Below are 72,089 nucleotides of genomic sequence, written 5' to 3'. Positions count from 1 at the left end.
CTAGTTCCAAAAACTGCACCTGACTGCAGTGTCTGCACACTTTGCAAATAAAGAACTAGGGGCCCTAGCCCTAAAACTTCAGAATGGGTATGAAAATTATTGCAGCATAAGACAATATCTTCTAAAATGTGTTTTTCACCTTTTCATGCATCTGCAGATCAAATAGAGGTGCAGAAGAGTGGATTTCTCTATTAGACAGTGCCAATTTTCTTTAATTTATTTGCTTAGGAGAGGTGAAATCTGATTCAAATATGCTTTTGCCATCAGTAAGTGCTTGGCAGTGGTATTTCAAACAGCTCTTTTCTATCTGTGGCAGCTTTTACCTTCGCTCAAGCCTCACAAAACCAAGATTTACAAGCAAATGAACACTAACTGACAATACATAGATGATACCCTGTGCACTGGCTCTTTGGTGTAGATAACTAAGGCTTGTGAATTTACTCTCAAACTGACTGCCTAAGCCTGGATATCTGCTGAGATACTTTATCCTTTTATGAGGGTGAATCCAGAGTGCACTGAGTAATGCATAATAAAAGTAGTTTGAGAGGGGAAAAAAGAGAGCAAAAAGATAAGCACAGTAAAATAAGCTTAAATGACTTCACTGTTCAGTAATGACTCCTACCAAATATCTGCATTGTAGTTTTATCTTTCCAACCAAGACTGTGTTAATGCTCTAAAATTAAATCTCTTGTGAAAGTTATCTGGAATTTCTCAAACAAGTTTTAAAGGGGTTTATTTTTTCATCAGAGGTCATGCCTCAAGAATTTGTAGGAATTCCGCCTGGAAAGTAATAATCAGTGGAAACTGGCAGTCAAAGCTAATTTATATTACTCTTCCAGATAAAAATTCCTTCCGTCTTAGACCTGCATTTCAAAAAAGATGATTATCACTCTTGAGAGAATACATCAGTGAAAAAAGAGAAGGAATGACTTAAGAGATGTCTCTTCTGCATCTGTAGATTTGGGGTTTTAGGTGGCTTTTTTATAATCCTTCCCTCTAAAATGTGTGAAGGACAGACAAAAGGGCAGGAAAGGGAGAAGGAGAGCGATGTATGAAGAGACACCAAAGCAAGCTTAAGAAATCAGCTGTCAGGTAATTCCCCAGAAATTTCAGAACAAGTGACTTCAAAGCAATTCTAAGACATTTCACCAAATAGAGATGCTACAGCCAGTTCTTTGTGGTTTGTTTTTTTTTTTTTGGTTCTGCTTGTGGTGTCTGTCATGTCAGTCACTACTGTATCTGCCTTTCTGGCAACACTCAGTTTGATAGGTAAATTGCTGCCCGTGGAAAAGTAAAACAATCTCTTTTTAGCTTTAAAAAAGATTCCAACTTTGCAGGCTGATGGAACAGTTGTCAGTCACTAGCTCTTAAACTCCCCCCTACACCACTGGCACTGGGCAGAGGCTGAAATGCAAAGCTCCTGATGCATTTGGAGAGGGGATCCTGGACCTGTCTGACCCTGGGCTGACGAGATTCAAAGGAGTGTGCACTCACAAGATCAGAAGAACACATGTTGGGATGAAATCAAAATGAGGGCATCTTTAGCAATGACACCTTAGGTGTCTGTCATGTGCCTTCACACGTGCCTTTTCCAAATGCTGGCCCTGCTGGCAGACACTGCTGCCTTCAATGTCCCAAACTGTCATCAAAAGTGGCATTAGTGTGTTCTGATGTTTGATGTTCATCTTCTCCTGCAGGGCAGCACAGAGTGGTGGGCAGAGCAGCTTGTGCTTGGTTTGTAAGCAGCCTTGAAGCTGAAGCACAGATCAGCTGACAGCAGCACCAGCTTGCAGGACCTGCTTGCAGAAAAGCATTTCAAACAACCCCACACAAAGGCAGCACGAGGCTGTTTGTTAGCTGGATCTCAGTCTGAGATGCTGCCAAGTGCTACACAGCTCATATGCACATAAAAAAACAACAGGGTTTTGCTGTTCTTCTGCACAGTCATGCTAGATCGGGTATTTTCCTGCTCACTCTCAAAGAATATTTGTGAATATAGGAAGCAATCTATTTATTACAAATTTAATCTTTTTTTATTGTAATATTTCAACAGTTTCTTTCCTTTAAATCTGTCAGTGTCACACACATGTGAATTTCTGTGTGTTTATTTTTTTCACAGAATTCCAAATCATAATTTTGGTGCAAGGCCATCAATAACCCCATGAGCTTCAGAGAGTAGGTAATCCTTTAGGAGTGGAAACAGAGGACAGATTTGCTTCCAATGGTGAGCTCATTCCTAGGTCACCATTGAAAGCAGAGAGAGAAGCATGCTCCAAAATAAATAATGGTTGACCTCGAAAGCATTTTTCTTTTAGGGTGCCCAGCTTTGCATCAAGAAATTTCTGTGAATTCTCCTTGACTGTTTTGAGGGTTTGTTTTGGTTTCTCAGGTCATTAGTGTGCATTTCCAAAAAAACACTGCAACAATGCACTGACTCTGTGATACACTTTGAAGAGGAGCATTTAAAAGAAATATGTAAACAGATCCCTCACAGGTTCGCAGTTGCAGCTACTTGGAGGAGTGGAGAACAGGGGGGTGGATGCAAAACTAGTTAAGAACAATGCAAAGAAGGACCATGACATAGTGAATGAGACAAACCCCAGTGAATGCCAGGCAGTTTAATTTCTTCTAACCTAGAGTTTAGCAGCACCTATTGGCTAGCAGATAACTGTGTAGACAGCATTTGTAGACACCTGGAATCCTTTTCCAATAAATAAAATATTAAATAAGCTGTATTAAATGAAATACAGTCCCAGGTACGCAGCATAGAACCAATTAATGAAAATTCCAAATTGGTTGCCCTTAATAAAGTGAGAAAAGGCACCTGCTTGTGAAGGCCACACATGTGAGCAGTATCAGGTTAAACAGTACCATGCGAGGACTTCCTGGATGGACTCTTTACCAGACAGTGATTTCTTTGGCAAAGGAAATCCCAGACATGAAAAAAACCAGGCAGTTTTCCAGTGACCTGGCTTTCATTCAAAGGGATATACGCCTTTTGGAATTCTGGGTCAGTGACTGGTAGGATATTGGTCGCCTCTGATTTTATGGCAGATAGTTGACAACTATCTGCAGCAAGAAGCAGCAGGAGAAACCCCCACCAAGAGAATTAAGTATTTGGTTTATAAAGGAGAATAAACAGTTGGATGAGGTCAGGTATTTCCAGTGGAGGACTCAAATACAGAAAATGGATGGAGTCATCTGCAGTGACCAAGCAAACCCATCCTTGGTAAGTGAGGTTAGGCAGGAACCAGGATTCACCTCTAGATGAGCACATAAAGAGTGATTGTGGTGGAGTTGTGGTCCCTTCTCTGAAGAAGATGGGAAGGAATCAACACACAATTAACTGAGTGAAGGGTTTTTAACCTGTATTTTTAAGTTGTTTGAAAATTAGGGCACTTTGCTGCTGTTGGGAAATAAGCCATCTTTAATTTTTCCTTCATGTTGGATGCCAAAATATGGGAAAACTCCTTTCAGAAATAAAAGCAGAGGTTCAATATGATGGTACTCCACCAATTTGTCTCGGTTTTATGAAATTTGTCTTGCTGATTTTTTTCTGGAGTTGATGCATTTCTTTCCTGCATTTTTGAACAAAAATATTTTATTATTTGATAAGCAAAACTGCTTTTCATTACAAATGTCACCTTATTTTAATAAACAGGAAAAAAGGTGAATTTGAAACAATGGAAAAAGAAGAGGTCAATGAATAAGAAAAGTTATTCATACATTTGTTTCAGAGACCTGAATCTCAAATTACCCTCCTGATTCATGTACATCATTGTCCTGCTTAGCAAAAGTATGCTTCAGGGGTTGAAAGCTGAGTCCACTGGGGGCCTCCTTTCTCCCTCCTGAATGGAGGCACAGGAAACTTGTCTTAAATGCATTTCCTCCAATCCATCCATCTGCCTCAGAGACAAGAGGTGGCCTCCATCCAACTAATTCAGTGATCTGCTCTCAAAGGTCTGTTAAAATACATTGTCAAATAAACAAATTATTTAACTCCTGCTAATCAATTAAAAACCCTGTAACTATCTTTAAAAAAAGAGATACTTTCTCACATAATGATCTTTTCATTTCCAGCTCTCTAACTACACCTACCATTACTATCTAGGACTTTATAACAATGACCTCCTATTGTCCTTATAAGAATAATTGCCATGATGAAGGTTATTTTAACAAAATAATAAAGCTATGGAGAAGAAGTAAATCATAAATGCATAAAAATTTAATTTAATAGGCAAGTCCTCACTGGAGATATTTAGGAACTGTCTGGACAAAATCCTGTGCAATGTGCTCTGGGATGACCTTGTTTGAGCAGGGAGGTTGGACCAGTGACCCACTGTGGCCCCTTCCAACCTGACCTATTTTGTGAAAAATTGTTTAAGAAGAAAAATTAAGAATTGTTTACTTGCCCCCCACCCCATATTACAGTTCAGACAGAATCATTACCTCAGAGAGATGGCAGGGGACCTGCTGAGATCAGACAGACACTCTTCCTGCAGAGGATGGCTTTCCTGGCTTGTGGCTCCCCTGGTTGAGACACACTGAACTGCTAGGAGGAGAATGGCTTTGCAGTCTTTGCAGTCACTGCTGAGACAGGGAGATGTGTCACTGGTGTCATAGCAGTCTGCACTTTCCTGGATGACTTGCCACCTTGTCCTAGACTTTTTATTCTTAAGGACTTCCTTTGTCACTAAGGTTCTGCACATTACTGCTAGTCAGGATTAGCTGCTTTTCAAATGCCTCACTTTGGACTGCAATCAGCCTTCTTTGAATCATTCTGATCACAGGAAAAAAAACCTGTCATGGCAGCACTGAGGAGACACACTTTGAATTTCCCAGTATATGATAATTGGTTGGGTTTTGTATCAGTTGCTGTTCTATGGGGTTAAATGAAGAGGGCAGCCATGACTAATAATCTTTGTAGGCTCTTTGTATAGACTGACTTTGGGCTTGAGACCTGGGCTTCAACCCAAGCTCTCATTTCTCATGCTGCTGTGCAGGTCTGGTCTGCACCCCAGTGGGATGCAGAGGCAAAGCAGCAGGCAGAGGCAAAGCAGCTTCTCAGACAGGCAAATAAAAATTAAGTTTTAGGACATGTTTGAAACAGATTGTTATTGCCACAATCTTTGGATAATCATATGGAGGATTTAAGAAGCTCAGTAAGTCTAGCAAGCAGTACAGACAACATCATGGTGAACACTCAAAAACCCATTTTAAGTGTGTTTCTCTGTTTTCAGAGAAGACAGCAAGTGGGATTTTTTGCTTTCTAAATAGTTCTTTCTTCATTCTCTTCCCTGACTACTATGAAAATACACTGAACTCTTACCTCTGTCTTCTTGTGCTTGTGCCTCCCTCTCTTCAGAGTGTCCAGCCTTGACATTTGTACCTGCCTTTCAGCAGAAAGCGGGACAGTCAGCTGAACAACCCATGTTCTGTATTTATTTACTACCAGAGTGCTCTCGGCAAGGTCACCACTCAGGATGAGGGGAGAAAGATTTACCCTGGAACTTCTGGCAAATGGCTTTATGAGTGACAGAATCCAGTTGCAGATCCTGATTTATGGAAGGGAACTGGGCTGTGATGAACAAATTACAGCTTCCAGCACATATTCCAACTTCTGCACTCAGGCAGGAGCTTCTTGGGATTAATTTGTACTTTCCTGAAAGTGGTAACATTTTCTTGATGGGGAATGGGAGAGGAAGAGAGGACCTTTTTCTCTTACATTCAGATTTTTTTGAAGGAGGGCTGGTAGGATGAAGAGAAGTCACTACAGTTCAGTTTTGGGGTTTTTCTTCTGTCCTTTGTAAATTCCCACCAGTGTGTTATTTTCACTCCTCATTTCTGCCTATTCCTGAAATATTCCTGTCTGCACCAGAAGATGAATCAGGCTTTCCTTTGTAATTACATCTTAATAAAGAGTCATGGGTACATTGTCTCATACTGTCCAACATCACTCTGAATTAACTGGCAACAACTTCTGTAAAAACACCTGAGACATCTCTAGGAAATTATGGCATGACAATGATAATAAGGTGATTATGTTCCAGTTCCATTCTGAATACTGCTAATACATAAGAGGAGGCAGACCAGATCCTGTTTTAACAATTTCTGCAACCTCAAGTTATTTTTCACAATTTGTTTCTATCTAGGTTCAGGACCAAAGATGCCATTGCATCATGTAAAATTAATTTAAAGGTATTTTAGGCAAGGGAAACTACAAAAAAAAATACAGTCTCTTTTTAGCTCAATTATATATATAGTCTTAAGAAACCCATTCCTGACTTAAGAGCACCTGACTTAAAAGGAGATTTAAAGGGGTGACAGACATAGTGACTACTTCAGGTTAGGGATAAGAGATTAAAAATGAGAATATTTTTTTAAGATTAAAAATTCTTGTACATTCACATATGAAAAAAAACCCTCAGAGAATTACTCATCACTAGTTCTGAGATCTACAATACTGGAAAAATTAATATTTTCTGCATAAATATAAAAATGTACTTAAGATTCAACAGTTATTTTCTGAAAGACAGAATTTGTAATGTGCTATTAAAAGCATACAAATATAACCCAAACCAAAACAGCAGAACCAAAGAGTTTGTTATTGCCCAAATCACTGTAACTATATTTCAAAGCTTCAGCTTAGCTAGTGCACCATTGGAAGGTCTCAATATCTGGATTACAAAAGAAAAGGAAAAAAACAAATTGTAAACATGGTTTCTTGAATGAAATCTTTCTTCAGATAAGAAGTGATTGCGTACTTTTTTAACATTTCTGTGTAGGAAGAAGTAAAATGATTCCTGCAGCACTTGAAAAAAATCCATATGATATTTATTTTGTAAAAGAATCATAATTTGATTTGAACAATTAAATTGTGGTGGTAGCTTTGCCTAAGGTTAGTACATGGAGCTGTAACAAAGCTCCCAGTTTAAAAATCTGATTCCTCCTGTGACTCACAGACAAGTCCCTTAGTATTTTTATTCTCTCAGGAAATTTTGTAAAACCTCCTTTGTTAACAGCAGCTCTAGTAGCTGAGTTACTGGTATTTCCCAGGAGGAGATGCATCTGTACCTTATTTTCCTTGTCTGCAAATTATCTACCTCATGCAAATGTTATCAAACTCAGCAGATTAATGATGGTATAAAAAATGAGGCAAAACAATTTTAAGTAAAGCTCAGATGAAAGCTACCACATGTGAGGTAGAAGGTGTTAATCATGTTTTATCATTAGTACTTCATGATTCACATTAGATTTTTAATAGTGTAGACCCATTTCACAATCAAGGACACAATGAAGAGTTCAAACCGAGAAAGTCTTGCTAAAAACAGTTCAGGTATCATCTTTAAATGAATGGAAAGGTCTGCAGTGAGTGGCTAAACCGAGACACTCAGCTTGCCTTGCAGACCAGACTAAAGCTCAGGAAATGACTAAAGTGGGACATTCCTGCTCACAGGAACTGGCAACAGGGACAGAAGTCAATGGGCAAAGCTTCTGGGGTTTGGATGACTGGCTGTGGTCACTTCACATTGTTTTCCATTGCACTCACCACTTACTTTCAAAATATCCCATGGCACGCAGTAAATAAATAAAAAGTTAGGTTCAGAGCCTTTACAATACATTTTAATGGTTAAACCAGTCTCATGGCGTTAGGAATTCATTCACATTAGTTGGGGGCTGAAAATCTTCAAATGTCACTCTGTTTTTCTGTAAGGTCTTCAGAAAGAACATGAAATCGTAGTTTTTGTAGGAAGAGTGCAGTTTTTTGTTTTGCATTAATCCATTGTTTGTCAATATTGTACCTGTTCCCAGTAAACTTTTCCTTTCCCTCACTGTCCTTGAAAGGTGCTGCTGAGAAGACAGAACAAACCAAAGAAAAGCATTGCTGTTTTTTAAATTTTTTACATTGTAAGAAAATTCATAGCTCTGCATTACCCAAACAGTTTCAGCCTTTACTTTTTGAGAATTCTTGAGAGTACTCCATGAGATGTGTGTTTTAGAATCTTTATCACCTAAATGGATTTTTCTTTTACCACAACCATTGTAGAGTTAAACTCTTGCCTGTCAGATTTGCATGAAAGTGATGCTGGTTTCCTTTTTTTAATCAGACTTTGTAACAGCTCCAACATTTATTTGAGGCATTAAATACATGCTTGCAGCAAATATACTCCCATTGAAACAAAACATGTTCTGTGTGGAAGGTGGCAATTTTCTGATCCTACAAAAAATCAACACTGCATTTTCATGGAAATATATAGTGTCTGTGGGAACTAGATTTTGAACATATTAGAAGAACATATTAGAATTAAATTTTAATATTTTTAAGGTGTTTTTTTAAGGATGAAGGCACGTTGGAGCAGGTTTTTCAAAAGTGTCTAGCCATATAGGATCATTTCTCTGACAGAAAGTTTCATCAGTTAGTTTTCACTATCTCTGTCTCTATTAGTGATTGAACATAAAATTTAATCCATAAAATCTGGATCAACTGGCTCTCCACATAAAATATCTCAAAATATTTTGTAAGATACAAAATATCCTGTTCTCTTCCTCCACCAAAGTTTCCTAGCTTCTGTGAACAGCAGAGGGAAATTTTGGGCCGAAAAAGATTTTCATCTTTATTTTATATTGACTGGGTAAAAATCTGTTTTTATGAAAAAAAAAAAAAAAAAGACAGTGACACTTAAAAACCTCAGCCTCACATAAATCTTATGTGGTTTCAGCCTCTAGGACCTAAGAAAATCAGACAAGTGAGATGTGGTGTTTTCAAATTTTTTTTCTTTAAATTATTGAATTAAACCTAAGGGTGCCTGTCTTGAGACATTATGGATATTTTAGAAAGATTTAATCAGGGAAAAAAAGTTTATGGCAATAATCTAACTAGATCTATGAAATGTTTTATTGTCTCTTCTTTGTCACTATCTCACTCCTCCTTGGAGCTTAAGCAACACTCTGCAGTGTTTTGTCAAAATCCCGCCTGCACAAAGGCAGCTATGTCCTATTGACTGAGAGACTGCAGATCTGCTCTGTGTGAAGCTACTAATGAGCTAATGTGTTGTTGCTGCTTTGGAAAGCTGATATATGTGCCCTGACACAGGCTTCAGCAGAACAGCCATGGGACTGAAGCAGCTTTATTGCCCTGACCAGAGGTTTTCCCAGGAAGGAGGCAGGCACACAATGGGGACGCTAATCTACTATACTTCTGATCTTCCCTGAATGACCTTACTGCTACAGACAAAACTCTGCTTATTAATCCTTGCCTATGCCCAAATCATGCTTGGTTTTGGCTAAAACTGCTTGGAAGGGTATAAATTAGCATTTTGCAGATAACTGAGTTTGTGATCCTGCTATTTAGCTGATGATAAAGAGGATTAGGATCATCAGACAGAATGCATCTGCCACACTAGATGGAAAGGATCATCATTCACAATGCAAACACAATTTTAGTAATCATAGTGTAGAAAGTTTTCATTTTACACTCTGCAAAAAAAAACCATAGGTCATGCAAATATCTTTGACTCTTTTTTTTTTTTTTTAATTTCACCTGACTAAAAATTGAGAGTACTTGGCCAACAACACAGGCTCTTGGCAAGTTAACAAATAAGCACAAGAAGCAGAAAAACTTGAGGGAAAAGAAAGACAGCTCTCCTAGGTTTTTTCTTCCTTCTTCCATCAAATATTTTTATTCATTGTACCCTTATTCAAAAGTTTTGACTGTAAAATAATGAAGTGCAGTAATTTTATTAATTAGATTTTTTTTTTGTTTAATCAAGGATAAAGGTACATGTGAAAAGCAATGAGAACACTGAAGAATGCAGTAGGCATCACACCCCTGTTATGACACTGCTGTTGTTAATTGTGCTCTCTTTAATACAGACCACAGACTGGGGAGGGACCTCCTGGGCTCTTGGGCCACTCAATAAGTACATTATATGAGCTCCTTTCGTAACTAACCATGTTCCCACTGAAAGTAGGTCAGTGTTTCACCCATTTCTCCTGACCAAAACACTGTTCCAGACCCTGTATTTAAGCTTCTTCCTAAAGTTTTGTTTATTCATGAATTGTTCAAGCTCATTTGTTCACGGGCCAAGAATATCCTCTAAAGTAATTCTTTCCTTTTCCCTTAATCCCCATGACTGGCTCACACAGATCAGTCATCATTCTCATTTTTCTGTGCCGGATGAACCAGGGTTTACCCTCCCCTCCCACAATATGCATGCTTTAATTTAATTAATCTTTCCAGAGCTCTGGAGTGCAATATTGATGTCAACTCACCAGAAACCTTCACGATGGTGTTGGTGCTTCTTCAATTTTTGAAATACTGTGAAGCAAAGAAGGTTGAAAGCTTCCCAGAAACAGTTTATCAACAAGGGTATCAATAGCATCCAGCTCCTTACAATCTAGGAAATTTTAGAATTGTGAATCCCTACTTTCTTGAAAATACTTTGCATAGGAAAGGGACATAGTCCTAACCAGACCCGTATTTAACTAAATAACTACTACCATTATAGGCAATTTAACGCCTTTTTTTCAGTCTTACCTGTCATTTAGCTAGGGGGCTAGGAGCTGGAAGGCAAGTTTTGCTTCCTGATTCTGCAATGCTCCAACAGCAGCATTGTTTGAAACAAGTTCAGGGATTCATCTAGAGGTAGTTGCACAGCAATACTCAAAAATCATTTCTGCATCAGCTCTCCTCTTAGGTTAGCAGATGAAATTAAGGACAAAAAATTAGTTAAAAGGCAAATATATTCCAAGGAAATATTAAAAAAAATCAAGAAAGGTATTAAATAAAAAATAAGATTTATAAAAATAATCCAAGTTTCATTGAAAACCTTTTCTTCACATAAGAAGCAATGCATGTTGATTCATTCTTTAGCTAAGTTTCTAAGATATTATTTTCCTCTAAAAGCTGAGATAAAATTTTAATTGAGCCTTGCTGATGTGTTAGTCACGAAATGTGGCTAGTAATGTAAAATGGAATGTAAAAATATGTAGTATTTCAAAAAGTGACAGAAATAGGCATTTCTCAAAGGAAATCTTGCATTTGAAAATTTCTCATTGTGAAATACTTGGATATTTGCTAAATCATCCCTGTCCTCTTTGGGGTCTAAATTCTGTGTAAAAAAATACAGCTGCTCACCCATCAAGAGGACAGGAAAATGCAACACAAATTCAAGGTTATGGAATACACTACCTGACTCTAGACACTGACTTTGCTGCCGTTTGAAGACCTCTGCAGCTGGATAAGATTACAAATGTGGTTTCAAAGTCCCCAGGCAGCTGCTTCTGCAGGCAGCCTGCACAGCTGGGGGTTACCCAGAGAACATGGGAAAACCACTCATGTTCTGATTAGTGAACTGCCTCCTGAGTAAGGATATGGCTTTTCTTCAAAGCCTGTAATTGAGAGAGCCAATTCTAGTCTATGATGAGAGACCTAGCAAGATTTCAATTTTTAGTTCATTCTGGGGCTTTAAAAATATTTGGAGGGGTCTGAAATTAGGTAGAGCCCCATCTGGAAGACAATTTGTTCTCTCATTTCTTTTGGAAAAAAAATTCACATAGTGTCCCTCAGTTAAATATGCACCCTTGTGTCCTGTAATTCTTTTAATTCTTTTAAGACTCTTCTAATAGATGTATGATAAAAACACCTCTAACCTGTGACAAGAAAAAAAAACACAAAAACAAACAAACAAAAAACCCCAAACCCCCCCCCCCCCCCCCCCCAAGTTTTCTATTTGGCTCTCTGGTGTTCATGAACACAGGTTTTATGAAAACTGCTTGGTCAGTATATGTCAGGTTTGATTAGGTGTCAATGAACAAATGGGAAATGAACACAATTTTACACATGTAGAAATTAAAAATACTTAATGGCAAGGCTTGTAGTTGCAGTTGTGACTATGAAAAAGAGGTTTAAATCATCCTTATTTGGTTTGGTTTATCTTCATCTTTATTAATCTCCATCTCAGATGAGTCTTAAAAATAGACAGAATTATATTTCTTGATAATTTGTAATTTCTAAAGCATCTTGCCCTTTGTTCCCCTTTTTCTGAATTTACTGCAAAAAAGCCCCAGGAGCCATGGACTTCTATTCTGTTTACACCTCCATTATTTTCCTGGAGAGAGGCATTTTCAACACAGAAAACTTTTCATAAGTTTCAAAACTTCACATCTTCAACAAAGGTGTTGAAATACCTGCTAAATATTCCTTTGTGGTCCTCGAGGAAAACACAAAGCACAGACTTTCAATCATAAACTCTTACACAAAGCAGGCCATCACAGTTCAAAAATGAAAGAGAAATGAAAGTCAAAATCAAACATGGCTAAGCTCATGTCTAAGCTTGCCTCTTGGTGAAATGAGGTAAAAGGACACATGACAAATTAAAGTTATGTTCTCCCTCACCATTTTTAAAACACAGGTGCTTATCACTCCTGGAATGAGGGGAAAACAATGGGATGCAAATTCACTCTGAGGACCATCACTGTCTATGGTGGTGCTTCTGTGGTTGCCAGTGCTTTCTTTTAAATGTCTATGTTGTGCCAGAGCTTAATGATAGAAGGGAGTGTGACTACTTTAACCTAACCAGGAAAGATCCTGTTCCATAGACCTTAATGTTTTGAAGGGTTGTTGTAAGTGGATGAGTGTGTTTTTGTTTTAAAATACTGTTCCACAGTAATCAATAGATGAAAATTGGTTTTGGTCAAGAAATGAATCACCGAATGATTTGGTTTTGAAGGGACCTTAAATATCATGTAGTTCCAACCCTCCTGTCATGGGCAGGGATTTCCTTCCACTAGACCAGGTTGCTTAAAACCACCAACCTGGCCTTGAGCACTTGCAGAGATGAAAGTGCTTAGAGTTACCCCATTCATGCTTAATGCTGGTGAAAGATTTCACCTATGAACATCTGTTTGGTAACATGGCTATTGCAATTAATTAAATTTCATTCTAATTTCTTTCTTTGCCGGAGAAGTCCTATGCTTAAACCATGACTCTGGCTTATATTTGTAAGACCAATGACAAAGAGAACAAACAATTGCTTCATGCTGACCCAAAGCAATTAAAAAAGTGAGATTCCAGCAGTAAGCAAATGATGCAGCTAGAGAGAGCACTCAAAATATTCAGTACAGATGGGTGCATTACATGGGAAAAGGGAAATTATATGGAAAATTGAGGCATTTATAATGCCTGCTTTTCTACAATTTTCAAAAAAATGTGATGTGTTTATAATGATGTTTTCTAATTCTTATTTGAAATATTTTTGCTCAACTTATCCTTCATTTACACCACTTGTGTGTAAGTCTGTTTCAAAAACATGCAGAACCAATGTGCTAGAAGATTTTTTTCTGCATCGTACCAAGTAGTTATAGAATTATGGTAAGTTACAGTGGTAAATCTAATCAATGATTTTGAGGGAACTCAAAGGAGTCAGAAAGCAATGTGTGCAACCAGCTGGTTCCCAGGGCAACACAAGCTTATTTAGTTTAGAGAAGGTATTGCTGATATTTCAGAAAGACAAAATGAAGGTGACTGATTTCTATTACCAGTGGAGAGATCCACAGAGACTCAAAATTCTGTGAGGTTCCTAGAATTTTCTTCCTTTGGAGAAAGTAATTGAAGCTGCATCAAGCACACAAATCAACAACTATCTATCACATCCAGGATGAAGTAAAATCCACTGAATATTAACCTAAGAAGTACTCAGAACTAGTGAAAAAGATTAAAGAACCAATGGACATATTAAGCGCCTTCTGAAACATTTCAGGGCATCTAAGCATGCATCAGAGGGCAGAGTTTATCAGTGCCTACTGCAGAGGATCCACTTCCAGAATTTTTTTCTGTTTCTTCTCTTGATTTTTGCTCCATGTTGTCAAGAATGATCTCAAGCCCAGGTGCCATGGCTCTTCTTCACGGGCCTTTGCAGTAAGTCATTCTCTATTTCTTATTTTTCTACTCTGTCAAAGCCCCCCATTTTTATTTGTTCTCAGCCTTCACGCTATAACTGAGGGCTCCCCTGTATGCAACATTTCAGCCTCTACAACCATATTATTTCCCTTTCTCCTATGTAGTGCACCTACCTTCATTGCAACAAAATTTGAAATCTGATCCTTTTTTTAGATCTTAAAGTTTGTCCTTCCCTCATCAAAATGGCATTTGGCTGTACGTCACCTAAATTCATTCCTTTCTCAGTGGCTGGAACACATACCACTAATTACTGGGAATAATCACAGCTACAATAATTAACTGACATTCTAGTCAGAGTTTGGGTCACCAGACTGTGAGATAACAAAAGACAAGTCTTGTCTGGTGGAGCTTGAGTCGAAGAGTTTAGTGAATGACATAAGGTAGCAAAAACTGCAGAGAGTTGGTGGAAGCAAAAAAGTGACTAAGATTGTGATGCTGCATTAGAAGTAGTAATCTCAGAATTAACATTTCTGATATAGAAGGACAAATCTTGCTCTTATAGATACATCCTATGTCAAGACTGATGAATCAAGAAAAAATTTGTGGGAAATTCTATGGAAAAAGGTTCTAAAGAGTCCCAGACTAAACTGGGTGTATCAGCAGAGAAGCTGCAATGGCCACCAGAACTGAAATGAGAAATGATGACCTGACACCACATAAAATAAGGAAGCCTAGACACAGACCAAGTTTGCTCTGTTTGGTCTGGAATAAATGCAGCAAAGGGGATTATTCCAAAATATCTAACTGCCACCAGGTAAATACTTTCAAGCCACAAGATCATGCTTTGGAGAGTATAAAGGCAATAAAAAAATAGAGAGAAAACTCTGCTGGCCTGTTCCACTGGTGTCTTAAGCTGACAACAGGCATGCTACAAATACACACAAATCATATGAATACCACCTTTTATAGATCACCTTTTGCTGTCTAAGGGAAAAGTGAAATCACAATGAGGATCCCCATCATGAATGAAGGGCATTGAAGTGGCCTATATGTGCCCTGGTATTGCCAGATGACATCATAGCATAGCTCAAGATGGATTTCACATTGATGTAAAGCACTGCTTAATTTCAAAAGTGTAGGTATCTAACAGCTCTAAGACTTGCTTCATGAACGTAAAAAGAAATGTTTACTTTTGCTAGCAATTACTTGACTTTCCCAATTATCCAGAAAAATGACCTCACTGTAGCACATAAATGTGCATTGGAGACTCTGTATGTAAGCTATAAAAATATGGCTTTTAAAAATAGATATGCAACAGGACTGAGATTCTTAAGCCCTAGACACATGCAGTAGTGCAAATAAAAGGAACTTTTCTAGAGTTGTTACCAACCAAACCACACTGAACACTTACAAAAACATAAGAATATCTTCCAAAATGTTTATAATGGTATCTGGCTTATTTGCAGATAACCAGCCAGGAAGGAGGAAAAAGACCAAGCTTTTGCACTGTCTGAGAAACAAGTCTTTACCTCCAACTTCCTCCTACAGCCCTTAGACAGCTCTCACTGTCTGCTTTGTGCTGGCACTTCGCTCTGCTGCACCTTGCCAGCACATAGATAAGGTTGTGGGATGGGACTTCATTGGATCAAAAAAAAATCTGACCTATTGCCTCTCTCAGGCTCTAAACTAAACATAAATAAATAGCCTGGGGCTTTCACTAATTCAATTTACCTTTAAAACTTTCTGCAGGTAACATTTAGTCATTCCTTGTTGCAGGTTCAGTAGGAAGGCAACAGCTGTAATGTTCTCCTGTGGAAAGGTATTTGGTGCCTCATACACAGTTTGAAAGGTTGGCAGGGCTTCTGTATTTACCATCAGGGAAAGCACTGTTTGAAAGTTCTTTTTTTTGGACAAGAGGCTTTTGACAGAAACTACTGTAAGTCTAAGTGAATGCCTGCCTGAAATAAAATGAACTTACCTGTGTGTGAGCTGCCATAAAGTGAAGAGGTTAACTGACATTTCCTATAAATTTCTTTTTCTTTACTTGCAACCCTCCATCCTCCTCCATTCAGCCATTGCCTGTTTTGAAAATCCTATGGATTTAATCTGTGCACATTAGGAAAGAGTAGGCAAAGGCAGAAAGACAATCAGTGATGCCAGCTACAAACTACTCACGGTCCTCAGCAGCCTAATAGAGCCACGTAGGCAGTAGGTGCATGCATGCGCAATACATGTGTGAGAAAAAAATGGGTTATGAATCAGCCTACTAAGTATTTATAGAGTTCAGATCAGTCCTGTAGGTACTCATTCTTGTATGAGACATTGCATATATTTTCCCAAATAAAATAATACAGTGGAGACTGACGGGATAAACTCATGGGTGGCACTGAAAAGTATGATGCAAACATAAGCTTTCACTACTGTCACCTTCTAATGTCTCTCTGTAAAATATTAAAGGAAAAATTATCATCAAAAGAAGTTTGCATGCAAGGTTTTGACAGAGCTGGTTAATATGCACAGTTGTCCCAGTAAATCATTAAATGTGTTTGCAGTGAATTCGTAAATCACTATGTGAGGCATTGAAATAACTGGCACTACTGTTTTGGCTCAGTTAGCAGTTTTACATCAGGGAATTATTTTCCAGTTTTTTCCTCTAAATTGCTGTAATCATATGCTGCAGTTGAAGCTAAACTGAATGGCATTCACAATAAATGTGCTCCCTCACTGAGATCATGCAAGCACTGTAAAATGTCAAAGAAAACAGTGGAAGGCACTGAAGTGGTTCACACTGTGACCTTTCATAAACCAAGAAGAGAAAAATAGCAGAAGAGCAAAATTTGCCAGATTTATCTTCTCCTGTTGGCTCAGTAACAGAGAATATGTTTGCTTGTCTTGTGAGGACATCTATGGTGCAGGAAGAAGCCTTACCTGAGCAGAAAAGAAATCCCAGCTCAAAGTTTTTCTTCATCCACTCACAGATGCAATCCCGCTGTGTCTTTTTTAGATGGAAGAGAATCTTCCATCTAAAGAGATGACCCTTTATGCAAAAGGAGTCACTGGAGAGAGCAGACACTGACTTGCAAAGTAAACAACTTGCTTGGAGCCTAAAGGCTCATTCTGTACCTCAACAGCAATCCTGCCTGTCACAGCTCTGTTATTGCTTGATCTTGTGCTATGTAAAATCCACAAATCTTAGAAAACAAAATATCTACAAATGCCAGAAGGGACATTAGCATCTCTCAGTCTCTTCCAAATGTAAACAGCTACAAATCAAAAGCTAATCTTACAAAGTGCCCTTATCAGTGTTTGAAAAAAAGCAGGATCCTACAACACAAGGTTATCTGTTTCCAGTTGATTTTGGTTCTTGTATTAACAAGAAATACACAGAACAGGCCAGAGGAAAGTGAGTTGGACCAGCCCAGAGAAGACCTGGTTTCTGCTCCCAAATATGCTTCCTGGCTTCCTGCACAATATAGGCTCTACCATGAGCACCACTGAGCAACTCTTACTGTGTCCCCGGTTATTTATTAATCTGGTCAAGTCTGACTGTTTTATAGGACAGGTGATCTCTTTGGCAAACATTAGAGTAAAACCAATGCCAAGTGACAAGGCTGACTGTTGTAGTGAGGAGGTATTAGCAAAAGCCCAGTTCTCCACATTTCTTACCCTCCACAACTGTTCTTCAGCTGAAGCAAACAAAAAACCCACCTTAGCTTTTCATAATGCTATATAATCTTCTGAGAGTTCTATTTACCAAAACATCCTATTTTCTCACAATTTTTAAGATGTAAAATTATGTACACTGACTGAAAATGCATGCATCAGTTTATTTATATTTAACACACACACATTTACACAAAAGCTTGCAGAGTGTATCCTTTGTAGTTTTTACTGCATATTAAGAAAACATTACAGTAATTCTCTCCTTTGCAATGGAAATATACTCTTCTAAAATAATAGCTTACTTCTGAAAAACGGGAGCTAAAAATATTAAGCTCTTCTGATTTAACTGTATTTCTCTCTTTCAGAGTATTCCTAATTTTATTTTCCAAAGGAAAACTAAACCACTAAAAGTAAATAATTGGAAGCCTGTTATTCTCATTTGGTCATATACATACATGCCTGTTTCTCAAATCCTCAATTCTGCTACTTCTTTTTCTTCCATACTGATGCTCCCTTTGGTAAAATGAAGTCAGGTTCATAGGAAACAAATAGGTTGGAAGGGACCTAAGGAGGTCACCTGCTGCAACTTCCTCAGAGCAACACCTTCTTCAATGTGGGGTCTGGTCTGGTTGAGGTTCCCCAAAAGCCCCAAGGAGGGATTGATTTTTCATGGTGCTTTGCCACTCTCATGATGAAGAATACATCCCATGCATCCAAACACAATTTCCTTTGTTACAAATAATGATCATTGCCTCTTGTCTGTCTGCTATGGTGTCTTTCAGAGAGTTTGAAAAAATCTCCAGAAACTGCCGTTGATAATGAAAGATGGCAACTGGATCCCCTCAACCACTCATAACTAAGCAAACAGGGTTCCATCAGGAATTCCTAGAACCTCTCATGCTCTAGCCTTCTAATCATTGTAACAGCTCTTCTCTGGACTTGCTCCAGTTCATCACTTTCCTTACTGGGGTCTCAACACTACACAGCTTTTCAGATGCAGCTACTGGAATTCACCTACAAAGTCAGCTGGAATAGCTCATCTCCTCAGTAAGGGCTAAAGAACTTTTCCTGCAGCAGCTTGTGGAGCTCTCCTATACTTCCATCTGGTGAAGACCTACAGGTACTGTAACTTCTGGCTAAAGGTAGGTACAACTTTCAGCCACATCTGAACAGGAATGTTTATCTCCTGATCTGGATCCTTTTAAAAGGGTCTTTATCTATGACCTTATGGCTAATTTTCAGGCACCTGTCTCTTACATCTTGATTAAAATCATTACCATTACAGTCCAAGGAAGTTTACCTGCTGCTCAAGGGAGAACTCCAGAAGTCCCAACTGCCCTGAGAGCCTGGGGAGTTGTTACAGGGCTGAGGGCAAAACTGCCCATATATAATATAGCTAAATACAAACCAGCTAGGAATATACCATGTCCCTGAGTTGTTCATGCCAGAAAGCACCACAAATCCATTGGAATGCAGTAAAAGCAATAATAACAATAAACAAAACATTTCATCTTCAAGGAGGGACCCAAACCAGAAAAGCAAAGCTACGTTATTTGCCTATGCCCTGGCCCCATAATTTGTAACAGGAATACCATGGGGCCAAACGAGTGGTGTTGCAAGTCTTGCCCTAAGGACTGAAGTAGCTAAACAGATCATTTGCAAACGGCTATAAATATCCCACATGTTGATCTTCAGCTTCCTGCAGCCTGCGCCAGTATGAGAAATGGCTCCAGGAATAATTCCAGAAAAAAGCCCTGTCCACTTGCCGACTTCCATTCTGCCTTTTGCTTTCACATCCACTTTCAGATAAAATTGCTCCTGTTGGAATACTCTAGCATATTGCAATGCTGTGAAAACTCACATTGCTGCTCTGTTTCTTCTGCCTTGGGAAAGAAAAACAATCCTGATATTACTGTCTTGAAGTGCTTTTTCATCCACTTGGTCAACGGGTTTGGATGGAGTCTGACAGAACATTTCTATTCTGCAGAACAATACTGTAAGAGCCCTTATCACTTCACATGTTTTGTGAGTATTGTAATGCTCATTTCAACCCCATTTGCTGTAAATTTCTTCCATAAATCTTCAGTGTAACTTCCCTCAAGCCAGCATTACATTCCCCAACACCCTCTGCCATAGAAAACAACACTTTGAGCATCCCCATTGGTAAATCTACTGATTGAATGAAACCAATTGCAGAGTCAATATGAAAAAGTCCAATGGCTATATAGGAAGTCAGGAAACACTGGACAGATCCACCAGAAATTACTAGGGGGAAAATCAAATGCCTGTATGGAAAGTGTTTTAATTTAGTTTTTTTCCAGGTCTAAAAGTGGAAAAACTTAAAGCTTCATACTACTTTACAGCAGTGCCGTTCAGTGTCTGCCAATGTTTCCATTATGAACTGCAATTTTCAGGGGTTTATAACTCAGCCATAAAAATTTGCTTTGGTATGAAGCTAGAAATAAAAGTTCTCCACCCAAAAAAAAAAAAAAAAAAAAAAAAAAAAAAAAAAAAAAAAAAAAAAAATTCTCCTCCCTGCCCCCAAACTCCCTGGGTTTTTTTTTTAAGCAGAGAGTTAAATTGTATTTTGTTATTTTTAAGCCAACTCACTTTAAAAAAGGTAAATTTTTTTTGTTACTTTCTGTACTATCACAAACTATAGATGATCTTGGAGGATTTGGAGTTACACCATATGACAAAGCACATACAATTCGCAATCAATCCACTGCATGAGGGCAAAACTCTTTTTGGTTTGCATTACAAATGTGAACAACATTCCTAAAAGGTGGGCAGTAGTTATTCTGTGCAACTTTGCTATTGCAAGATCTCATCCAGAGGCCTCTAACCCAGTTAAACACTGAGCAATAAAAATTATATAGACCTACAAAATAAGGCAAGGCTGAAGAACTTGGATTTCATCTAGGAACTGAATATCAAAGAATAAGTGACAACCATTTCCTTAATACGAAAAACAGAAAAAAAAAATGAAAGGAGGATGGTGATCAGATGCTTTCCAGGTTCATCTCAAAAAGCATAGTTAAAAAAAAAGGTTTATCTGCAAGACTGAAGTTTTAAGTTACATGTTCCTAAATTCACACGGCAGTGAAGTCATGCTGTGGAATCACCCTCATATTGACCTGGTCATATTACTTAGCAAATATTTCTCTTGAGGCTGGATAATCACTTTGAAGTTGGTGGTGAAATGTAGCACTCAAATACAGGTTACTCACATATAACACTCAGAAAAATAACCCCAAGGTTTTATGACCAGCTTAAAAATCCCCAAATTATCTTTTTTACTAAAGATAATTTGTGTTTGATTTTTTTTTCTTTGCTTTGGATTTCTGGAGTTTTTAGAGCATATTTTCAATTTTCATGCAATTCAGATTAAAAACCTGAAATGCCAATAAGCAAAAATTCGCACAGAGTCTTGACTTTAAATGAGCTACAGCTTTATGAAATACATCACAAAATCATGACATTTGCAATGGAATGACAAGTTTTTAGCTCTGCATTTAGTCCATTATGCAGCTGGTTTATGTTCCCACTTTTTATTTGGGACTGAGCAACTAAACAGAGCAGTTTCTTTTTTTTTTTTACAATGTATCTTTTGTTTCACTTTGCTAAACTAACATACTTTCAAGCATCTCTTTACCAGCAACTTTCCAACCTTTCCCCAAAGAATTATACCCTATATATCCAAAGCTGCAGTTATCCACACCAGTTGAACCGAATTTGGGAATCAATTTTTTCAGTCTTTTGGGAAAGAACGAAGAACTTCTTCTGAAATTATAAGCAAGAAATATTTGCTGGCTTCTAGTCCTTTATCTGGTGGCTTATCACAAAGGCTGGGAGTTTAATACAGTGTAAAACCACCGATTTATAATTTGATTAGATTACAAAGCTTTGAAAAGCTTCTGACCATGTTTAAAATTTGGCTGAGGGATCAGCTGAAAATGCACTTTATTTAATGCACATCACATAAATCTTAAATATTTCTGATTCTTTCCTAAAGAGAAGCTTATCTCCAACTGGTGGCCGGGGAAAAAATTGTAACCTTCTGGGTCTCTCAAAAGCTTCTGACATTTTCTACTGCCCCTCTTGCCCCTTAAGTATTACATCTTCTCTGAAATGTGGTTATGTCCCCCAGAGCCTTTCCTCTGAAGGTTATTCACCATCTCTGCTGTCCTCCCTCACCCTCTCCAAGCATGTCTCTTTAGATTGCACCATGCCTGGCATCTCTGATTCCCAAGTACTGACTGCCAACTTCAAACATTATTCTGGCTCCCCACATTAGTCATTGCTTTTGGTCCTATAAAACAAAGAGGCAAACAAACAAAAAACCAAAAAAAAACCAAACCAACCCACAAAACAAAACAGCAGTACTTGTCATTTTTCTTCCAAGAAGGTCAAATCCTCTGGGATCCTGTTTTTCATCCATGCATATTGCTATGACAGCTCTCCTCTCAGTGTACCTCAGGTCTCAGGTTGCAACACCAGATCCAAACACACTCAAGACCTAGAGGTTTTGTCTCTGCATCTGGGCTGTGTAAGGAAAGCCCAGCTTCTCTCTGAGTGAATGGGCAATATCACCACCTACTTGCAGCCACCCGACCTCAAAGCATGTTAACAGGCTAACTGTTACTCTGGTGCTGACCTCACATGTGATACCCTGGTCATCCATGTGCCAATCCTGCACCTGCAGGCAGAAGAAACTTCTTGAAGATTTGGCTCCTGCCCTTCCACTCTCAGTTCTACTCTGAGTCCAAAACACTGCTCACACAAAACAGCCATGCAGAGACCTGGGCTCCAAGCAGAAAACACTTTGGGAAGGGACTAGATAACTCTTCCCAGGTAAGACCAAAGGGAACCTAGGGTGAGCAGCTGAATAATTTGTCTTAAATGATCTTTGACAGTACAGACTACATAGTTTGGGTTTGCCTTGAAACAGTTCAGTCAACTGAGACCAAAGTTCTCTTGCAAAAACATGAGTTTAAGTATAAGGTGCCAGACTTGGTGCACTTAACTGATAAAACAGTGCACAAAGTCCATGCGCCATCAAACACATGATGCCTGAGCTTGGATTTACACAGTGAAGTCACAGATCTGCACAGGTTCTTCTGCTCTGGACAGTGCTTCACAGAGCACAGTGCTGCAGTAGAGACACTGCTCCATGCTTCACACAGGACTCAATGCCCCCAGGCAGCCCCCACTCCTCATTTTCCCCTTCCCAAGATTTTAACAAAATACACAGCAGGCTGTAGTAGCTGCACAAAGCTTTGATTTTTTAGTCTAACACTTGAGGTTCCCTAGACCAAATCTCCCCTCCAGCTAAGGAATTTTCAAGACAACTAACAAATAAAGCAATACTATTATAAGCAGCCTTTGAGTGGGTTACAAGTCATGCTGCTGGTGACTGAGTCACTTTAATCACCTTCAGAGCCCTGCATCTTCCCTGAAATAATGCAAAATGTTATTCTGAAATTGAATTTGTATGCAGAAAGCACGAAAAAACATACTTTCTAATTTACCAGACTTACAACTATGATTAGGACTATAATGGTGTGTCAGAATGTTCTCATTACATCAGTGGGTCCATTATTAGCCCCAACTCTGTTTTTGAGGGAGTAATAACATCTTTCAGCTTGCCAGTAGTGGCTATATGAATTTGAACACAGGTGCCCCCTCTCCAGTTGTCAGCATTATGCCACCATTTCACCTACATTCATTTGAGGCTTCTAAGAAAATAATAGTTAAAAGCATACTACTGATTTTTTTTACATAATCTGTACTATCCAGGAGAAGCAGATCCTCAGATGACATGGGGTCAAGCCTCCAGTAACTCTGCTCATGTAAGGACATTGTCTGATGTATTTTGGCACAGCTCAACTGGTCCTAAATGAGCTCCACCAATTTACAGAAGGAACTGGCACAGACAACTCTGCTCTGCTCTGTATAGCATTAACACGTCCTCCTAATTATTTATTGAAAGAACATTTTATTTTCCTGCTGCTGTCCTAAAACCAAGTTCCTCCAAGGTGGTCTCCATGCAGTGGCTGGAGCTGGGTATTAAGCTGCTTTCGAATGCCTGAAAGTTCTGCATGCCACCATCAGCTAACCTGACCAGGTCTGGCCAGCCAACCAGAAGCTAAATGTGTTCAAAGCTCTGGAGATTATGTTGGGCACAAATCTAGGAACACAATTTGCACCATTTAGTTGTCTCAGTAAGCCAAAACACAGTTTTGACTACAAGAGACTTCAGCACATGCAGATGTCCGAGTAAATCATTATAACATGCTCACTCGTGGTTGTAGCACTGGAGGGAATTTGACAAAGTCAAATGAAGCCCACTACTTAGCACCACTTCAGCATTTGATTAAGTATAAAGGGAAGGTTTTAAAGAATGTGCAGTGAGTTAAATTTAAATTACTTGAGGTAATTACAGTAGTTTTTAAAGCCTACTTTAATAGTGACTGCTATGGAGGAACACTGTACTAAGCTTTGACACATGAGTTTTCACTACAAGAAGGGAATGACACTGATTTCAAATACTACTACATCCAGCAAGCAAAGTAAGTACACACAATAGCAAGATCATAGATGAGGATCAATGCTATAACTTCTGCTGCAAGTGTAATGTAACGTGTTGTAGTGGCCCACTATAGGCCTGTGGTTAAAAATATGATGGCTGAAAAAGCTTTGTCAATACCACTTCCTGTTAAGGAACACAGACTATCACACCTATAAAAAAAAAAGAGCCAGTATTTTCTGAAAATTTTTTTTCCCGAAATACATAGATTCCTAAAGTAATAATTTTAATTATTGTAAAGATATAAAACAAGAATATTTATCTGTATTACTCTGTCTTCCATTTATCTCCCCTTATATCAATTTTCCCTAGTAAAAGGAAAGAACTAGAAGAGAAATGAAGACAAGAATCCCCAAAGAAATCAAGAACCTTTGTGGCTTTTGAAGATAAAATAAAACTTCTCCACGGTGAAAGGAAGGTTATTGGGAGAGAGTGAGAGAAGAAAAAGTTTAGTGAAGCAAATTTAAAAAATCAACCCAAACTGACAAAACAGAAATTGTTGCACCATTAGCTGCATTTCAAACCTCATATAATAAGGGCAGCCAGCCTGCAAATCTGGAAGGGAATTCGGCCCATGTTATTGGTGGATGATTTCAACACAGCCCCAAGGGAAATGCATTTAAAGATCCATATGTTTGCTTGGCACCAAACCAAGTTCCATTAAATAGCTGTATTCAGCTACACAAAAAATTTACTTTCCATACATTTCATATGAGAACTAATTTGTTTGATAGCAATATTGCTGATGTTTATATTGGTTTACTGTAATGAAAACAGTATTTTCCAAACTATGAACAAATGCATACCAGTAGTTTTACAGTGGCTTAACCAAAGTACTGGTAGTACTTCAAGAAGGGAATTTATACAATATGTACATTTCTCAGTGCTGCTCATGCCAAGCATAGTAAGGGGGTTCCACTATGAGGATGGAACCTGCTTTTGTCACCAGCAGAGGTGATCTAAGTCCCTTCATGAGCCGTGGGGGGAGCTGTTGAGGCCAGAAGGACTACAGGCAATTCCAGGCTTGACAGCTTGCTGGGTCCAAAAGTTACTTCAGGAAAACCATGTATTCAGAGCTGGTGGAATGGAGCATGACACAAGGCTCTCCCTTCTCATGGCATTACAGAAATTATGAAGGCAATCACTTAACCGCTGTTTCAACTGAATGTTAAACCCCTAATTGCAAATATGAAACCAAGGGCCTTTATATAAAATGTGAAATTCACGTACCATCATCTATCTGGTCAACAAAGCTGCCAAATATTTTCATGTATGCAAAAACATTGACCGAGTTGTGCTATAAAAACACTTATACATCTTGAGGATTTCACTCAGTAATTCCATGTGGTCTGGCATTAATCAGTTGGACATCTTCAGAAAAAATATATTTCCTTAGTGAGGAAAAAATCTAGTTCTTCCAATAAAGTCACCTTCAGTGCTTCACATGTTTATATTTTTGCTTAGAGAAGCATTGTTTAAAAAAAAAAAAGCAACTGAGAAGGAGCCAAGGATTATTTAATGATGCACTCACTGAAACCTCTGCAAATTGTCTTTTTTGTCAACTTTTGATATACAAAATCTGCCCTGGCACTTCCAATATTAATATCCATTCTTTTCACCAGCACAGTTCTGACTTCTGGTTATGATTCATGCTAAATTATAAATACAAACAGAAGCAGGGGCCACATTGTTTCCAAAAAACCATATTAATACATTGTTATAAATACTGTCACTATTTGCCATCCAGTTCATTTCTCAGGAAATTATGTTAAATTCGCACGTAGCACTCCACACCACCTCTGTACATGCTGGAGGCGGCCACAGTACAAAAATCTGTATGGTTCCAAGTGTAAATCTGATGTGGTGTGTCATGAAATGAAATATTTCTCCACAGGCTGACTGCCTGAAAGGAGAGGGAACCTACTTCTAAACAAGCTTTCTCCCCCTTCCCAAACCAGTGGGGAAGGAAAGGGGGCAGTCAGACCTGTAAGTCTTACAGTAAACTGTAGGTCCTAATTGAAAAATGCTCTGTTTCAAACCAAAGAAAAGTTTAATTCCATTTCTGAAGCCTGAGTTCCTCACTGACCATTTATTTAGCCAACTTAGAGTGTAACCTGTTCAGCGGAAACAGCGAAAAACATTAATTTCTCTGAAAAAAGCAGGCTCAAGGCTTAAGTCAAAATGGGTCTAAGGGTAAACCTGCCTTAAATTACTGTGTATTTGGAAAAATCCTAGTGATGAAAATGCCATAGCTCTTGCCCAGAAGGTCATCAGTCAGCCATTACTATTTCTGCAGTGCAAAGACAATGAAGGGAAGCTCTGTTTTAAGAGCAGGTGAAGTTAGTTGCCTAAATCATGCATTGCATTAACCTTCAAGTTCTAACTTCCACTTCATAAAAAGGCAACACAAAAGAGAGACTCTCCTCTGATACATAAACATACCTTATGTGGACTAGAGATTAGCAATGGAAACTATGGAAGGGGAGCATGGTTAGCACTCAACCATTCTTATTAGTCTGGAAGCATTAAATCACTGCCTTGGCAATATTGGCATATTAGTGTGACTAAGATTCATAATTATTTTGGCTGCTCCTCACAACACCTTAGCTACATTAAGAACTTCACCCCAAATCCTCCAAACTCAAACAAAACAAACTCCATCTTTGAAGCCAGGTTTTCTACATAGATCCATCAGTGGGAACCATAGGCTCTAAGACAGCAGAGTTCACATTCACATGCTTCAATATCAGTATTTGGCTGGAATGTGCCCCGGAAAGAATTTTTCCTACTAAGATCAACTATGACAGCAGGTAATGCTTGCAGTCTGATTCATTTCTGCATATTTTAAAAGTCAAGAAGCAGCAGAAGTAATATTTTTATAAATTTTCTACTGTATACATGACATAAGATCTTGGTGGCTTGCTTGATTCAAACTATGATTGACATATGTTTTGCCTATCACTGTACATTGTTTATGGTGACAAACACCTTTAACCAATCAAGAGAGCACAAGCAATTATTTTATGCTTTCATTAGGAGTTTATGTTTCATTAGTAGTTATTACTGCTTCATGTTGCATTTAATTTAACACAGTATCTACTTTTAAGAAACAGAGTAAAATATTCACCAACCATGAAATACTGGCCCTTTGAAGTGGCGGAAAGTTCTAAGTACACCCCCTGCGTCTATTTTGACAATCTCCACTGTGTATTAAGACACAGGTTACAAAACCTTATTGGCTTTGTTGCCTGCAATCATGACAAATGACAAATTCCCTGTCATTAGCAATTAATGGTTCAACCGTAATGTTGAACACTCACTTCACAACTTTTTTTAAGCACTTAATAAGGAGATACCAACTTTTCCTTGCATTTTTAAAGGATCCTACATATTCACACACTGAACCTACAGAAGATTTGAGGTGCCTCCTCACCAGAGCAGTGCCTACAGCCCTCACATACTTAACAGAAGAGTGGAATTTCTGTCCTTCAAGCTCACAAAACTTATCTTGATGACAGCAGGTTTAGTATGGTACTCAGGTACCATGGGGAATAAGAGGCCTTCCTGGATTGATGCCACTGGCTCTTCTAAATTAAGATTTTTTAATCTAACTGTTCAGTAAACACAGAACTCACCCAAGGCACAGCTGGGTGCTAAGTCCCAGTGCAGTGTCCCAGTGCAGTGTGCAGAGAAATATTTGACCAGATGTGATATTGAAAATAGAATTGCTAGTTTCTCTTCTGAGTAGTGATATCTGGTTCACATATTGGAAGAGGATTTGGAAAAGAAACAGAAGTAGGAAACTGAATTGGTAATTATTATTTCTTTTCTCCAGAGCACCCTTAACCAGCTGCATCTCAAATGAAGGTTGAATCAAGCTAGAAAACTTATGGAACAGGTTTCTCTTTTATGATCTCTCAAACAATCTTCACAGCTGTTCTAGAACATGTGTCAACTGCAAAGTAAACTCATATCCACTTTTCTCCATTATGTCTTAACAAATTTTGTTCTAACATTGTCCACTAGGTTTCCATTTCCATGTTTTGCCATCTGGATCTCATTGTTATAAATACAAGTTACTTTCACCCACTTGGCTCACTTCATCTGTAGAGCCTTTTTAAATGGCTTTAAAGATGATTTACTAAAAAAGCAGTGAAAGATCTAACATGAGAAGAGATTAACTTAAGTAGAGAATTTCTTGCTTTAATGTCAAAATTATGTTACCAATGACTTCTGGCTTCCCCCATTGTTCAGCCAATTTCTGCCTTATTTATATTTGTTCTCTGACTTTATATATCGATACAAGCACATTAATTACTCAGAAGGTACCCACATTCACAGCAATGATCTACTCACAAATTTTAAACATCTGAAATACAAATGTGTAGTGTCAGAAAAGTAGAAAGAAAAAAGGTCCAAACACTACTGCTTTGTTTCTGAAGCACTGTGGAACACAGTAACTGAGACCAAGACTTAAAGACTTAATTAAACAAGTTTTCTTTTCCCTACTGAATTGTGTATTTCACCAAAATAGAACCAAGTTCCAAGAAAACAGAATCAATCTGAAAGCACTTAGTTATTCCAGTTAAATTTTTAAACGGTTTTAAAAGTTTGTACTTTAAAGCCAAACTCTTATCTAACTTTGAAAGGAAAGAAAAAAGTACCTCAAAAGAGTTACAGTAAGAACATAAACCAGCATTGCCAACTAATTGCTCCTGCCTCTTCTGGAGCAGGACAGAGCCACCCTGTTTCTAGTTTATGCTCTCGTATCTTCAGTAGCTCAAGTGGTACAGATCCAGGCTTGGCTCCTAAATTTTGCAATATCTTCCTCAAAATGCTGTTCAGGACTGTATCTTTAAACAGGACACAAACAGGACAAAGCTCATGTACAAAAGAAAAAAAAAAAAAAAAAAGAGGAAAGCACCTCAAATTGTTTCCTCCCAAAAGTGAAGGGCATCTTTTGCCTTAAAATTTTTGCATGATCAGGAGTGAAACATTAGGGATGAACCAGAAAGGTTGCATTCTTTATCACTCTTTATCATTCTCCTCATCTGAATCTAAATTCAGCTGGTAAGACATATCAGTTCAGGGCTCTGTATGCCTTGGCACCTGGTACAGGAAGTCTGTCCCAACAACAGGCAACCATTTTCGCAAAAGGGAAGTCTCTTTGATTCTTAAAGTCTCTAAGAAGCACTTTAAACTCTCCCCAGAAATCAACAGGCAGCTCCTGGAGCTGCAGTGCCATAAGCATTGCAGAGATGCCCTTTTGGCAAATAAACTCTCACCCTATTTCCAGTATTAAATTAAAAACTAATTTTTAAAAGTGTAGTAAGAAAGGGCCACGTTAAAAAAAAGAGGCAAATCAGTCAAAAAGCCGTCTGAATTATTGCTGAAACATGCTGTTAAATAACTGGGTTCATTTTTGACAATTAAGGTTTTCATTTGACTAGAGATCTAACAGCAGGCCACTGTCATCAAGGACTAATATAGCCTCTGGCTGCTTCTCAATACCAACCAGTAACCTAAATTTTTCTGAGCTAAACTTCAATCCGTTTGTCCAGTATGAGCTTGGCACCATCTGGGACACAGAGCCACACCATCTTCAGCTAAAGGGACAGGAGAGTCCCAGTGTGCTCACTTCCTGTAGACTGAAGGAAAACTATTGAGTTCTCCAACATCCCAAAAGTGACCTCAAAACCTCTGAGATTTGTGACTCCATTACAGCATACACCTAATGCATTTCCACTGTTATGTCACAATGCATCTCCTGATTGGTTGGTCTTTCACTCACAGGCCAAGAAGATGAAAGAAAATAGATGCAAACTGCAAACTGGGGACCTCAGGAAACCTATGGTTTTCTAAGGATGTCATGACATTTGTAAGTGCTTCTCAAACTATAAGAAGGGACCTAAGCCAACCCTGTATCCACTGTATTTGCAATTACTCACATTGCAAAAGCAATCAAAAGAGCTGGGTTTGGCTGGGTAATATTTTCTATTTTCTCCATGGTATTCCTTCAGCTGTTTTATGCTATTCTCTGACCCTGTTAAAAGCCATCTTGCCAGAAACCTGGCACTTTCCCATGTGAATGCACTTGTCACCAAAATTAATTGCTACCTCACATTAGCGGTTCAAAAAGCCTCCTGATAGGAGTTCAGGAAGAACAGAAATGGGGCAAAAGTGATGCACTATCCCTAAAATGTCGCTACTTCACTTGTCATGGATTGCAATTAGAGTTGGGCCAAGGCAATGTTAGCTCAGCTGCCTCTGAACACACCTGTTTCAATTTAATTTGCAGTAATTAGGAAGCCTAGGGCACCAGGAAAAACTGCTGTTCACTCACTGTTTCAAATAGCTGAGTTTTCATGTGCCATTTAAAATGCTGTTTTTCAGAACAGACTGCTGACTTGCTAATGCTAGGAAAATGAAATACAGCAAAATATTTTTAGCAGCAGGAAGTTGTTACTTGCTACTGCCAATTACATGCCTTGTACTTGAACAGTGACATTTTTTTCCCCTTGCTTAGTCTTCAAGATAGGTAAAAGCTGGCTGAGGTCTCAGGGCATGAGGATTTGAATAAAACTTAGTCCCTGGGAGATGGCTGATATTTCTGGAGTCATAGTCAGTACTGCCAGCAATCTGCTGTGACAAAGTAAACAACAGTGTCCCAGATCCACTCCTCAAAAATGGGAAAAGGAGAGGATTAAGCAAGAGATTTGGATCTATTGGCTTTGGCAAATGGCTGAATAGCTTGTCATGCTAAAAAAATTACTGAATTTGGGGAGTACAAAATGGGGCAGAGGGGGGAGAAATAAAAAAGCATTACAATTACATAAGAATAGATATTTATACTCTGAGTTAATTTATCAAACTGACAAAGAGATGAATCATCCACCATTAAAATAAGGGGATACAAGTTTTCTTTATATCACAATAATTATTTACAACTTTTAAATATTCATGGAGGAGTCAAGTATCCTCATCTTTTAATTTAAAATGTGGTCATGCAGGCCAAAAGAAAACTCTTGGCAAAACTTAGTTTCTACAGGAACAGGGCCAAAAGAATGATTTTTTTCAAAAACAGGATAGATCTTAGCAGTCATGATGGTACTTTGTTGGTTTTTTTTTTTTTAATCTACACTGCAAACCACAGAGGGCTCAATAAACTCACACAAACCTAGATCACTGAGTAACAAAACAATGAGAAAGGGCAATAACAAGAGCCTGTGGTATAGCTAGACACAGCTACTTATGACTTTTTGAAATTTAACACAAATCTGATTTTTTTTCAGGGGACATACAGCTCTGCTTTGAGGTAAGTTCATTTCCACATGCTGAGAATCTAATTGAAGCCAATACAGCCCCTCCCACTAAACTAACTCGAACAGATTCATGCATTTGTACAAGTAAAACTGTATTATTTTAGTAACTGGCCTTTTTGTTGCTGCAATGCCATTAGAAACTACCATGCCACTGTATATTTCCCCATTTTAGCACACCTTCCTGCCCACTCCCCCCCACCCAAAAAATGCTTCCTGAATATTGCTTTGATTATTTTTGAATGCTTTTAATATTATCAGTCAGTATTTTCTGTAGACTGACATATGCTTAAAAACTGGACTAGAGAACAGAAAAAGAAATCCATATAATAAAGTGAGGTTTAGTGGTCAGCACCATTTTTTCACCTCTTAGGTGAACTTTATGGAGTATACAAGTGTCTGCCTGAAGCTGTGCTTATATAAGGATATGGGACACCCACATATATGTCACACATGATTTTAAAACTATGAAAAATCAGAAAGTATGAGGCTGGATCTTTGTTTATTCATTTGCCTTTGGTGCTTCAACAGGCAATTTCTTTAAAATCCAGGATTTTAATTTTTCTATTTCAGTTCTGTTCAGCTCATGATTGAGGTTTGGAAAAGTATGAAGAGATGTTGATACTCCCAGAGACTTTAACATCTTGTTGGTCTCTTCACCCCATGAGTAGAGAACTAGCTCATCAGCAGTTCCATGGCACTGAAATAATTCTGGAAGAGCACTTTCATTTCTTTTCAAAGCCTAGATGGAAAGGAGACACTGTCAGACATACTGCCAAAAATTTAAAAGGAATATTTACAATAAATGGTGACAATTATTGCACTTATTGATCTACATTTTAGGGATCATATTGTACTATCTCTATAGAAGTAAACAAGGAAATACTGGAAAAAACTGCCCTTCAAGTTCCAATACAATAACTCTTGGCAAATGATAGGGTTTACTTTAAAGTCTATACCCCTCTCCAAATAAGAGAAACAGAAAAAAACTCACAACAGCAAATGGAGCTTGTGAGTATTATAATGCATCACACATTTTAAAGCAATACTTATGCTTACACAGACTCTTCAACAATTAAGGACAACTAGTAAAGCATTTCATTTGTTAATCTCTTTCTACACTTTAATATTGCACTGTCTGTGCAAAAAAAGTACAGTAAAACATTATTTAAAGACAGCTTTAAAGCCTCACTCTCCTAATATTCTGGTTATCTATTTCACAGAAATGGCATAAGTTTAGAATGTGAATCAACTGCCTCAGACGTATAAACATGTATATTGAATTTTAATCACCATGTTTTCCATGGACTAAGCATGTTTTCTATAATATCTACTACACACCCACCTGGTAAACAGCAGAGTCTTTATTCAGAAAACTGGACAAGGCAAAGACTCCTGCCAGATCCTGATGAAACCTAAAGGCTAAATGCATTGCCATTCCACCTCCCATAGAAAAGCCTCCTAGGATGCAACAAAAGAAACAAAGATTTTTCTATAACTCTTTGTAACCCAATGTACAATTTATTATCTTCAGACTTGTTTCTTTTATACATAATACAACAAAAAACCCCATCCTGAGTAGCATAAAGGTTACAAAGATTTTAGAATCACAGAATCACTTAGGTTGGAAAAGACCTCTAAGATCATAAAGCCCAACCTATAACCCAACACCACCTTGTCAAGTAGACCATTGCACCAAGTTCCACATTCAGTAATTTCTTGAGCACCTCCAGGGACAGTGCCTCCAGCACCTCCCTGGGCAGCTCATCCCAAAGTTTAACAACCTTTCTGTGACGAAATTCCTTCTGACATCAAACCTGAACCTTATGTGGCATAGCTTGAGGTTTAAATCAAAGCATGATGCAATTAAGATAATAGATAGCTAAAGCAGTGCTGAAGATTCATCACTGAGAGAAGACAAAAAATGCCATCATGCCATCTTACTTCAGAAGCCATTTGTGTATGGTCCCTACCAGATAGCTGAATACTGTGGCCATGCATACTCTGACATTAACGAAGTAAAACTCTGTGAACAGGTAATTCTCACTGCTTTTTGTATTCAAGTTATTTCTCCCCTAAGCTAGCAGCATTCACACATGAAATATCTCTATTTTACATAATCAATAAGCATTCACATTAAACTGCATTGAAGATATTTTTGTTGTTATACCTTGGGACATACAATAGATAGGGAACAAATGCAATGTACTCCCCCTGAGCTCTAATAGGATTTCTTAATTAATGGCCTTCTGTGGTCCATATGTCTCTTCAACTACACAAATTCCTTACTGAAGATAATTCCTCAGGGATGATTTTTATATGACAAATGCTTATTCAGTAGGAAAGAAATCCAGACTACCACATTACTTCACAAGGACACAGTACACAGGCCATTATATTGACTGTATCCAGATAATGAATACAGTGAAGCTTCCTTTATTTTCTTATGCAAAATCTGATCAGTTATTTCATTTCCTTTTGATCATTCTGAAGAATGCTGTCATCCCCAAACCCCAAAAGAAGCACTTGTAGTCTAAGAGACCATTTTGCATTTGCTTACAAATAAATACAGACAATGCTTTGTCAACAAATAAAATGAAGTCCATTTTAAATATTTCAGATTACAGGAAGAAAAGCTGCATTGAAAAGTCATTACTAGTTTGTAAATGATTTAATCTTAAAATTTTGTACTCAGTTAGTCACAATCTGGCATACTGTCTGCAATTACTCACCAGCAGTCTTTGACAATGCAGTCACCTTCTGTTTAGAAGAATATTAGGTAATGGTTCTTTTATGTGGCTCATACTACTACAAGAAAATGCAATACAAAGGACTAGCTCTTTGAATTTGATTTGCATGGGAATACCTGAAGTTTATCACCTGATACCACAACAATCTCTGAGTAAATGCCATATGCTAAATGCTTCAAAAACAACAATTTGAATAAGCATTTGTAGATGCAGACTATTTTTTTTCAATTAAAAGAACCATTTCAGTATATGTGCATGTTTGACATAACACATAAAAGACATTCTCAGTAAAGAACTTCTAAAAGAATTCAAATTTTGGATGAAGGAAAAATAAAAGCCAGGTAAAGATATTACACAAAGCAAATGCATGAAATGACAGTGTAAACAAAACACAGAAGTACATGTATACAGATGATCTCAGCATGAAGCATGAAGAATACATGAACTGTACAGAACTGCTAAGCAGATCGTGTCAGGAGTGTTAGACAAAATCAAAATGACACAGCAACATTTCATCCTTAGATGGGCAGAACACAGCAAGGCCTTCACCAATCTACTTCTCTACTTAAGATCAATCTACTTCTAAGGCACACAAAGACTGTGCATAAAAGTTCAGAGTTTGCCAGTAGGTCTTAAATTTAGAAGTACATTCACTTTCAGTTTTCCCCTCTTGCCTATTTTAATGAGAACTGTGATTAATGTGTCACAACAGTTAAACAGGGTTAGCTCAACAATGCTCAGGATGCCAGTTCAAGAAAGCACCTAATTCTTTGTGTTAACTTCCCTGACTCACAAAGGAGGTTTATGTGTAGACTAATAGGGGAGCATGCACAAAATACTCAATTATGTAAAACACTTCCTGTTGCAGAGAAAGTTCACTCAAGGAGGCATTTGTGATCTCAAATCTGCTTCAGTGTAATGCTGATTTTTAGGTAATACCCCACTGCAATAAGGAGAAAGCTGCTTGTGACTCACCTTGACAGCTGAGAAAGATCTGCTGAAATCACACAATTGTCACACTTCCAAATTAAAGAACTTGAATCAGAAGGAAACTGCCATGCAATACTTTACTAAAACTAAAACATTCTTTTCTGGAATATAATCTGTAACTAAATTCAGGTAATCTCAGGCACAGGATGATGTAACACAATGTGAACAGAAACTGAATTTCTTATACAGAATTTATTCCTGATTGAATGAAACAGGAATCCTCACCACAGCTGCCATTTTTCAGTGATAAAATATTCCTTGTAAATGGCCCTAGGAGCCTTTTAAACAAAACTCCAGTTCATTTTTGTATAAGACCTTGTTTTGTATTAATTTGCTTCCCATTTGTATTTGCCTGAAATCATAATCTGGTCTAGGATGACATTTGAACATTATACGGGGTTCAGGAAACCAAGTATTTACCTGTTGTCAAACTTTAGCTTTATTTGTTTTTTTATACTTTGTCTAACAATGTCTGTGTTTGCATCTCAGAAAAGACTAACTTTATTATCCAGCAGAAAGATTTATTTTGTATCTCCTGTCCTCTATACATAAGAGAATGCTAAAAACTGCCTTCTCCCCCATGCATCACTTCAGTGGCAATTCCTGAATTCAGAAAGTTCTTTAGTTGTTCAATCTTCTTCACAGAAAAAACAGCTCTCTAGCACACAGGTTTGACATTGCCAAGTGCATCCTGAATCATACAGACCTGACTGTAAAATGCCTTAGTCCATTTGTTATAATGATTATGAAATTAGGAAACAACAAACATCACTTTTTCATGCTTTTCAGTAAAACTTTAACATGTGCTCAAAGCTGCTTGCAATACTAGAAATCAAAGCCATGGGGAAAAAATTGTTATGAATCATATCAAGTGCACAAATTTTGAAGAAAAAAAGGAACAGGAGAAGCTAAACCCCAGATTTTGACGAGATTAGGATTTGGACTTGGGTGCAGGGGTGTAGTTTGGGGTGTTTGTTTTAAGCAATATTTCTTCACTAGTTTTTCTCTATTAGTTGTTTTTCATCTTTCCTGTATTTTTTCCCCATTTGTCAGTGCAGCTTTGGTAACAAAGTGGCAAGAAATGAGTCCTCCAGCACACAGTGCCTGTGCCTGCCTAGCACAAGACAACCACTCTTCTGTTGTATAAGGCTACACTAGCACAGTCAGAAATTCTGTTGGCCTGTTCTGATATTATTACAATAAATTACATACTCTAGCCTCCTTTTCATTCCATTCTCACGGCATTTTTCATTCTTATTTTCTCCTTTTTTAGTATTTCAACTTAGAGTTGCTTTAATCAGTTTATTATCAAGAATTTCTCCCTAAAGCTACATTCCAGTTTATTTTCCCTCTTCCTAGGGACTTTGTGATTTACCTTCTATTAACGGTAACAGCACAATCTTGTTCTACACATCATCTGCAAAGAAGCTGACTTTCTGTTTTGACCTTCCATTTTCTTCAATGAATGGAAGTATTATATATATTCAACAGTGTTCACAAATGAATATCAGCAAAGAGTACAAATGCCAGTGGAACAGCAACCTCCCTTCTCCACAGAACTCTCTGAACACTGCTCCTGTGTTAAGTACCCAAACACTAGCTTTGTCTCAAGTGAATTTCCTCACAGCAGCGATTTTCTCCTTTTAATCTCTTCATGAAACTTCATCAAACTCAAACCTTGCACACCAGCAGAACTGCAAAGAACAGTTTCCACCTTTGATAGCCTTGTTATTCTGGTTGTTACTTAGTCTTTACAAGAGCAACAAACTTGAGAGTCTTTACAAGAACAAAGGCAACTTCCGTTGAGTGGCTCAGCCACTTGTTCTTGTTAGGAACATGAATTAATTTGCTCCCCAACTTTCTCACCAGTCAAACCACATTTTGACATGCATATTTAAGTGGTACAACTTTTACCACTTTCTTGTAAAAACAAGTGTACTATTGTTTCTAACATTTCAATTCGCAGTAAAACCAGAAACAGTTACATTTTATTCTCAACTGTTACAGGTAATAGAGGGGAACCCAGCATGTGTACCTAAGGGGTCGTAATTTTTAGCACTGGAAGGAAAATAAAATCCATGAAAAGTCTCAAATCAATTTTTATTAAGATGTTACTCTGCCAATCTATGGCTTGCTTCATTTACTCAGTGTGTTTTCTTGGTTGTTTCTAGAGAGGACAGTAGTGCCCTTGCTGCAACACTTACCTGTCATTTTTACAGTCAGCATAACTGCACAACATGGGAAAAGGGAAGAGACCAACCTATCCTTTATGCTCACAGTATTTGTGACTCTAAACTGAATCACAGGAAGGAAAGTGGAAAATAGCTCTCTAAAGCAAAGAGTAGCAATGCACAGAAACAAGCTGCTGGTCTGCAGAGCTGTGAACCTTCTTTTAGCAGAGATCTTTTAGAATTCAGAAAAACAATGGTAAGGATTTGCCTAAATAGAACTGAGCCTGCACTGGCACATGACAATGGAATAGTAAATGTTGTGAAGTCTCACTTTCCTATGATTCTGTTGGCACAACTGTGAAGAAAGTACAGGTTAATTTGTACCCTGTGGCATGTCTGCACAACTCTCAAGCATTCTAAAAGCCCATCCATGCATTTAATTTTGCACTGAATTCAGGCATTTATCAAAGATGAGTAAGGGCATGTCTTCAACAGAGTTCCTGGTAAGGCTGAAAAGATCAGAACTTGATTCACTTTATAATTATTTTCTTACAGAAGTCATTTTATATGCAATGACAATATCATGATTAAATTATTTTTAAATTATTTTTAAATTATTTTATTAGTTTACTTCTGTGAGTCTTATTTACTCCTAATCTTCACTATCATTTGCTAAACCTGTCATTCATGGTACTGGGAATGTGTCATCTTTCAGAGTCTTTAGATACATTAATATTGACAACATCACATGTTGGGAAACAAAGTAACAAGTAATGGTCTACTCTGGGTTAAAATTAGCATTGTACCTTCTACCAAAAGACTTACGAAGGAAACAGAAAAATTAATTTGTTAAGGTTTCTTTTTACTTCCGGATGTGTGCACTAGAGTAGCAGAGATCCAAAAGAGACACATGGTCAGTTCAGATACAAAAAAAAAAAACAAACCCAAAACCAAGAGGAGCAAACATTTACCCCAAAGTATAAACGCAAGGCAAATTTACACTGATGCACTGAAAATTAATAAAATGTTGCAGGTACTATTGGGCAGATGGACTAACAGTGCTGCTTTCAGCCCAGCATCTCAGGCAAAATTTAGATAAACCACAAAGCCATGAAATGGGAGGTACAGAAAGAGAAATCTCATTTGAATTGCAGAGACAAACAGCAAAATAAACCCATAAATTTCCTCTGTAAGAACAAGGCAGTACGTACCTCTGGAAGACAACGTCCTCCTAATAAAGACAGAAGATACAAGACAGGATGAGTGACAGCAAAAGGCTTAGAAGCCAAAAGCATAAAGTGCCAAGATTGTGGGTGAAATAGATGGCTCAACACTTGAATGATTTATTGTTGGAAGTTTTTATCTCCACATATTTATAGGATCCGCTCTCTGGGGTGTCAAAGCCAAGATATTTCCCCTCCATCCCATTCTCACACACACTGAGAGAGAAGGAAATGCTAATATTTACAAAAAGCACAGAGCTTTCATGTTACTTCCACCGTGGTTCAGTAGCTATGTAAGAAGTTTAGCAATAAACAAAAAGTGGTTGTGTGTCTTGTGTTATTGTTACAGCACAAAGGGTCAGGAATCATGCATGTGGTTTTTGGCATTAGGTCAAATCTACAGGACTGTTATGAAAAGTTTATTTTCACTGGCTGCTTACACGAGTGACTACAGGTGGCAGAGACCAACGTGCTTGGATCAGCATTTCTGCACTACAAAAAAAGTGACCTGTGAAAGCAGGAAAGCAGCGCTAAATCAAGAACTAAAAAGAACAAAAAAGAATAAAAAGACTGCCTTTCACCAAAGTGTAGTTGACTAGAGTAAGCCCTATCAAAATGCTCAAAAAATGAGAGGGCCATTTCTTTCAAGAGCTTCTAACATACTCTTGAATAAGGCTGTTGAAATCTTAAACAGTTTTCACTGAAGTGGACTTATTTTACACGGCACTGTCACTACGGAAGCATTTAAAAAAAAAACCCAAAAAAAGGAACAACCAGCAGAAGAAAACAAAAAACAAAACCACTGCCACCTGAAAAACCAATTTAGCTTTAGATAGAAAAAGAAATTATTGTCTCACATTTTAAACTGTGGCTTGTTTGGCCAATTTAGCAATGAATTTCGGCATTTATAAAGAAGAAATACATCCTGTTTTTAAAGAAAGAATATTATCAAAGCTCCAAGTGTCAAAATTTGACTAAATTTATAACACTCTTTTATCTCCAAAGTCAATACAAACCTACTTACAGGACTATTTACAAGGAGTGCTTTAGCCAGGAAGACCAGTAAGAGTAACTCAACAAGAATGTCTGGCTAAAAATTAAGTACCATTATCAAATTCTGGGGACTATATAATTATTTTTTTGAATAATTATGTATTGCTGCTAGTCTCCCTTCCTTCCTCCTCCAAGGTCAGGGGAAATAAAGCCTAATCAGAAGGCTATTTCCTTCAAAAGACTTGTGTTAGAAGGAAAGCAACTCATGAAACTGCTAGGAGATAAGAATGGGTAGATAAACCATGTCACAAAATTAATACGGATGTTTTAAAAGTAAGACTTCCTTTAGATCCAGCAAACTAAGTAATTTATTTCTTTAGAAGTAGATTCATAGAGCATCTGTTAAAAGCAAGGCTGCACCAGCATTTAACTTGATAAGGAAGAGAGGAGTGGCACTGTACAACCTGGACTCCATCTTCAGCTTTAGAGCTCTGATCTGCAAGCAGCCATTTGTGAATTTCAGAGGTATTGAGGCAAACAATGCAGGCTTTCAGAGAATTTCTTTCAGAGAAAATGCTCTTACTGTCCCACTATCTTGAGCTTTGTGGAAAATCTGAATGGCTCAAGAAGGGGAATCATCCCCCAGAACACCAGGTGCTGGGCTTCTCATTTTCTGTGTTTGAGAGCCCACTGCTGCTCTCCGTTTCTTCCCACTCGCTCACCTTTGCACAGTGTTCTCTCAGATCTTGCCTTCTTATCCCACACCTCTGAGCTGTCAGCAGCTGCCCACCTTCCTGCTTGCCTAACACCTTGCTCACCCTCATCCAACAATATCTGACACTCACCCTCAGCCTGTAATTTCTAGTCCTCTATTCCATATAAAACCATAACCTTCAATCTTGGTACACTCTTCATAGTCATTTTGTTTTCTTTCCAGTCATTAAAACTCCCACTTACTACAAAATGGTCATTCAACCCAATTCTCCTTAACTCTTTAAGGATCATTTCATTCCCTGTAAATACCTTCATATGACTCCTCTGCTCTTTGGTTTCTGTGACCCTTCCCAAAAAGGCCCCCACTGTTCTTCACAGACTCCCAAGTTCTCCAGTTGCTTCTCTCAACTATTTTGCCTCTGTTTTCCATAATAAGATATGTACCAATTATGGATCTCCAACATGACTCAACAGCACTGAATGAACTATGAATTCATAGCAAAATTTCACCCTGGCTTCCCCTGCTATAAAAGCCTTATTTTTTCCCTTTATCTCACAAAGGCTGCCTCCTCCAGCTCCATGGCACCAGCAGTGACAAACCCACTGTCTGCACACCATCTGTTACCTTAGGCCTCATCTTATTGTACCAGATGGATATTCCTGACATTTTCCAAGAGAAATCTAAAAAGATCTGAGAGAACTTAGTTATGTGACATTCTAAGCAAGTAACCAAAACTTCCATTATCTCCTGTACACCAATCTTCTAAACTCAGAAAAATTTCAGGTCACACATTTCTCCTTTTTGAGTGGACATTACAGTATGGCGCAGACATACTGACTTGGCCTCATATTTTCTTTTGATCAAAAAGGTTTGGGTTGGAAGAAATTCTAAAGATCATTTGGTTCAAACTCCCTGCCATGGGCAGGAAGTTCTTCCATTAGACCAGGTTCCTCAGGGGCCCATACAACCTGGCTTCAACAATTCCAGGGATGGACATACCTAGCTTCTCTAGGCAATCTGTTCCAGTGTGTCACCACCCTCAAAGTAACAAATTTCTTTTTAATATCTAATCTAAACCTACTCCATTTCAGTCTAAAGCCATTCCACCTTGTCCTATCATTACATGGCCTTGTAAAAAGTCCCTCCTCAGCTTTCATGTGGGACCCTTAAGGTATTGGAAAGTGCTGCAAGATCTCCCCAGAGCCTTCTGTTCTCCAGGTTGAATACTACAAATCTGCAGAGCACCTTTACAAAAGTTCTAATTTCCTGTAAGAAAAAATGCCAGAAGATGGGCAATTATTTGCACAAAGTCCTAGGACGATTAATGTCACCTTTATGCATAGAGACCTTAGAGGATCTCTAAGTTTCATTCTTCACTGCATCACACACCGGTTAATCACCAAAAACAGCACAGAAAAGGCACAAAGTTCTTGTGGAAGAACACTTAATCTTGTACAGCCACAACTTTCCACTACCAAGTTCCTTATGCATCCACATAAGTCCCCTTCTGTATTTTGGACGAAGTAACTCAGGGCTGCCCTATTTTGTTTCTTGCATAAATATTGGACTGAACCACAAGGATGTCAGCTTGTAGCCTCTGTCAGGTGGGGAAACAGAGCTCTCAAGAGTGACAAAACAAGTACAGTTATTTCTGATTTATATGTGAGGAATGCAAACACAGAGATGGGGACTTCCAAAGAATCTACGGGATGAAACACTCAGTGCATGCCAACTTCCTTACTCTGCTTATGACTTGGAAAAAACCTTCATACTTCGCAGTCAGGCTATTTCTAATTTTGAAGGCTACAGAGGAAAGGAAAACAGCCTAGTAGCACACTGGATCTGTACACAGAGCATCTCTCAGCTCACGCAACAGCAAAGCACCTGCACTTCTCCAGCTGCTTCCAAGCCATAAGGTATAACAACACAGGAAAGACAGATCAAAGGGACTCTGTTGACAGCCATTCAAAACAATACACTCTGCAGCCAGCACAATGGGCCACAAAGGGAAAGGAAGCACAGGCCTTCACAGAGCAACATGAGGCTAGACCAGGAAAACACACCAGGCTGAATGGTAGTGGCTTGGCCACACAAGATTTTGATGGCATGACTTAGCTGGACATACATTTATGAGATCCCACTTTAAGAGTTTTTTCCCCAACCCGAAATAGTTTTGTGGTCTAGAGATGGGACAAGGAGCCATGGACTTGTGAATTCTCATTCCCTCACTCCTGTGCCTCAATATCTCACCATCTATTTCACTGAAGTACTGTGAAAGTTACTGGAAATTTGTGGAAAGAGAAATAGACACATATGAACTATTACAGCTAATACTTCATTTGTTATCAAGTGTCAGCCTATGTAACATGCACATTTTTCCTGCATGAATTAATTTAACCCAAAATGATTAGAGCAGTAAGGAAAAGTTCATGATAATTTATATGCTACATCTCCATTCTCCAAAATGCACGTCATTTTTGGAAAGTGTACTTTTCCATCCTTGAAAAGGGCTTAAAGGAAATAGTAAAACTATGTACTTCTCAAAGTAAATCACTGCCCATCTATTTTAAATAATGATTACAAATGATTGTTAAAAATAAAAACATTTTACATTTTGAGGATACTGCTTACAATACTACTCCACCTGATATGGGTTTAAATAAGGATTCAATATTGCTGAGGATAGGCTACTGAAAAGGCTGCTCAGCAGTTTCAAGCCATGTTCATGCCCCTTCAGGATAGAGCAAATTCAAATAAGATAATCTCTTAACCATTAAAAACTTATGAGAATAAACACATTGTAAATAAATCTCTTACCTATGAGTATCCTGCTCTTGGCAATGCCATTCTTAACCTCATCATTGATCAGGCCTGTAAGGCCCCGGCACATGGAATCAATGCTTTCAATGTGTTCAGGACAGTCATTACAGATCTTATACCTGTCAAACCACACATTGGAAAAGGCTCCTTTCATAGGTGTATATGGCCTAGAGTGGTGGAACAAAAGAAAACAAAGATTAACCAAGCACAGGACCAAATATCTTGATCATATGAATTAAATAAAAAAAAAAATCACTGTATCTCCAGCAAAGGAGAGAATAAACCTCTCTGAGGTCTAACTCCATTTACATCCAGTCACATTGCATTTCCTTGTGTTGAATTCATGGTCCTTCAAGAATGAAGCCAACATTTGGAAGCTATGTAAAATGCAATTTTGAGCCAGTTCAATGTTAAGGTTGGTTAGGTCAGCTAAACATTTTAAATCTTAAACCTGTCAAGAAGTTCTTAATCCTAAACAAAGTTAGGGTTGAAATCCATGCTGGAATACGACAAACTGAAGTAACTTCTAATCAAGACAGCTTTGCAGGAGCTAACTTTATGGAATTCAAATGCCTAATTCTTGACAAAACTGACAGGGGATGGGTATTGTGAACCTCTAGGTAAGGGAAAAAAACTGCCAATTTTTCTTTCTGTCAAATAAATACATCCATCCTCATCTTAATGGGGCAGGTGTCTCATAAACATAACTGAAAGAAATGCCATGTGCTTACTGGACTAGTGCACAAACAAGAGTTATGATACTCCTCACCATAATACTGTGTTGTCAGAATGTTATTTTAAGTGCTTCAACAGGCTGCCCAGATCCTAGATAATCAAGAAACCTTCAATTCAAAGAAGCCTTTTCTTTGGTTTTAAATAAAGATGATTAATTGAGCCCTGAAATCCCAAGAAAGGTGATCTAATTGTCTTGCAATGGCTCTACAATATATTACAAAACATACTGCTATGAGATGGATCATCTCAAACGAAGCCCCTTGAAACCCTTATTTGCTATGTTCAACCAGGGCAAATTCTTCACTTTTACTTAAGCTTAGATCAGATTACAATCGCCATCCACAAAACAGACAGCTTTTCATACATTTCTGGATGGGAACACACTGAAAACGCTAAAGTTGACTTCTGTGCTGTCTCTGGAATTTTTTCAATGCTAGGATTAAACAAAGCCACAACTAACCTAAAATGAGAAAGCCACGAATTCAGTTATTCTTAATGAAGGAACAAATTCTGCCTTTATTAACACCAGAGAGGCCTCACATATGCAAACAGCTATTTCTAAACCAGTATTGCCACTAGGATGAGTGTTCAAGATAATACTATTTGGACTATTCAGTCATAAAAGTATAAAATGAGAGAACATAGGTTTTCTTCTGCCTGTTGTCCTGAACACACACACACACACAAAAAAAAAAGCCCATGACTTAAAAATTGGTAAGAAAAATATACTGAAAGAGGCAACAAACAGCAACAGATAGGTAAAAATAGAAACGCTACAAGTTCAGCTTTTTCAGCAGAGCTTTAGCGTACCTAAAATGTACTGTTATGGAAAGTGCCATACAGTATGTGGTTGAGTGCCTTAAGTAATCCCTCATTTCTTTAATTCAAAACAAACTGTATACTCAAGCACCAGAATTTTAAAAATTGAGCTATTTGTTTTCAAGGTAGCCCTTACTTGTCTATTAAAAAGCTAACTCCAAAATTAAAGGAAATTCAGTGGAAAAATCTTGTATACCCAGCAACTGAAATGTGTGTTTAAAAAAATAGTATTAAAATGATTTGCTTTCTTGATTGTCTTTTCTTTGGAATTCTCTCTCCAGAAATGAATTGATCAACACCTAAGAAATAAGATTGCAAATATCTAATTCACAAAAGTCAGTTTCTAAGAGCAGACATTCCTGTCAAATCTATCAAGAGCAGAATCAATGGAGTTTCTGGAAGTCACTTGTACAACAGATGAAATGCCTGAGTTAACAGCATTAAATCCATTATTTTAGCTTCTCTCAAACACTTTTACATCAATCCTGGTTAAAATGCTTAGCAGCCAGAGTGCTTAATTTTCTAGTAAAGTCAGAGTACCTAATATTTGTATAAGAAAAGATGTGAAAGGTTTTAGTATTACTACAGCAGGTTGACATGGATTTATTATTACAGCAGGTTAACCTCCAGGATTTATATGGAACATAGATACATACATATACTGCATTACAGCAATTTACTTTTACATTCCATAAATATTTAAACATGTTTCTCCACAACTAAATGACGAGCTCATGACATTTAAAACAGATCAAAATTCATCATGAGATTATAATACTTGATCAGATGTTGAAACTCAGGACTTCTACCCCCTGTTTTTGCTAATTCTTCATAGAACAGATGAAAGACCAACATATTTCAAGCCCACAGGAAAAGACCCCCAAGCAAACAGACAAATGGCTTTCAGCTGCCCCAGAAACATCCTTGCAAGCACTCTTGATTTCTCAGAAATGCATTAAAAATAACCTTTACATAAAGCTGAGAAGTAAGATTCTTTTAATGGTTCACCCAACTGGCACATCTGTTTTAGTCATTCACCTTTTTCTTTAAATAATCCCTTTATTAGCTGGCACACTACAACTCAGACATTACCACGGTAAACAAATATGTTTGGCATGGAACCATAGGTACAGCTCCAAGAATACAGCACCAATTTTTTTCATACAATTAAACCACAAAAAAGAAAAAAAAAATCCCTATGCTACAGTGACATGAGAAGCTGGACTGAAATATGCAAAAACAAAAAATAGAGTGCAGTGGAAACTCCACCCAACAACATCAACACGGTCAGTTAAGAACTATGTCAGACCAAATAATCAGCTTTAAGTTTGGAATTTGTTTTGCTCTCTTAAGTTTAATTAAAACTCACACCATCAGTCCATCTGTACCTCACTTTCTATATTCTCTTTTAAAAATGATACTAGAAATAAAGCCCTGTGTTCCTAAAACTGTGTGCTGTTGAAAGTGGAAATGAAAATATAGAGTCCCCCAAGCTGTGTGGACATTTTTTCTTATTTGGTTTTAAGGGGTGTGTGTGAGTATGTTTTGCTTGTTCTGGAGCACATAAAAGATTCAAATCCATATAAGAAAACAAGAATCAAGAATCCTCTCTCTGTGTAGATCAAGCTTCCAAACTTGTATCCATTTATAAGAGACACTTGAAAGAAAATTCAATTTGTATGAATTTCTTTCTTAACATTTAAGTTAGGAGAATGGACAGCAAAGGAGACATGGCTAGTATCAAACATTGTTTAAGAAACTGCAGGTATTAGGAGGATTAGAATCTTTAAAATGCTTCCCAACATCCCCAAATCACTCTAAATCATGTTTCCTGATTCCTTTATAGCTCCTATTTGTAAGGGTGTTGTTGCAGATAAATAAACCTCTTGCATGAGAGTGCAGTCTCAAGAAGATCCTACACAACCCTTCAATATCTTAAAAGGAAAATATATGCTGTAGTATCTTTGTAAGTACTTATCATCCTTTCCATCTCAAACAGAAATAGTTTTCACTGTTGATTTCACTGCAAAGTTTCAAAGCAATACTTATCATTACAGATTTTACAAACTCAAGACAGATTAGCTTCTGCTAACCTGAGTTGTGTAGTAATGAAGAAAACATGATGAAAAGTAGGTAGCAGCAACACCATCTATCTCCACCTTTCCAAAGCACGAATATATCCTCTAGACCTTCTTACTCATGTTTAGTATTGTGCCAGCTAGTCTGAAATTATCTTAACAGAAGTGGACAGCAACCCAATGATGCAACACAAGGTTCAAAGTCAGATCTCAAACCACGGCAAATTCCATCTCCAAAATGATGCTATTAGCATAGTGATTCACATGAAACTACAGGTGGTTTCGTTCATTACCCAATAAATCACTGTCCCTATCCAACATTTTAAGTTAGAAGACAAGCCAGCAGTTCTAGCTGCTTTAAATGAGACAGCACATTGATAAATGGCAAGTATTCCTCCCCCAACTCTTTCTCCTGATGCACGATTGTATCACTGTCTTCATGCTCAGCACCATGATCACCCTGCATTAGCAAACACATAAACCCAGACCTCTGGTGCTGGCTTACAGGTTTCCAGACAGAACTTCCCGAAATGTCAGACAGAATTGGAAATTTATAGTGAAGTTGGGTTTCAAGACTGAAATAAAGACAAAGAAAAATAAAAAATTACTGAAATCCTCAATTTTTCCTGCTTCCCAAACCCATTCTCCTCTCAGTTAGGAGGCAGGGCCTTTCAAATTGTAATGTTGTCTTTCAGAGGACTGCGCACCCCTCTGAAAAAATCTACAAGGCACACTATCACAGTAGTTCCACATTGCTCTGCTGAGACTCCAGCTGGAGAACTACATCCAGTCCTGGAATCCTTAGAACAGGAAAGACATGGACCTGTTGGAGCAGGTCCAGAGGAGGGCCACAGAAATGATCAGATCACCTATTCCCACAAAGAAAGGCTGAGAGAGTTGGGTTTGTTCAGCCTGAACAAGATAAAGCTCCACGGAGACCTTATTGAAGCCTTCCAGTACTTAAAGGGACCTACAGGAAAGGTGGGAACACACCTTATAGTGGGACCTGCTGCAACAGGAAAAGGGGGAATGACTTCAATTTAAACTGGTTGGATTTAGACAGGATATAAGGAAGACTGGTTTTTACAAAAAGGATGCTGAAACACCAACACAGGTTGAATAGAGGTGGCAGACGCCCCACCCCTGGAAACATTTTAGGACAGGCTGGATGGAATTTCAAGCAACACAATCTAGTTGAAGATGTCCCTGCTCACTGTTGGGGGCAGACCAGATGACCTTGAAAGATCCCTTCCAATCCAAAATATTGAGTGGTTCTAGAAGCAAGTCTTGACTCTCTTAAAGCTGATGGCAGGTTTTTTGAATGAAAGCATATTACTCCCTAGTCAGCATATTACTCCCTACTCATTATTCCCTCATAGTATAATTTCACTGCTGAATTTCAGTACTATATTTCAATAGAAAATTTAGGTCCAAAATATGCTTTTTAATTCCCACTGTCTGCTTGAAGCAGAAAGCAAATTTTAAAAGAAATGGAGAGGAAAGCAGAGAATCCAGCTAGTCAAATAAGAAGTATAAATCAGAAACTCTAGTCCAAGGTACATCTTGTGTTAAAACTGAGGGTCAGCATATCTTAAAAATGAAGCTTTGTGGTATGGTAACAGAGCATATGATGTGTCCAAAATTCAAGCAGCTTTAACTTAGAACTATACTTAAAAAAAAAAAAAATACCAAAAGGAGGGCAAGAGTCATCTCCATGAGGAGCAATTTTGGCTGTTCTCCAGAGAAGGCTGTGCCTGTTCATTCAACCACATGCAAATACTTTTGATAGAGTTGTTCTGGATGCACATTGTCTGAAATGAGAGCTGACTGAGCCAGTACAGAATGGTTACCTGAAGAAATACTATGCTGACAGCTTTTGTTACTTGAGACAAATCTTATTCATTCAAGACAAAGGGAGCTGCAATAGAGTCTGGCATAAAACTCAGTGGGAGAAATTAAGTTTGTTTATGTTTCTTTGTTTTTGTGTGTATGCTGGTTTGATTTTGTTGTATGGTATGGGGGATTCTTTTTTTTTTTTTTTGTTGAGAGAGTGGTGTAAATTCTGAGGATTGGTACTAATCAGAGAACAGCAATAATTCTATGGTTAGAAAGACCATAAAAGACCTTTAATACACATTGCCAGTTCCTCAGCAACCAATAGTGGCTGCCTTACAAATTCACTGAAATAAAGTGGCAAGAGGCAAACCAGGGTCCAATCTGCATCAGTTCTCCATTACGGGGTCTGAAAGGCACTCTGGAATTCAAAGTGGCATCTTTCACAAGCTGGTGGCAAACAACACTGAGGATGGATGAATAACACTAGCTAAGCACAGAAACCTTTGAAAAGACTGTAAAGTAAGAGCACAGAATGGCACATAACTTAGAAATCCACAACTGCTTGCAGGAATGGTGATATAAAAATGACTGTCTCCAATTCTTCTGTACCGGAAAAGCGTTGAGAGAAGAAAAACAAGATGAAGGATGCCTAAGAGCACAATGCAGTAAAAGGGATTAGAAATCCAAGATTATTTCCATCGTGTTCTAATTTGTTTTCCGCAAGCATGACTACAGTTATCTCTGACAAGTGTTTAGTGCATCCCATGTGCTATTTAGCATCTGTTGTAAGCATTAGATATATGCATTTTTCCGCACCTAATTCCAGAGCGGAAATAAAAGGAAAATACAAAGTTTATCCAAACATACTTCAAGCATTATTATGCAGAACACATTGAATTTCTACTTAAAGGGGATGAAAGAACCAGCCCATGATACCAACCCAAACTTTTCCCATTTCTCCCTCAAGCTCCCACCTTTAAAAAATAGTCCTTTGTGTTAAATTTATGAATGAGGTTAGGGCTTACAAAAGTCAAGGATTAATAACATTTGCTTGAGCCAAAAACAGTATGATAGGCACTGTGCACACTCCCATCCAATCCATCTCAAGTCCGAGCTGCAGTACCCCTGCTGCTTTTCCAATCCGAGGCCTCTCACAGGCAGAGGCTGCCAGAGGAGCTGAGTGGTGCCAAACTGTCTGGTGGTTTTGTGAGAGAGCCAGATGGGGACTATGGTGAGATGAAGCTCATTTCCATCCATGAGCTGAGCAAAGATGTGAATTTAGGAGAAAAGATGGAGTAGTGGGCCTTTTAGTCCTTACCAGCCACATAATGATAATGGAAATTAGAATAAATTGGGGCCCCCACACCCCAGACAACAAGTTCTGCACAGAGACTTACATCCCACAGAAAGGTTTGTTGAGCGAATGTCAAGAAGATCCATAAAATGGCCAAAGTAGTATTTATAGCTGATTTTCTGACTTCTAAAGGAGAAGGACTGTCAGAATGGAATGTAAGACAACGCAAAGAATCTTTGGCCTAGATTTTTTCAGGGAATTATAGAAGGCAAGGTATATGTATTAAAACAAGCAGAGCCTAAATGGTTTTAGATTTACCACGTTAGCTCCTGCAATGCCAATTTAAACTATCACTTTCTATTAAAAAAAGAAAAAAAGTTTAAATTGGGTGGTATTCAGTTCTGATTTAGAAACTCAATAGAAACCTAATGTTTAAGTCACAATTGTAGCAGCTGAAACAGTATTTAAAGTTGTAGGCATCCTGACCCAAATAAAAAGGGAAAAAGGAAACCCTTTCCTTTAAAACTATTAGTGTAGACGTGGCTTTAGGGATTGCATCAGCTACTAGGGCTCTAATTTGAGCTTGTTTTTTTTTTTTTAAAGATATATATTAGCATTACAATGGAGAGAAAATAGAATTCTGTTGTGTTTAACAAGTTTAATCTATGCGCAGAAGTACTAATCTTGACAGAAAGCTAGACACAGTTAAAACATCTTCTCTACTCATTTTCAAGTATCCCAGTACATTACAGAAAAAAAGCCCCAAACCTCCAAGCAAGTGTAAAACTTTTAATTTGTAAAGCAAAATTTGTATTTCCCAGGTAAATGCACCTAATTTCCAAACATATTCCAAATTCAGGTGTCAGTACTCTCGCTACATCACATCAAGTCTTCAAATCCACATATTTTTTCCATTTTTATCTAAGCCTGCTTTTTACCATATGCAATTTACTTAGTATTTTTGCAAGTTTTTCTTTTTTAGCTGTAAATTTAACTATCCACATTCTGTTATGTTTGCTCAAGAAACAACCAAATATGAGACTCATTTGCACTTTCCAATGTGATAGGGAATAAGTGAGACAAAATGCTGTAAACACTGCCTGTCCGGGGGGCATCAGGTTTGTTCTCTGCACAAACCCTGAATATCACAAAAATTATTAAAGTAAATCTCTTTTAAAAAAAGAAGTGTGACTTTTTAAAAAGCCCTATAGAGAAGAGTAAAAAACAGTTTCATAAAAACAGTTTTATAAAATGCAGTTCAGTAACATTCCATTGCTTTTACCCATAATCTTCTTTAGTGTTTGCCGAAATCAATGCTAGTGAAGCCAAAGAACATATTTCAGAATTCTTCCCGATTATATGCTGGACTGGTTTTCCAAAATCATTTTTGAATACATTGACTCTTGAATCAAAACACGTCTAAACCTCTGATGCTGTACAAATTAAAAATATGCACGTTTCAGCACCTGGGATAAAATCTAAACAAAACGTAAGTATAACCCAAATCCATCCTTCACAAAAAAAAAAAAATTCCATGTTGTGTTGAAAAATGTGAATTCCACAGCTTCTCAAAACTATTGAACAGACACGAAGAATGTATATCTATGGATCTTTTAATTTCCATCAAAAATATGAGGAGGTATTCCCGATCTGCAGTTTATCCTGTCAAAGCCCCCAGCTTTGTTGTTATATCATCAAACCTGCTTTTACTGGCATAGCTACTTTGACAGAGAACATTCACTGTGCATGTGCTAAGTTATCCCAGAAAAGACAGGAGCTCAGAGCATGAAGTACATCCACATTAACAGTATTTTGCCAGAAGAGCACATCAGCCAACCCTAGGTGGGTGTTGCCAAGCTTCAAGCTTTTCTTTGATTTCATCCTCAGCAAAAGAACCTGCAGTCAAGTTTTGCACTGACAGTGCAGGGGCCGGTTAGAGACCCACAGAGGCTCTCTCTCAGCAGACTGACTTTCAGCCAGCACATTCCACAGCCTCTGTGTGGGCAAAGAACCTGGTTTCAGAATCTTCTCAGCAGATCTGTATGTCCATAACCACCCAGCTATAGGTCTCATTAACAAGGATGCTGAATTCCTCCCCTGCTGCCAGAAACATTTTGAATTCTTATCAAAATATATATGCATATAAATATAAACATAAATAAAATCAACATATATACTCAAGTTTAATTACTTTAATGTCAGCCATTCAAGTTCAGAAGTTCTAGGCCTTGCTTTTATTTTCTGTGAAAGAAAGGAAGACTTACAAAACTATTTCAAAAAAGCATAATGTGGTTTGTTCTTGAATACCAAAACAATATGAAATAGATCTGTAAATGCTTTGTTATTATGGTTTCAACCAATGACATGTATCATCACAAACTTCAGCACTGCTGCAAACAGTGGCAAGCTGCTTAGGAGCATCTGTTTTATTTTACTGTGTCAGCTAGGGCTGTTTTTCAGCAACAGAGGGCTATACACAAGAGTGCTTTGCCAGTTAAAGACAAAGAGTGTGGGTATTTTATATTCTTTGAATATACAACTTTTCTGTTTTGCTAAAAGCCACTTCTGAATCAGCTCACACATGACTCTACCTGCTCTAGAAAAGAACAAGAGTAACTTCAACTTAAAGAAAAAAAGAGAGTGAAATAAACTGTTTGTTCACATATTTTAATAACAACAGCATTTTCCCACCTGTTTAGCAAAGTACTGAAATTCGAAGTTGTAGGATAAAAACAAATTCCTTCATTTGAATCGGGAGATGTTGCTGGTTAATCATTCATACATCGTTTACATCTGTAGTTACCCAAAGAAACTAGAGCAAATAAGAAAAAGACTGGACCTCATAAGTGCAGTGGGATGGAAAAGTCACGCACCAGCCCAGCAGATGTGGTCTGAGGTGCTCCATGTAAGAGAAGAGAGAAAAATAATTTCCCAGGGGAGCAGCTCCTCCTGCATTTCCACAGTATCTGCTGTGCTGGGAGGGAAACAGTGGAACCCCTCAGCATGTGTGATGTGCCACAGATAACTCTAGCATCACTTCAGCCTGCCATCAGTGAAGTAACAAGCACATTATTTACAGAAAACAGGATTCACTCCCTGCTAACCCACAACACAAGGCTTCAAAAGCTTCCACTCACGGGATTGATTTTTCTGTAACACAGCGAGTACATTCACCACAATCTCTCAGCTGCTTTTCCTGCCCAAGTAGACCATAAAATATACAGGCTCAAGGAAAAGGGTTTTTTTTTTCATGTACTAGCGAGTGCCAGACAAAATCTGCTATTATACTTTTTTATACCCTCCAAGAATTTTTTCTTGACTTTGAAACCTCTGTACCTCAAAAGTCTATGTCACAATTTCCTTTTCCGTTCAGCATTCATCCACACTTATGCACAAATTCAGAAAGAAACTCAACCCCATTACCTTTCAAGGAAACATTTTCCTAACTTAGAGCCACAGACACCTTAAAAAAGTTGTATTAAGAAAAATTAAACACCTCTGAAATTTAGTATTATATATTTAATATATGTTATATACATAATATATGTAATTAATTATATATTCCGTATTTAATATTACCTTTGGATAGCTATGGGGGTAGGTGTCCAACTTTTACCCTCTAGGTTTGACCGCATAAACTTTCAAATTCCTGCAGGAAAAGTTTTTTATCTATATATCCATCTATCACCAAATACAAAGTGTCATTTAATAACAAGACTTGAGCTCACAGCAAATGGTGAACTCAATTCTCATTGAAATTGTTGGACCAGGATTCAAACAAGAAGTAATGTGCATTTTCAAATTCCCAGTCCTTTCTCCAGGAGTTGAGGACCTTTGACATCCTACTTGCCAAAAAGACTGACCACCTTTGGTACTGAAACCTGGCATTTTATACAACACAGTATTTTAATAGTTAATATGTGGGAGCTATTATGGGTAGGATTGTGATCTGGATCATGACTCTCTAAGGCACCTACAACACACACTGCAGGATCATCTATTTATATGAAGGAAATAGAAAGCTACTATGAGGACAATACCCAAATTTCAAATAGAGGCTGTGACTTCTGGGAATCATTTAGAGTCTTAACCACTTAAAATCACAGTTCCTGGACAACAATGAATGGTTGAGTTCAGTTTTGTCAAAAATCATATACATGAGAAAGAAGAAAGAATTGTTAAGACAATTTGTACTAATACCCAGAACTGTATTTTATAGCACTGGAACAGAGGAACTTAATCCTAAAGTTGCAATATATTAAATGGTACCTGGCAGGCGCCGTTGGATAAATTACTTTTATATGTTGGAATGCCATGTCTTGATTCAAAATTTGTTTTATCCATGCTCTTGCTCCTTGGCCAGTATCACCTGTATCACACAGAAGAGTACAAGAATTATTCTGTGCATTTAGCAGGAAAATTATACAATGTCAAATATACTTCAGATTCAATTAATTTCAAATCATGAAATTAATGTACTAAAATGCTAAAACAGGACTTTCTAGAACAACATCAATCTCCTTTCCAAGGAATTCAAAACTTCCTAGAAAAAGACTACTTAAGAGATGCCACAACATAAGTTTAATCAATACTTCACTACATCCAATGACTTAAGCATCTCCCAAGCAGATACAAGGTCACTTGTGTCTTACTCTCTTATTTACAGTTTACCGTATTTGCTCTTAAGTGATAAACAAAAATCTTGGAACATCTTAAAAAGTGACATAAAATAACTGTTGCTCCCCTTAGAAAAGTTAATTACTTTTACTGGAGAATTTTATGTTAACCCACTTCAGAACCCAGTAAAAAAGATCTTCACATTGAATTATGCTAACATTGCACATAGGCTTTATGGGAAAAGACAATTTGTAAAGAGATGGGTTCAGTTAAAATATCTAGCAGATTCTTAAAGAAACTTTAACCACACAGTTCTGTTTGAAAACTAGTTGAGATTCACCCCCAATCTGTTTTTTTCCTAGTCTTACCAACAGAGCCTGCAACCAAAACCCCTGCAGACTGAAGTACTACAAACAGGATTAATTCTTCTGTAGATAACATTTGCTCCTTTTAAATAAATATACATATACACACCAGACAGTGTCTACAGCTTGTCTTTGCACCACTTGTATCTTCAGCCATAATTTCACTGCCACCCCTCTCAAGAGCAGGCACAATTAAGTTCTCAGTGTAACACAATACTTCAAGCTTAAGCAAACCAGTCCATCAAAGAATATATTTTACAGTAGGAAGGATGTTCAACCTAAAAAACTGAGTGGTGGCTCAGCAAACTGGAATTTCACTACTGCCACTCATGCCATAGGATTTCAGTCTTGCTTGAAGTTGAGGTTCCCACATATTATCAACTCAAAATACTAACATTATTAAATAATGCATATTATTTTAGCTCAAGTTGTTTGGTTTTACTTTAGAACTCACCCCATTCTTTTCAATAAAATGGCCAAAACCAAAGAAAAAAATACCACTGTCCTTAGCCAGGCTTATTGGCACATTACCTGGGCTCATCTGAACAATGCCATATGAATATACCAATCCATTGTTAAAATTATTATAATTCCCCAATGGAGAAAATCTGCTCTTAAGGACTCTAACAAAATTCAGATGGTTTTTATTTACAAATATAATTAATGTATCTTCAAAATTAAAACAGAAAGCAAGAAGGATTCAAACCCAGCAATTTTCTTCCTGTTAAGCACAATTAGCATAACTAGAACTAACTGTTCTCTGACCTAAATACTCCACGTGACAAATGAAAAACAGGGTTGCAAAACTGACACAAATCTTACCCTGTGCTAAGTTAAACAGTAAAATCAAAGTTACTTCCTTAAACTAGATGCTTCAGAACACACCCCCACAAGCACTTTGCTTATGCAAGTACTGTGATCTGAAGTCCAAAAGCACCTCTGATTCTTCTCAGACACTCTTGACATACAAGGGTTTCCTCTTACCTCAAGGCTCTGGTCACCTCACTTATAAACAATGTATCTTAGGGAGGCTTGAACTAACACTTTTTTTTTTCCCTATACACTGCTTTTCTGTCTTTTTTTTTTTCTTTTTTCTTTCTTTTTTTATTTTTTCACTTAGAAAGCCAAGGCCTAGGCCTTGCAAATACTTGCACAGAAGGAACCCTCAGGTAAGTCAACCAGCTATCTAAATGATGACAGAATTGGTACTTAGGTCTTTACAAATTCCTTAATGATATAGGATAAATCATTATTCTATTATTTATTCCCACCTCTTAAACTTCAGAAAGATCTTCAGAAACCTCGACTGTTATTGAAGACTATTTGTCCATGAAAAGGTCACAGAAAACTCAGTAAGAGAAAATTTAACTATGACCTTCTGTGTCAAGAACTGTCATGGTCCAAATGCTGCTCAAATGTGAGAACTTGTATGCTCAGATAATGTATTTTGATTTGCTAAGAACAGAACTTGGAGGAGACAGAGGAGAAGAGGAGACTGTGACATCAAGCAAAAGCCAACAGACCTCTTAAAATGCTAGTCTTTCAGGGTCTTTTGAAATTTTAGTATTATATGTTCTGAACACTACAAAAAAAAAAGCAAATGATGGGTGATGCTGCTTTTAGTCAGTTTACAAAGTGAAAAAGACTGATGGCAGCCGTTTTATCTTCTTCTCCCTCTTTAAGTAAAACATGACTTTCTTTCCTTTCAAATATAGGCTGTATTTCCAAGTTTTCTTTCTATGCAAAGTTTAAATTTAACATGTAACATGTAGACTGGACATTAGGAAAAACTTATTCACCAAAAGGGCTTTCAAACACTGGAACAGGCTGCCCAGGAAAGTCACTGAGTCACCATCCCTGGAGGTATTAAAAAGATGTGTAGATGTGGCACTTAAGGACATGGTTTAGTGGTGGACTTGGCAGCGTTTGGTTAATGGTTGGACTCGATGTTCTAAAAGGTCTTTTTGAGCCTATGATTCTGTGCTTGTTACAACTTGCAAAGTTGTAATCCTCAGCCTAAAAGCTATTACATACTTGGTATATCCAGTTGCCTTCCCTGCCAAGCTTCCAAATGGAACCTCTACCTACATCTGACGTACAGTACCAGGGTTGTTCTAATACTTTTCTATACCATTTTGCATTTACATTCTGCACTTGTTATAGTTTATCTAGAGCAAGCATTATGTACAAAATGGATTCATGCCATCTGACTGCCACTTTCCATCACAAGTGTTGTACAAAGGTTTACAACTCAAGTTTACAGGCCAGCCCACAGCAACAGCACTATGGCAACTTCTGTTTTAAATTCTATTCTGGAACTGCTAGAAACCAATAAAACTACCCCATTACAAACACTATGAGCAAAATAAAATATATTAAAAAAAAGAAAATTGTAGAGTACTTTAACCACCTGTGGAATCGACCTCCAACCATAATCTTCCCTTACTACTCCAACATTACAGAAAATTATTTCCTCAAGCATTAAAGCATTAGCATTAACAAGAGACCTGAACGCATAAACTCTCTCACTTTCATTCTTTTACTCATCTATTTTAAACTGAAGCACCAGCTAAAAGCAAAAGTAAGCAAAAGACAGGGAAAGTGTTGAGCATGATGCCATATGCACATGGCCAGCTCAGTAGTATCGATTCTCAAGGCCTTGATCTAGCAAAGACCTAAGATTACTGGTTTTCTTATTTTCTTTTTTTTTTTCTTTTTTTTTTTTAACGTCACTTGTACCTTGCTATTTAGCTCATTAGAAACAACTTTTAAGGAATTAAACCCAACAAAACACATGCGCCCCTCCTGCTCTCAGACCAATCACTGATGTAGGGAACTTCCCTCTGCAGAGCATAGCCGTGAAGCCTGTCTGGACAGGGACAGGGCCCTTGTGAATAATCAGAAGTCAGTAAATGAACACTGGCTTTTAAAGGGTGCCAACAGTACCCTGATGCCTATTTTAAAACAGCAAGAAACACTTTAACTGTGAAAGTCATCCTCCCCATAAGGCTACTCTCTGAGAAGGGCAATTTAGGGAGTAACAGGACTCGAGGAAACGGTACGAAGTGTGAGGTCGGGTATCAGGAAAAGGTTCTTCACCCTGACGGTGGTTGGGCACTGGAACAGGCTCCCCGGGGCAGTGGTCACAGCACCCGGCAGCCCGACAGAGTCGAAGAACCTTTGGGCAGTGCTTTCAGGCACACGGTGTGACTCTCAGGGTGTCCTGTGCAGGGCCAGGAGTTGGCCTGTGATGATCCTGATGTGTCCTTTCCAACTGAGCACGTTCTGAGGCGTGCGGAACGCATGTGTTCTCACGGAACTCGGTCTGGCGTGAGCCGGCGCCGTCCCTGTGGGATCCTCTCCGGGCACCCGCACACGGCTTTGCCGCCCACCGCCTCCACCTCGCGGGCCCGAGGAGGGCAGAGCCGCGGGGACAGGGTCACCTCAAAGCCCTTCCGCCGTCCCCGCGGCCGCCGCAGCCACCCCACCCCGCCGCCCCCCTCCCGCAGCACCGCCGACCCTGCCCGCTTCACCCTCTCCCCGGAGCGCTCCGTTCCCACGGGCAGCGGCGAGAGAAGGGAGGGAAAGCAGGCACCTGAGCCGTGCAGGAAGATGAGGGAGGCGGTGTGTCTGCCCGCGGGGGATACCACGCTCCGCTGTAGCGCTGCGGGCGCCGCCATGCCCAGCGCTCTCCTCCTCCTCCGGGCCAGCCCTGCCGGTTCCGGCACTGCCGTCGCCCTGTGTCCGCCCCCCGCTCCTCTGCTGAGGCACCTCGGGCTCTGCTGGAACCGGGCTAGGAAATGTGTCACTCCAGGCGCTGCGCTGGGTTAGCAAAGCTTGTTTACAGGCAGCGCGGACTGGCTCCAGACGCCGTATTTAGCAGTGCCCTGTGACAGGGACCGATACGCCCCTTTGGTGTCACAGGTGAGAGAGAGAAAGCCCTGCGGGCGTGTGCTCCAGTGGGCTCCCTGCCTTTATTGGAATTAAGTTGCAAGACTCCTCTGTCTCCTTTTTGGACATGAACGTCTGGCGTTTGTGGATTTTCCTGGCAAACGTGTGCGGGGAGGTGTCGGGCTGCAGCTCACCAGGAGCAGCCCTTCAAGGGCAAGGCCTGGCTGCAGGAGAGCTGAGGGGAGGCGGGTGGCACTGGGCGCTCCTTCGAGCCGCTGCAGAGACTGAAGGACCTGCAAGGAGCACCATGAAAAAGGTCCCGCCGACATTTGGCAACTTGTCCGACCTTAATCCATGTCTGAGCACAACTATCCTGATGCTCTTGCTAGTTTCCACTGAACTGCCATAAGAATATAAGGAGCAGGAGCTTACTTTTGCACTTTTAGGTAACCTATACACAGAATCACAGAATTTCTGGGTTGGAAGAGACCTTTAAGATCATCGAGTCCAACCCATGTTCTAACACCTCAACTAGATCATAGCACCAAGTGCCACATCCAGTCTTTTTTTAAGCACATCCAGGGATGGTGACTCCACCACCTCCCTGAGCAGAACGTTCAAGGCCATAAGTTCCCCCCTCCTCCTCCCACTAGTGCTGAGCAGATTAGCCACCTGCTTTAGCGCTTTGAGGTCTGCAACAGTGGGACAAGGATGGCCGGCCATAAACTGCGCTGTTGCCATTTCACTGGCCAGGTGCAGTGCAACCCAGGGTGAGCAGTGAGTGCACGGATTAGTTTTGCAGCTCATCACAATGCATTTTGGCAAGCCATAGGGGTGCACCTGCTAGTTCTTAAAAATGTAGTGAAATCATAGCCTCTTGAGGTAGCACATTATTACCTTCAGAATGGCCTGTGGGTTAAGCAGATGAAACGTCAGTGTGTGTGTAGTATGAGGAGCATGCTGTGCTTGTATTTCTGTTCGAATTACTGTCCTGACTACTCTATTCCTGTTTATTTAGGCCATGAAATCTTAGGGGACTGGTTATTTTGCCCCTCTAGAATGTATGCAGCTGTATTTTTAATATATCTGAAAGTGTTCTGCAGTGAGGCCAAGAAGTAAAGAGAAGGAAAAAAAATCTGATCGTTGGGGAAATAAATAAATTGCATGGTGGGAAGAAATTAAATGTATGTCTAAAATTTTATACAGTGTCAGTTGTCCAGTTGAAGAATACAAAATCTCAGCAGTGTAGTGCCAAAATGAACAAATCAGTATTGATGGTGTTTAGTGGCTAAGCCACACCTTTCATTTCCTTTGACTTCCAGTACACAAAAAAAAAAAAAAAAAAAATTGGTATTTGAGCCAATAAGGCTAATTTATTTTATTAGCTTAGAAGGAAATTTAGTTCTTATTATTATAGGACAGAGTCACTCATTTAATTATGCTTATTTGCAATTTTAAAATTTTTTGTAGCATCTTTCATGAGCAATGTCATTTTTTGAGGATTATTATTTGTGAAGAGTTACTAAACAAAGGTACATCAGTGATATGTGGCTTTGGAAACACTCTTCTGCAAAGTTATGGGAACAAACCATGATCAAGTTTTTTTTAAAGCTTATAAATTCGTTCCCTGCCTCTGAGTTACAAGCTTGGAGGTACAAGATTTCTTTGTGCCAACAAATAAAGCTTGATGCCAGAAACAAAACAAAGAATAAAATATCACACTATGCAAAAACAGTACTAAAGGTTGGGAGAATTTTGTGTATTGGTTTTTGTTTATTGGTTTGTTTTTTGGTGTTGTTTTTTTAAGAGAAGCAGTCCAGGCATAAGATTTATCCTTTTATTTTCCTTTCAGAAAACAAAGAAAAAGCTAACTTGATTTTTCCCTGAATAGAGGGGACTACAGGGCTGGCTTCAGGGAAAAGACTAATATTTTTTTTTTTAAAAAAAGGACAAAACAGAGATCTACATAGAAACTTGTGAGAGAGTAGGAGCTCTGAACAAACATAAATGGAAAAGTGGTGTGTTACAATTCAAATGATGACAAATATACTGTAATAACTTATTATTTATACATGAGGAAAATTTTTCTTGGGTTTCTTTTGAAGTGTATTAATTATATTGAATATTAAAGATATTAAGTGACATTTATTGATTTATGAAATTTAATTACATTTTTAAAAAACCCCCAAACCCACCCTTCATACTGTAGTGGGTCTGAATCAAGTTCTCAGATTTGGCGAGTAGATTATTTTATTGTTTCTGGGAGTTTTGTGTTGGTAGAGAATAAGAGCCCTCTTCCCTGTCAGTTTTGCCTTCTGCCTAGGAGGCAGAAGGAGGGGAAGGAGGAAACGTGCCTGGAGTAAGAACTAGAAAAGGGTTATAACTCTTTTCCTGGACCAGAGCTGTAAAGCCAATGAAGCAGAGAGATGTAGCCCATAGAAATCATGCGTCCTAAAAACTAACCTTACTAACTGAAAGGACTCTCCTGAATGAATTAATAGTATGTTAATAACTATAGAAGATTATAGGCAATATGGAAATACCTTGCAAATTTTGTTAATCTAACATATGCTTAAGTTCTAATGCTTGTGGTGTTTTACAAGTCTTTCACTGCTGACATGTAACATCTCCAAAAGGAATTATTTACATTTCACAGCATTAATAAAATGTGATCCCATGCCCTTAAAAAAACATATTCTGTTGCAACTGCTTCTGTTGCAACTGCTTATCTTTTTTTTTTTTCTGGTCTTTATGAAATGAATGGATTACATTGTGACTTAAATATGAAATAAATATGGAAATGTAAATATGTGGCCTTATTTAAGTTTTCCAATAAAGTAAATGGTGACCTTTGTTTTTTTCCTTAGGATAGGCCCTTGCTTTAAGTGCGCACTGATTTGAGTTCTGTTCTCTCACACTGACTCTGCCTAGAAAAAACCAGAAGCCTTTAATTTACTTGAAACCATTTTGATACTTTTTCTCATTTAAAATTGCTTTGCACTTCAGAATTTATTTTCACTGAAAGCAGTATGTTGCAGAGTAATTTTTATGTTCAGCCTGTGTACATATACATAACATACATGTATATGTACATAACATTCAGAAGAACTGCTACTGCTACAGCTGTATATGCAGAACTGAGGCTCCTGCACTCAATATTGAAAATTAGTTTTCAGGTATTGTACAGTTACTGTTGGGTTTTTTAGTAGGTGAGTTAATCCACAGATGCTTCACTGGTGATTACAAAGTATATCTGATTTCTAATTGATTGTATTATTATAAAATACTTATGATTATATTACTGTGTAATTATTATATATCTAGGTGATTTTGATAGAAACAGGGATTGTGGTGTGGAAATAAAAATATCAAATGTTTGAAACTTTTCAAATTCCCCCTTTATATCCTTTCTCAGTAGTGTAGCATTATCATCATCACCGTATCAGGAGATGGCATAATTGAGTGAAGCTACTTGTATCCTTCATTATCGAGCATTAAAATTGAATGCTGAATTTGACTCTTTTGTACATTTCTTCCCTTTCCTCTTTCCTACCCTTCTTCCAGGGCTCAAGGGTCTGTCCCCTATTTTTTAGACCTTCATGCCAGTTACTGGGGTCTGATAGAAACAAGAAACTGTCCTTTAATTTGCAGGTGGTTTCATGTATTGGAATTCAGTGGCAGTGCTTTGACATAGAATTTATATTTTTTATGTTTCTGCTTTCACTATACATCTTGGCATCGTTTATTCTGAAAAGTTCTTGTCAGGAGTTCTTTGCACAACTGCCACAGTAGAGGTAGGAAATGCCACATAAATTATTATTCCAGCACACAACTTAGTGGTCCATTTATCATGCAAAACTAGTCATACTCAAACCAAACCAAAGAAAAATATATTTCCATTTATACTTTTTAAAATAGTTGAGTCCTTAGCAAATGATCAACTTTCAAAATACATAGATTTTGAAAAGTTGTTTTCTGTCCAGTCAGGAGTATGTTTTGGGGCTGCATTCTCCTGTTTCTTAGAAAAAAAAAAGACCTGTGGCTGGGCTGCATCAATAATATTGTGCATCATAGGTAGAATTTAGTGTGGAGCTGGGTAAAGGTTATCAGTCCACAAGAGAAAAGCAAGTATGAATACTTGCTGGCAATACATACTGTCTGGCAACATGAGATCTTGACCCAATGTTTCTAGTTACCAGAACAAGGAAAACAAGTAATAAATAAACAGATCATATTCTTCTTGGCCCAAGAGACAATCATAGTTTAGGGTCTTGAAAGATAATTTTGCTAGCAGGAGCCAGATATTTATTGCATGCCATCCAATTTATTTAAAAACAAACAAGGGCTCTGTCCAGGTACAGCAGGAGGCTGTTCCCTTCTTCAGGGATCTGAGCCTGCACCTAGCCAACAAGCTGCCAAAACAAACCCAGGCTTGGCTATGTTTGTGGTGCCTGTGTGTTTCTTCTGCTTGTTCTTTGCAGCAGGTTTGCTCTTTCTGACTCATTTGGAAGTCCACTCAGCTGCTGCATCTTCAGGCACCTTCCAGGAAAACTCCTTGGCCCATCTTGTTTAGCTCTGTGCCTGCTGGAGCCTGGAGGGATGTTCCCAACCTCCCCAAAGAATTTCACAGACCTGATCAAGGCTTATCAAAATCATATTAACAGTGTTCTCAGCAAATAGTGAAGCTACTTTCTATTAATATGTGGACTAGTGGTGTCTGCCTTTTATTTGATACGTTGGTGTGACTGGTTTTACATGTGTTTGAAAGGTGCTAGCAGAGCTGCTTTATGTATCAGACAGTATTTCAAACACTCTCCTCTTGGGTAGTGAACTCACCTGAACGTGGGAGATCTTCTGCAGAAGATTGAAGTGCTGTGGAAGGATTTGGCTCCATGGGGAATGAAAGATCCTTCATCAGTTTAACCTGTTTATGTGGCAAGATGGTTACACCTCATAATTTTGTTGTGTTTTGGACCAGTGTTCTTGCATCTGTGTTACTGAAGATAAATCTCAGGTTCTTCTTGCCTTAAAAAGACATAGGCACTATAAGTGGAGAAAGAAACTGTGAAAACATGAACCTTAAAATCCAGACATGCATGAAAATACTCCCAAGACTGCTATTTTAACTCTTAAAATTTGGATTCAATTTTTAAAGTTCTGATTTGCAAAACAGAAGTTCTTGAAATGAATAGGAATATTCTAGTGTGGTTTCTGCACTGGAGTTCATAAATGAATGTGCCCAGAGCACTGCTGCCCCATTTTGCTTTCATGTGTAGATGAATCAAGCATATTGAACATGCCAAACTCTCAAATAACACAGCTATGCTAGAAAGCTCTCTTGATTTCTCCATAGAAATGCAGTCTATCCAACTGAAGCATCTTGTGCCAATGTGGAATGCTTTTGCCAGTATAAATTGGAAGTCTGAAAGAGAGCTTTGCTCATATAAATACATTGGCAAGACTTTATACAGTCCCAAGAAAATCTGCGTTTGCTTTCTTAATGCCAAAATCTGGTTTTGGTTACCTTACTGTCAGTCTAGAGTAACTCTCTGGTTGATCCAAAGGTAAGTTGAATGCAACAAAAGAGTTTTTTGGACTCACAGTCTTGTGATGCCACTGAACATGGAAATGGCAGAAGGTGCTTTTTTAATATGCAAGTAGAAAGTAATCGTGTTCACATGGCTTTGGTTAATTTACCTTTTCTGAGCCTGAGCAGGTGAAATCTAGAAATTTATATCAGCACAGGAAACATATAACACAGAACTCCCTGACAGAACGGTTTGTTGCATTCTTCCTGCTTTCACATCAGTGGGACTTTATATGGCTTCCACATTTTGGCTGTTATTTGTAAAGATTGGGGCATAGGTGTGAGCAAATTTTTGTGCCAATTTACATGATGTCACAAAGCAGTGTTTTCTTTTTTTCAACACTTATTAGCTCAGCTCCTCAGCTGTGCAGCACCATACCCTGGGGTGAAACTTATAGAGGGATAATTCTGACTGGTTGATGTTGGCCTAAATTTGTAGCATTTTATTTGGGAAAATTGATATTTTGTTCACATTTCCAGTACAATGTTGTGACTATTTGACAAGCTCAACCACCAAGACCTTTGGAAGACTGGAAATCAGAGTGTGTCCTAAACATATAGCTCCACTTTCAGACAGTGCATTAATGGAGCTCCCATTTCTTTAAGTTGAATGTGCTCCATTTTGAATTACTTTTGTGTCACTCCATCAAGTTCTTCCAAAAAGTGTGTGGCTTGTTTATACAAAAATATGTATGTAATACTAAGGTAGGATGAAAAGTGCAATATTGTACTCCTGGTTTTTGAGGTGATGTTTATAGTGCTTTAGAGTAAAACACTCTGGTGGGTTTGTTTTGTCACAGGCCAGAGGTGACAAAAGGACATGCACTATGCATCAATACATTTTTCCTACAGATGATTTTATGCTTGAATATAAAAGCAGGGTGCAGAATGACTATGACATATAGATTTTTTATATTTTATTTAATTTAGTAAAATTAAATATCCCAAAAGAGTAGTTCTGTAACCACTTTTTTTCTTTTAACCTCTGTACAATTTTTTCTGTGTGCTGAGGATAAAATCTGTGGCTGGTCCTTACTCTTTTGTTTAGTTGGACTTCATGTATCTTTTTCTGCATCTGTAACTTGTCCCTTTTCTGTAGTCAGTAGAGGCAGTGGGTCTTTTCTGTGGTCTGTAAAGAATCCTGGTTTCAGCTATGGCCATGTGCTCATCTATATCCACCTGAAATATGGACATCTTAAGTTAGGTGAGATTAAACACATCCTAAGTTTTGGCTTTGGTTTTTTATTGTTGGATTCCATGTCATGAGCATAACATTTTTAGCAGGCCACTGAAAATTATGTCACTCAGAAATTTAATTGGGTCCCAGTTTGGATCTGTAAACACTCTTGGTTTGAGTGTGGTGGCTGAGTGGCCACAAAATGGTTAAGAGCCAGTTCTGTCATATCTGAAATGTACCTATCATCAAGCTAGCAGTAACAATGATTTGTTTTGTTTCCTGCAGCAGAGAAACTATGGAGTTGGAGTATGAAAAATATGAACAGGTCACTGTACAAAGGTTATCCACAGGGTGTTGGATCTGCTCTAAGCACACCTAGCTATAGGGCAGATTTTCCATTACATATCTGAATGAATTCTCTGAATGATTTCTCTGAATGAATTACATCTCTGAATGATTTCTGAGTGAAATCTGCAAAATCAGCCACCTCTGGATAACTCCGTTCTGAGTTGGTTAACACAGAGAGGATTATGTAGAAAATTAAATAGTTCTGTTTTCAGACAATGGGAAACATTGTAGGTTATGTTTGCATAACATTATCAGTGTTTTTAGAAACAATTGCAAAGAGACCTAGGCATGCATTATATGAACAAATCTGGCACAAAGTGTTCTGTGTTATATGGGTGCAGATTGCTAAGTGTTGTCTTGAAATGTGGACTGTATTAGATACCTGTGAGTTACAATAAAATTTGATATATTCATGACATTAGAATCACATTGGTTTATAAGAACGACTCAGAAATAATGAAATGTTCTCATTAAGAAGTTCCTTGTTTGGATTCCTGTGTTTTCCATTATGCAAAATTTAGCCAATATTTTCAAATTAATTGTGTATTTCAGATTCAAAGGGAATTACTCAGTTGAATTAATCCTGCTGTAAGTAGGTCCTGTCCAAGTGAAAGCCAGTATTATGTGAGAGCAATTACTTTTCATTGTCCTTTGCCTAAACCATGGGATATTGGGAAGTTCTGAATATGCTAATTACTCCTCCCTTTGCTCTGCGGTAGATGCTGTTTTGCTATACAAATTGGCTCAGGAATCTGCATGTTTTTGTGATGTGCTAGTTGCCATCTGCTTTGGAGATATTCTCATGCCGTTTTGTAGATGCAACAGCTATAATGTTTTCAAAGGTTGATACTATGAAAATGTAATGTGATTGGGCTTGGACAAGTGCCTTAAACAGGCCCCCCATCATAATTACTTTGCTGCCAGTCAGAGGAGGCAAATTCTTGGGTAAAATGTTAAAGTTCTTTGAACTTCCCAGATTGATAGTGATGAATTTGTGATTCCTATTCAAAGATATTTTGATAGTCCTGAAAAAGTCCTGCTTGACTAAATCCACCATTGAGATGCAAATTTTCAAAGCTTACTATTTAGTTTGATTTGATTCTTCAGTTTCATAACTATTTTAACAAAAAAAAATCAACTAAGATGCCTTTTTTATGATAGAGGAGAAAAAATCTTGTGAAAGAGTAAGATAGAACAGTACAAATTGATTAATATTATTACTCTAAGTCAAATGCAGAGCAGGCAGCTCTGTTTATACAGATTTGGTATAAAAGGCACATCAAAGATTCTGTATAAGGCACATCAAAGATTCTGTATACATATATATAAAGACAAGAATGTTTGATGTAGGAACAGATGCTTAGATATGCTGTGGACACTGAAGCATAGATATTTTTATGTCACCAATGCAATTGAAAAATCACTGTGTTTAGATCCAGTAAGAACATTTTACCTCTGCCAGTTCCAGAAAAATTGCGAAGTCAGGGTTCAAGCCACTAATGCAAACTACATACACAATAATACACACTCATGCATGCCTTAACCTCTTTAATGTCTTGGTTTTGCCTTAATGGTAAACAGAAGCAAAAACTTTGACTGGAAATCTTAACATTCAAGCATTAATGACTGCAGGTGACTGCAGGAAAATACCTGTAGAAATATAGGGTAGAGTACAGATGGTTGAAGGATATTTAAATACAAGAGATCACAGTGAAACAGTGCGTTATCATCACAGACTAGAAAAATTATCTAACATTGGGTACAAAAAAATGTATTTCACAACAGGAACATTTCTTGTGGTAACTGATATCACTATTAACAGAAATAGAATAATGGAATGGCAAACAGGAAAAAAAAAGATTGAGTGAAAACTAACATAGCAGAGAGACAGGATCTTGTTCTCTGAAAGGTTAGATGCAATTAAAAGTAATTCACTTAAATTATGGCACTGGAAGATTGGCATAAACGAAAGGAGGATTTATGCATGGTCACTCCTGCAAAAATACGAGACTTGGAGTTTAATTTTTAGGTGACCTTATAAAAGGAGAATGCTTCTTATTACGTAAATGCTCAGCTATCATTCATTAAAAAGTGTGCTGTAGAAAAGGTTTTATTTGTGAAGATTCTCATGAGGAGCAAGTGAATCTTTAAGGAGCCTCAGAACTGTAACAACATTTTGAACTTCAAATTGGGTGATGTTGTGCCAGACAGGAAGCAAAGACTTAGGTGTGGTTGTTTTTTTTTCTGAAAAAGAGATAGTGTTGACAATTATTAATAGGAAAAATTAAGTCTCAAGAGAGGATGGCCTAATAGTAGAGCTATTAGCTACATCCAAAAAGACAGTCTCACATCCTTGCTGAAATGTTCAAATTACATGAGAACACAGTGTGCTTTCCCAGATGGGTGAAAGAGAAAAATAATCATCTCTGTCTTTAAAAATGATGACAGAAATAGCTAAGAAAATTATACCTCAATTATCTTGATCGATCTTGTAATAAACTCTGCACACAATCTATCTGTCTTTTCTAGGAAGAAGGTCAGGAAGAAAAAATAAGCCTTCTTTTTTAAAGAGGACCAAGATGAACTTGGGGTGAAATTTTTTCATGAGTGTATCTATTTATTAGAGATACTGTGGAAGCAGATGTTGCTGCTATAATATTTTAAGCTAAGCAAAAGTTCAGTACAGGATCAAGTAATAGATTTTTGTAATGGTCTTGCATTATAATGAATAAAATCAGCATTTTGTGGTGAAGAGTCTTGCCCAAAATATTGCAGTAACATCTTGCACAAGGAAATCCTGATTTACAATTGCTCAAACGTTGGTTTGAAGTTGTAAGGATTTCAATTTAGTTTTGGTTACTAATCATCATGTGGCTTTTATATTATGTGTTTTGCTATTCAAATACAAAGAATGAGAAAGTCCTGAGGCCCATAGGATGGTCCAAGCATTTACCTTGTGTAGGCAAGACTGGTGCAACTCAGATTCTGGTGTACTTTGTACATATATTATGTATGCATAACACAGTGACTGTAAGTGCAAATTTTCCTTGTGGTTAACTTAAAGAAGCACTGTAGGTTTTGAACTCTTTGTAATCTTATCATACGTGGTTGTTGGTAATTGGTTGATGGGTAGAGAAGTGGTCTAGAGACCTTTGGTGTGAAGACAGTGCTCTTCTCATGAAACCAGTGAATTAAAAAATATTTCTGAAAAGTAAATAAGGAGTTTGAAGTACTCCTTATTTGAGGATTGTTTGAAAGGATTTTACAAACCAGGTAAAAGCTGCATATGAGAATGAAATGTCCTGTTATATCTCTTTTAAATTGATATTATAGGCAGTGAGCTTGAGAAGATAGGCTTTCACAGCAATGGAACATGGAAAAAAATACCTTTCTCACATCATCAGTTTTGCTTACTTGTGTTCCATGACATCATGTATGAACTTAACTCTACTGACTAAATAAAGAAATTAAAGACTTGTATATAATCTTTCTTTTTCAATAGAATGGGCTGTGAGACATTTTTGCAGAAAAGTACTGGAAACACTTGTCTCTCAGACCCTGATTCAATTAGCTTGGAATGCTGAAATTAGATTGTATTGTCCTCAAATTGGTAACTGAGAAATACAGTGTAGAGATGTCGAGTACACACAATCATTGTGTGTTTTTCTTTTTATTTGAAACAATAAATAAAGTCCTGTTGAATAGATTTTGGAGTGAAATTCTCTTCTATGCTTCTCTATCTTGGTCACTGCCATTCCATATGGGAAATGTTCAAAATACTAAATGGAACTGTTTGGCGAAGGTTTTTTGCTGTTTGTTACACTGTATGATCCTTCGTAGTTCTGAACTTCAAGTTTAGAAAGGCTCCAAAAATCTGGGCCACAATTAAACTATTATACTTTAGAATCAGCTGAAGGGTTCAATATTAGAACCTTTTTGATAAAAATGTGGGAGAGTTGCTGTTTTAGACCCCCTGAATTCCAAGTTTTGCCAGCATCTTTCTGCCTTCTGATATATGAAGATGGGCATGTAGATTTACTAAAGCTTTCAATTTTACAATTTTACTATTTTTTTTAGGGGAAAAACAAGAAAACTTTAGTAATGCTCAACTTTGAGTAATGCTCAAATTCTCTGCTGCCTTCTCTTGTTAAAAAGATGGGGGAGGAAGGGGGAAAGAAACATAATGGACTGTGAGTCAAAACTGTAGGTTTTGACCTACTTTATGGGGCATAAAAGTATAACTTTTTGATATGGTTTTGTTTCATAGTGGCATTGAAAACACCTATCAACATTTTTAATATTAAAGCAAAGCTTTTGGTTAATGAAGTCACACCCTAATATTTTAGCAGAACAGGAAGCCTACAGTTTGCATGTCACCATGTACCAGCACATTTGATAACTCTACAAAGGGATCTTTTTTACCAAGCTGCTTCTGATACATGAAATCTCTGACTGCAAATTATTTCCCCATTTTTAAATTCCTAGTGATTATTTTTTCCTCAATACTAATGTTGTTATATTAGTTTCCTAAGAGTATCCAGGTGTTTTCACTGGAATAATGCAATTTTGAGATATTTCTTCATGCCAAATCCGCTGAATTAATCACTGTGGGCGAACATGGCCTAGCACTCTCCAGCAGCAGTAATGAGATGCAGCTTCTCAGTGGATGGTTTCCAAGCTGGCAGAGGGCAGTGGGGAGTGACAGCCATCACCATCTTCTACTGGTTTGGCTGCTGGACATGCGGCCAGAGCTGGAGTACCCTCGGGCCAAAACATGGCCCAAACCCCCACATCCACAGTGGGCGGTAATCAGCACTCTTCCAAGCAAAGCACTAATGAAACCCTGTTGCTTCTTGCCCCAAGACACAGTCTGTTGAGAACAATATGAAAACATCTTCTGAAGTCTGGGACGAAAACTTGGGCTTAGGATTGTCCTCTTTGTATACAGGGAACTGTCATCCAGCGTGCTTGAGCAGTACCTGAATGTGTGAGCACTGTGCTTCTGAGCAGAAATTAGGAGAACTGAGGAAGCCTTGAGCTGTTGAAGGAAAAAATCAAATTAACTTCCATATTAAGTGATATTAAGGATTTAACGCTCCTTTCAAAGACTGTGTCAAGATATATGTATATTGGGTGCGGGTACATGGGCTTTTTCAGCTCGTCTTATGAGAACCACATACTCAGCAAGTGTAAATCAATGTGGGTCCAATAAAACAACTGAGAACCAGGCTCAGAGAAGGGGCTAAGTTTCAAAACTAGGGACAGAACCACTCCTTTCAGGTTTTGGATTTGGGGTTCAGAGCTAACTTTATGTAGAACAAATCAGTTTTGAGAGGTCAGGCAGTTTTTCATACCAGGAAATATTCTTGATAACAGTGGTCTTATTTCTGAAAGGTTACCCTCCTTCCTGAGTGGTCAGGCATAATATGTGCCAACATCTTCAACAGTGATAGCTCATAATAAGAAATCAGGACTTGCTCCTGCAGACCTTGTAAGCATGGATGTACTTAATGCCACTGTAAGTATCTGGCTTTGGCTTTATATATTTTTTTGTATCAGAAGAACGAATAAAGTAACAATAAATAATAATAATGAACAGTTGCTTTTTCACAGTTGCTTTTATTACATATGCAGCCTGCTTATGGATGTGCTCAAGTGTTTTCATTTTCTAGTTATATTTATCTGATTTCTGCTTTTCAGTGGTTTATATTTTTATTTACAATACAAAAATACTTAGAACATGGTTGCAATTTTATTGTCCTCTACCACCATTTATTCCAGGTGTTTTATTATCTTAGTGAACTAGGTTCTTACTGGATTTTATTTGTGTTTATGTTTAGAATGTTTCTGCCACATTTCATGGCTGTTGGGCTTCTTGGATGGGAGGATATTTTACCATATACATCATTATCACTTCCTTCATTGTTTTGTATATATCTATTAGGTCATTCTAAATGTTTTTTGTCTTCAAGGAAAATATACTTAACACACAACAGGTGTGGAGCCAGATGGGGAGAGAAAATGTGAAGGAAAAATACTGGTTCATCCACTTCAGTGCAGGGTCTCTCTCCATCAAACAGCACAAGTATATATTCATGCAAAGGGAGGGCAATCACCTTCAGAGCCCACTCCCTCTGTAAATCCTCTGCAGAAATGCTTTGCTTTGAGTGTCCAAACGACAGAAGAGAGTCATGTAAAATAAAGAAGTC

General features: G+C 38.0%; 1 protein-coding gene across 1 annotated transcript; it reads right to left on the bottom strand.

Annotated features, from left to right (window-relative positions):
• Nucleotides 1-31,956: 31,956 nt before the first annotated feature.
• Nucleotides 31,957-58,690, bottom strand: LYPLAL1 (lysophospholipase like 1). The gene is made up of 5 exons (XM_038131047.1): nt 58,473-58,690; nt 54,165-54,264; nt 43,131-43,300; nt 32,817-32,932; nt 31,957-32,213 (listed from the first exon to the last, which is right to left on the bottom strand). The coding sequence occupies exons 1-5, from the start codon at nt 58,555-58,557 to the stop codon at nt 31,974-31,976; spliced, it is 711 nt and encodes a 236-aa protein (XP_037986975.1). The 5' UTR covers nt 58,558-58,690; the 3' UTR covers nt 31,957-31,973.
• Nucleotides 58,691-72,089: the final 13,399 nt, after the last annotated feature.

The sequence above is a fragment of the Motacilla alba genome, chromosome 3 (assembly GCF_015832195.1).
Source record: "Motacilla alba alba isolate MOTALB_02 chromosome 3, Motacilla_alba_V1.0_pri, whole genome shotgun sequence".
Classification (NCBI taxonomy): domain Eukaryota; kingdom Metazoa; phylum Chordata; class Aves; order Passeriformes; family Motacillidae; genus Motacilla; species Motacilla alba.
This window is presented reverse-complemented; position numbering and strand designations above follow the sequence as displayed.

What these genes read in the sequence shown, in the direction of transcription:
- LYPLAL1 (XM_038131047.1), bottom strand. Translation starts at nt 58,557, where the DNA reads ATGGCGGCGCCCGCAGCGCTACAGCGGAGCGTGGTATCCCCCGCGGGC. An exon ending in CATCTTCCTGCACGGCTCAG is followed by an intron (nt 54,265 to 58,472) that starts GTGCCTGCTTTC and finishes TGTGTGATACAG; the next exon opens with GTGATACTGGCCAAGGAGCA. An exon ending in TATCCAACGGCGCCTGCCAG is followed by an intron (nt 43,301 to 54,164) that starts GTACCATTTAAT and finishes CCACCACTCTAG; the next exon opens with GCCATATACACCTATGAAAG.